The 72,089-nt window shown below is 35.7% G+C and overlaps 3 protein-coding genes across 3 annotated transcripts; all 3 read right to left on the bottom strand.

Annotated features, from left to right (window-relative positions):
- Window positions 1-19,206: 19,206 nt before the first annotated feature.
- On the bottom strand, window positions 19,207-36,353 carry elac2 (elaC ribonuclease Z 2). The gene is made up of 19 exons (XM_016293790.1): window positions 35,946-36,353; window positions 33,384-33,434; window positions 33,166-33,236; window positions 32,897-32,961; window positions 32,702-32,759; window positions 32,335-32,446; window positions 32,164-32,262; window positions 31,958-32,096; window positions 30,950-31,035; window positions 30,578-30,699; window positions 30,094-30,184; window positions 28,639-28,777; window positions 27,508-27,546; window positions 27,307-27,416; window positions 27,079-27,178; window positions 26,240-26,360; window positions 23,817-23,895; window positions 21,836-21,980; window positions 19,207-20,135 (listed from the first exon to the last, which is right to left on the bottom strand). The coding sequence occupies exons 1-19, from the start codon at window positions 36,197-36,199 to the stop codon at window positions 19,893-19,895; spliced, it is 2,124 nt and encodes a 707-aa protein (XP_016149276.1). The 5' UTR covers window positions 36,200-36,353; the 3' UTR covers window positions 19,207-19,892.
- Window positions 36,354-37,610: 1,257 nt separating this feature from the next.
- LOC107601570 (dual specificity mitogen-activated protein kinase kinase 4-like) lies at window positions 37,611-40,517 on the bottom strand. The gene is made up of 4 exons (XM_016293804.1): window positions 40,371-40,517; window positions 40,133-40,281; window positions 39,841-39,886; window positions 37,611-38,232 (listed from the first exon to the last, which is right to left on the bottom strand). Exons 1-4 carry the CDS (start codon window positions 40,485-40,487, stop codon window positions 38,119-38,121), a joined length of 426 nt encoding a protein of 141 aa, XP_016149290.1. The 5' UTR covers window positions 40,488-40,517; the 3' UTR covers window positions 37,611-38,118.
- Window positions 40,518-41,455: 938 nt separating this feature from the next.
- Window positions 41,456-48,833, bottom strand: LOC107601595 (dual specificity mitogen-activated protein kinase kinase 4). The gene is made up of 9 exons (XM_016293838.1): window positions 48,661-48,833; window positions 47,143-47,262; window positions 46,936-47,055; window positions 46,788-46,839; window positions 46,496-46,623; window positions 43,879-43,956; window positions 43,641-43,789; window positions 43,347-43,392; window positions 41,456-41,739 (listed from the first exon to the last, which is right to left on the bottom strand). The coding sequence occupies exons 1-9, from the start codon at window positions 48,697-48,699 to the stop codon at window positions 41,626-41,628; spliced, it is 846 nt and encodes a 281-aa protein (XP_016149324.1). The 5' UTR covers window positions 48,700-48,833; the 3' UTR covers window positions 41,456-41,625.
- Between the last annotated feature and the right edge of the window lie 23,256 nt (window positions 48,834-72,089).

Raw genomic sequence — 72,089 nt, 5'->3', positions numbered from 1 at the left:
AAAAACAATTGTGAGATGTAACTCAGGGGAGAGGAACTGTTGAATAAATTGTTATTTTTGTTGTCTTTGCGCTCAAAGTATTCTCGTAGCTTCGCAATACTGAAGTTGAGCCACTGATATCACATGGACTATTTTACCGATATCCTTACTACGTTTCTGGACCTGGGAACATTACAGTTGCGTTGCTGTCTATGCAGGGTCTGAGAGCTCTCACATTTCATCAAAAAATATCTTAATTTGTGTTCTGAAGATGAACGAAGGTCTTACGGATTAGGAACGACATGGGGGTGAGTAATTAATGACAGAATTTTTATTTTGGGGTGAATTAACCCTTTAAAGGGTCACATCATACATTATTCCCAGGTTCACACCACAGGAGAGAGAGAGAGAGCAGCATTACATGCCATCTCTGTCTCTATCAATAGCATTCTTCATTCTGGGTTTCTGTCCCTGGCTCTCAGTCGACACACCTCACCTCCCTCATTCCTACAGTAAATGGCTTGTTTACTGAAGCTGTAGTGTTTTTTTCCCTCAGGGAGTTCATAGACTCGCTGCTCCAGACCCCATGAAGACACAAAACATCTCACCAACTTTCTCTCGTTCCGTTCCAGAACCCAGCGAGCTGAATGTTGACTACACAAGCGGCAGTGTTTGGGACACTACATAGGAAGCAACTGCACACATGACGCAACTGATACTTCAATGCTGACATGCTACTCTGATATGAACAAACACATGATACACTGCAACTCAAAAGTTTGCGGTCAGAATGATTTTTTGTTTGTTTGTGAGAAACGGATTTTCTTATTCAGTAAGGATGCATTATTGATTACAAGTGACAGTAAAGGCATTTATAATGTTACAAAAAGATGTATAATTCTAATGAACGTTGCTCTTTCAGACTTTCTATTTATCAAAGAATACTGAAAAATATATTGTATCATGGTTTCGGCAAAAATATGAAGCAGCACAACTGTTTTCAACAGTGATAATAATAGTTTTTTCTTGAGCAACAAATCAGTACATTAGACACTAAAGACTGGAGTAATGATTCTGAAAATTCAGCATTACATCACAAAAATAAATGACATTTTAAAATATATCCAAATTAAAAAGTTATTTTAAATTGTAACAATATTTCACAATATTACTGTTTTTACGGCATTTCTGATTAGCCTTGGTGAGCAGAAGAGAATTCTTACTAATATATATATTTCTTTCTTTTACATTATATTAGATAATTTCTAAAATTAGAACTACTTTTATATATTACAGTAAAAATATATACGGTAATATTTTTTTTTAAATATAATATATTACAGTTTTATATAAACAGTAAAATAAGTTAAAATCTAATTATAGAAAATAATCATATATATAATGATCAAAATATATAAAAATAAACGCTAATTCAAAATAAATTATTTAATAAACAATAAAAACTATATAAATGTTGCTATGTGGTAGCTATTGAGTTTCTTACTGGTCCATGTGTCTATATATGACTTGTCTCCCTTCTTCAGTGTAAATCTGTGTGATTTTAGTGCACAATCAATCATTCAACATGCACAGCCCAATTCCTTACGTGCAGGATACAATTTGCATGCTGACATTTAAAACTGGGTTTTATTCAAATCACTAACCCTAATTATTAGCAATTGTAATAGTCATGAATAATAATGAACATCTAATTGTGTTTCCTCATTGTTTCGTATATCAGTATTACATTTAGCAAAAACTGCTTGTTAAACTGAAAAGTGAAACTTTCAGTGAACCTGAGTTTGAGTCAGAAAACATTTTAGTCAAAACTTCCCAATAAATGGCTCTGAGGAAATGCGAGCAAACACACTTTAAAGGATGTGTCTTGCTTGTTTTGTTCTAATGCAATCTATTAGAAACATCCAACATCCAACACCTAGGCAAAGTTAATCTGTTAAAGTAAAAAGACAACAAGAGAGAGACTTATGTGCAACCGGACTGATTAAAAGTTTGGAAAGCGTTTGTCTAAACTCCCTCCGTGTAACACTGCCAGAAATCACACACGGCAGAATCCCAAACAACTTCCACAAGCCACAAACGTACAGAATGTCACTCATTATCATTCAAAAGAAAACAATTAATGCGTCCGAGCACCGTCTATTGTTCCCTACGTCAATCATTAAGGTGAGAATTAACGCCGCATTCCTCGTCAGATATTTTAATGAATGCGCTTCTCTCCTGACAGCTTGACAGTCATTTGTGTGTTTGAGATGTAACTCAGGGGAGAGGAACTGTTGAATAAATTGTTATTTTTGTTGTCTTTGCGCTCAAAGTATTCTCGTAGCTTCGCAATACTGAAGTTGAGCCACTGATATCACATGGACTATTTTACCGATATCCTTACTACGTTTCTGGACCTGGGAACATTACAGTTGCGTTGCTGTCTATGCAGGGTCTGAGAGCTCTCACATTTCATCAAAAAATATCTTAATTTGTGTTCTGAAGATGAACGAAGGTCTTACGGATTAGGAACGACATGGGGGTGAGTAATTAATGACAGAATTTTTATTTTGGGGTGAATTAACCCTTTAAAGGGTCACATCATACATTATTCCCAGGTTCACACCACAGGAGAGAGAGAGAGAGCAGCATTACATGCCATCTCTGTCTCTATCAATAGCATTCTTCATTCTGGGTTTCTGTCCCTGGCTCTCAGTCGACACACCTCACCTCCCTCATTCCTACAGTAAATGGCTTGTTTACTGAAGCTGTAGTGTTTTTTTCCCTCAGGGAGTTCATAGACTCGCTGCTCCAGACCCCATGAAGACACAAAACATCTCACCAACTTTCTCTCGTTCCGTTCCAGAACCCAGCGAGCTGAATGTTGACTACACAAGCGGCAGTGTTTGGGACACTACATAGGAAGCAACTGCACACATGACGCAACTGACACTTCAATGCTGACATGCTACTCTGATATGAACAAACACATGATACACTGCAACTCAAAAGTTTGCGGTCAGAATGATTTTTTTGTTTGTTTGTGAGAAACGGATTCTCTTATTCAGTAAGGATGCATTATTGATTACAAGTGACAGTAAAGGCATTTATAATGTTACAAAAAGATGTATAATTCTAATGAACGTTGCTCTTTCAGACTTTCTATTTATCAAAGAATACTGAAAAATATATTGTATCATGGTTTCGGCAAAAATATGAAGCAGCACAACTGTTTTCAACAGTGATAATAATAGTTTTTTCTTGAGCAACAAATCAGTACATTAGACACTAAAGACTGGAGTAATGATTCTGAAAATTCAGCATTACATCACAAAAATAAATGACATTTTAAAATATATCCAAATTAAAAAGTTATTTTAAATTGTAACAATATTTCACAATATTACTGTTTTTACGGCATTTCTGATTAGCCTTGGTGAGCAGAAGAGAATTCTTACTAATATATATATTTCTTTCTTTTACATTATATTAGATAATTTCTAAAATTAGAACTACTTTTATATATTACAGTAAAAATATATACGGTAATATTTTTTTTTAAATATAATATATTACAGTTTTATATAAACAGTAAAATAAGTTAAAATCTAATTATAGAAAATAATCATATATATAATGATCAAAATATATAAAAATAAACGCTAATTCAAAATAAATTATTTAATAAACAATAAAAACTATATAAATGTTGCTATGTGGTAGCTATTGAGTTTCTTACTGGTCCATGTGTCTATTTATGACTTGTCTCCCTTCTTCAGTGTAAATCTGTGTGATTTTAGTGCACAATCAATCATTCAACATGCACAGCCCAATTCCTTACGTGCAGGATACAATTTGCATGCTGACATTTAAAACTGGGTTTTATTCAAATCACTAACCCTAATTATTAGCAATTGTAATAGTCATGAATAATAATGAACATCTAATTGTGTTTCCTCATTGTTTCGTATATCAGTATTACATTTAGCAAAAACTGCTTGTTAAACTGAAAAGTGAAACTTTCAGTGAACCTGAGTTTGAGTCAGAAAACATTTTAGTCAAAACTTCCCAATAAATGGCTCTGAGGAAATGCGAGCAAACACACTTTAAAGGATGTGTCTTGCTTGTTTTGTTCTAATGCAATCTATTAGAAACATCCAACATCCAACACCTAGGCAAAGTTAATCTGTTAAAGTAAAAAGACAACAAGAGAGAGACTTATGTGCAACCGGACTGATTAAAAGTTTGGAAAGCGTTTGTCTAAACTCCCTCCGTGTAACACTGCCAGAAATCACACACGGCAGAATCCCAAACAACTTCCACAAGCCACAAACGTACAGAATGTCACTCATTATCATTCAAAAGAAAACAATTAATGCGTCCGAGCACCGTCTATTGTTCCCTACGTCAATCATTAAGGTGAGAATTAACGCCGCATTCCTCGTCAGATATTTTAATGAATGCGCTTCTCTCCTGACAGCTTGACAGTCATTTGTGTGTTTCTGTCATTCTCGTTTTCTCTTCACCAGCACAACTCTCTCTCGGAAGGTGAAGATAAAGTTTCCTCTGTGCCTGAGCAGAGGCTGTCCGTCTCGGATAAGGACACATTTCCACTGGTTTTGTTGAAAAGCAGCCTATTCTTCAGTATTTACTTGTTTTTTCCAGAATTATAATGCATCATCTGACTCGACTGATTTGGCTCTCATTCCAATCGCACAACTGTTGAATTGAATTGGCAATTTATATAATAATAAAACACATACATACCTGCCTTTTGATGTAAATCCAGTGTTTCTGCAATGAAAATAGGTAGAAGTACAAGCAACATCTTGTTTTACTAAAAAAAGCACTCTCAGAAAGAAAAGAAAAGTGTGAATATTTTATCTTTACCTGGAAACTAGGTCACCAGGGAACAGGCCAACTGAAAACACAATGAAAACTAGAACACAAACCAAACATAACCCTGACACTCATTAGGTTTTAGAACAGAGATACATTTATATGGCTATGTTCAGAATAACTTATAGCCTAACATACTACTTGTATTATTTCTGCAGTACATAGTGTCTCCTGTGCACAATATGCACTAATTTTCAGTATGCATAAAACACTGATAATATTATTTGCCAAAAAGTGCAATAGCCTATAGGACAGATCAAACATGAAATGCATCCACATTGAAAAGCACTCACCTTGCATTTAAATTTTGACTAATAAACCGGTAAATGGCATCAACAGCTATTTTAAAGTTCCCGACTTTGACAAATGGATTGTTTATCATCACAGAGCCCAACATTGTCATTGTGCACAAAATCACAAATAAAGATGCAAAAATAACTATTTCAGCTTACTCATGTGCAATGGTGATGAGGTATACACACAGCACATTATTCAGTAAACGTAGTATTCCAATCCAAGCACAGCCATTATTTTGTCACAGTGTTATGCGGCCAAGATCTTAAATCGTCTCACAGCCCAAAAATATTCGCGGACGCCCCTAAAACAAAACCACCCAAGGACATCCGAGCACGGCGTGATGGAGAGAGATAAAAATCTCCATTCCTCTCCGGGGATAATAACCCCTATCGTGCACATCGGCTGAAATAAAAGCTGAGACATCAGCAAACCTCATTACCGCGGGACACGGCTTTATGGATTCATATCGTTTCACTAAGTTTGTTTCTCTGTTAGATTATGTGCGGCCATTCCCATTTACCGCCCGAGACTGTTTGTCCATTTTGGTGAGCATCCTGACCTCCAGTCTTGTCATACTAATGCGTACAAATGCAAACACTGACCGCCAAAGCAAACCTTGCTCAATGTGAATGGTTTTGTAAGGATAACAATCTAATCTCGGAAATGGCCGCGCATTTATTTGGTCTGATTTAATTACGCGGTAGAAAGAACGGAGACGTTTTTACACTGAAACACATTGGAAGAATGTGCCTAGGAAAGATGACTTTGCAAAATCTCATTTTGTCCTCATTGAGAAACTCCGCAGCCCGAATGAGCCAAAAGCTGCACGGTTCCATTCAGTCTGAACAATAGATGAACAAAATGCTAACTCTGACATACACTTTCCTTCACCATGAACGTTCCCGTGGAACGTGAGGACCCGGAGGACCGGAGAACACGGGCAAACAAAAGACACTGATTTGAAAGAGACTTCCCAAAAGTGAACCGGCAAACAAGATCGCCGCTATTGCAATCTGTTCATGTAAACTACAAAACAAAAGGCAGACAATTCAACAGGGGTTTTGTGATTGTTAGGAGGCTTTATTTATTTCACTGGTGTCTGAGGGTGAAGATTGCTCTGCAACTGAAGGCCACTATAGTTCACTGCCTGACTCTAAACTATTCAAACTAAACTAAAGGAAAACAGCACAAATAATGATCGGTTCTCTGCTGGGATCGGTGTACATCCTGGTGTTTACTGAAATACAGGATGGTCTGAGAGCCAGAGGTTTGTTTTAGTTTGTGGAAAACAGTGAGGAGTGACCTTGATGCTAAAACACTTGCTGTCTTATGCTGTCTTCAGGATCTTTTGAGAAGTTGAGATCAGAAATTAGTAATAATGACTAAGTAGTAATAATATACTACTACTACTACTACTACTAAAATATATCTAACTAAATAAATAAAACAGAATAGGTCTAAATAACTGCAGTACAAAATTCTAAATGCAAACACCTGTTAAAAATTATATTTATAAAAAAGGAAAATTCCTTCCCTGAAAGCACACGTACATCACGGAAACATCTATTAGATGTCTGCAATACATCTAAAGGATGTTTCCTTTTCTATGTCAAATAGACGTCTATTAGATGTCTTTAAGATGTTTATGATTTATAATGTATCTAAAACTGACATCTGTCAGATGTTTGTACACAGCAGATGCTTTCCAGATCAAGTGATCTTTAACAGACATCTTACAGATGTAAATGTGCTATCTGGGTTAATATTATATTAGTATATTATGTTATGTAATGTCTGTGCAATATATTTTTTACGGGTTTTTAGAGTGTGGATGCACTGGAGAGTTTCACTCTTTTACACAAAAAAGACAGCGAAAAGGATGAAATAGACGTCTATTAGATGTCTTTAAGATGTTTATGATTTATAATGTATCTAAAACTGACATCTGTCAGATGTTTGTACACAGCAGATGCTTTCCAGATCAAGTGATCTTTAACAGACATCTTACAGATGTAAATGTGCTATCTGGGTTAATATTATATTAGTATATTATGTTATGTAATGTCTGTGCAATATATATTTTTACGGGTTTTTAGAGTGTGGATGCACTGGAGAGTTTCACTCTTTTACACAAAAAAGACAGCGAAAAGGATATCCAGCATGGCAGAAAATTACCAGTAGGCAACATTTTCAGTCAAGTTTACCCACATTTTATTCATTCCTACAAAAATGCCTGATTTAAAATACTGGCAAAGCACATAATACGGTAACATTGGGCCTTATTTTTACAAACTTTTCACTAATGCAGTGATGCATGACCAGATGCTCTGGTGCCGCTAGCACTGAAGAAACACAAGAGACTTAAATGCTGCCAATTATTAGTCAGTAAAAAGTTTTGTAACTGGGAGAGATGAGGGAGCCACGATGTGGTTACTACTGAAGCTAACCAATGCGCTACGATTGGTCAAACACAGACTCGATGCATTATTGAAGAGTTTAAAATCAACACGGCTGTTTTTGAGTTGCACTACCGCTGTGAAGGGCAGTGAGAGATCGCAGTGAGCCGACAATAGCGGGATACCATCGATTCTGACAAATCAATGTCATTGAAACTCAAGCTGTTTTACTGTTAGCTCTCAGCTCTGAGAATATTGCCAGTTTCATAAAAACGAACCTTTGCCACACATATACACACACACACACACATTATTATTGGTATGGAGCCATGGAAAGTCATAATTTTCATAATAAAATTGAACACTGACCTTTCTCACCCACACACGCTCATCCGAGCACCATTATGAGACACTTTTTATTACCCTTCCATTCACTTTTCTTTCATTATCTCTATCTTTCCTTGTACCTCTTGAAACCAAGTTATCAGACATTGGAATTAAACAATTCTGCAGCCATTAAGATATACACATTTTCATTATTCTAAGTTAAATCACCTGTTGCTAACTGCGGAAATAATTTTCAGAGAGCGGCCAGTTTACCAACTGCATTCCGTGGAATAAAACGTGTAATCCTGTCTAGTCCAGTTGGAGGTTCAGAGGAACAACATGAAAACAGAGAGCGAAAGTAACAGAGAGAGAGAGAACAAGTGGTTTGCTAAAGTTATCACTCATTTTCAGAGTGAGAAACTGAAGCAATACGGATCACGTCCTCCAATCCATATGGGTCATCAGACTGCGACAAGTGACAAAAATCAGTGATACTCGCACCACATAAACAACTTCGCTATTTGGTATTAGTAGTAGAATGAAACTCCTACATCAAGTATGAACAATAGTACTAGCGACTGACTTAGCAAATTCCACTAATAAAACTAAGATAACTGACTTGCAAAAAGTATGACTTCTTTTGAACGGAAGAAAAGAGTGTAATTGCCAATGCTTAGTTAAAGCACAGCACAAAGTATGTTTTCCATCATGAGGGTTGAGGGCGTTTTAAAGTCTGGATTTCTTGTGCTCTCTGTTTAACAAAACGGTGGGCTTGAAGGCAATTATTTCAGAGAGACCGAGAGGAACGTGTCTCAGTGAAGCCCTGAAATGCTGATGAAGCAAACCAGTGAGAGAGAACCAATATGAAACACGGCTCTCTCAGTAACGAGCGGAGGATTAGCCAAAGTTTCTGAGCCTGTAAAAGATTGTTTAAATTAGAGATCTACAGCTTAAGACGGTTTAATGTCAGGCCATGATCAACACGGCAGAACATCGACTTCAGACCTGCTTCATAGTTAAAAAACACAATGAGTAAAGTATCTGTACTATAAACAGTAGTATGTGAGATTCAGATCAATGCATTTCAAATTAGCGCATTGAGAACAGGATGTCAAATGTCAAAAATATATATTTTTTGCATGCTTATACCAAAGTGAAATAAAACCAGCAAAAAGGGTGGTTTGACCGTCTTAGCTGGTCTCCTAACGTGGTCAAGCTTTTTTTTTTAAGTTGGTTTAGTTGGTCAGCAAAGTGCCTAAAACCCCTCTAAAAACCAACAAACCGGACCACTCTGGCATATTTAATCAAACCACTTCAACCTGGTGAAGCTGCTTTTTTCAGCAGGATATTAAAGAATAAAAAAGCAGGGTACTAAAAAGTATGTACTTCTCCATCTCCAGGCAGTGAAGTACATACTTTTAAGTGAGTCAAAATATGTAAATAGGGATGCAGCCAGAATCCCAATTCTTTACTTTGCAGTCCTTTGCATAGCTTTTCCAAATGATGAGTCCACTGGTGTTGAGCAGAAGTTTTGCTTTGAGTTATTCTATGCAGGGATCCACGGTTCAGAGTGAGTGCTCTTTAGGGAATCATGGACGTGCAACATTTATTGACTGTTCTCTCCAGGCAGTCTGGGATTTTAAAAATAGTTTCATGAAAAACATTCAAACTCAATCTTTTAATATGAGTCCCTGTCTGACATCTGGAGTTTAAATTAGGGATTGATTCTGCAGCTGACGTCTAAGTTCAGAGATATACTCTACATAAGTATGCAAATGTAGAAATACAAATATTTGGCTAAGGCACTGCAAGCATGTAGCCCTGCTGTACCTATATTAACATGTTTTTGTGTTTCTGGGTCGGTATCAAACCTCAGTACTCAAGGGAGCAACAGAGCTCATTCAAGTGTCTGATGTGTTTTTATTCAGGTAGCTTTTATAAACAGCAGGGTTGTGGCATTTAATTTTGAACTGAGAATGCCTTTAACAATCCAACTCAACTGCTGAATTTGAATTGTATTTGTACTGAGGTCGCAAACGGGATGCGGAATTGCAATTCCAATTTGAAAGTAAGGAAACAAGTCAAAGAGTTCGAAGAAATTCATGCAACTAATTTTAAAGAAAGAAAAGCAAAGTTAGCCTTTTTTTAAAGCCTTGCATTTTTTGTGGTCCTTACAGATAGACCGATAGAATGGCTGCGATAGAGTGATAGACAGAATGATAAATAGAGTGGCTAAAAGATAGAGAGACAGAAAGAATGGATAGAGAGAATAATAGACACAAATAGTGCTGTCAAACGATTAATCGTGATTAATCACATCCTAAATAAAAGCTTTTGTTTTCATAATGTGTATGTACTGTGTTTTTATTATGTATATAAATACACATGCATGTATATATTTAAGAAAAATATGCCAAGTTTATACATTTAAAATATTTATATTTCTGTCATGACAACTCTCAGAGGGATTGGCATGTTAATGTATTTGGTCTTGGTGGAATAGATCTGCTACGCTGCGGCAGAGCAAGTACCGAGACTTGCTACTGCTAACACATCCACAACATGCTGCTGTGAGCATGTAAGAAATATTGCTGCTGCAAATATAACATACATGAAATAACTCCCATATAGCATACATGAATCACCTCGTAGCAGATCTATACAGGTGGAGCTGGGGAAGGTGGAGGGTTTCTGAAGTGCAGCAAACACTAGTCATATATTTGAATGTTGAGCAACGAGCTCATTGGCTACCGATACAGGAGAGAACCAATCAGCTGTGCCATGTGATAATGATGGTCAGATTGAGTTAGACCTATCGGACTGCGCCATCTAGAGTTTCATGCCAGAACTATGTATATAATATCAATTATATGAATATATATACATGGAAATATTTAAATTGTTTTCATATTCTCAATGTACGTGTGCATTTATATATGCATAATAAATATACACATTATACACACATATATTATGTAAACAAAAACTTTTTTGGATGCGATTAATCGGGATTAATTGTTTGCCAGCACTAGACAGTTATACAGATAGATAGATAGATAAAATGACAGAATGATAGAACAATAAATAAAGCGAAATAAATAATTGGACAGATACTCAGAACTTCAGATTGAACGACAAAATGACAGATAGATATACAGATAGATGATAGCTAGCTAGCTCGATATAATGAATGATAAAACAACATACAGACAGACAGATAGACAAATTAAGGAATGCTAATAGATAATTATTTATAGATATATAGATTTATCAGGAACTGCACAGGAAATCATAGCTAGAAGTCTTTACGTTCACATAATAGTTTAGAGTGTGTTTTGGATCAGAAGCTCTGAGCCTCAATGCTGGTTGTTCAGTACAGAAACATCAAGCACATCCTAAGCTCTTTCTCAGCTGTCTGTCTTTCTGTCTGCAGATGCAGGTCATTACTGCATTGAGACTTCGAACCGATCCAAACGCTGTGATCCGGAGCAGAACGGGGCTGATTTCACATGCAGCACCAGCAGGGTCTGGTCTCGACTCGCTCCCCAGAGATGAGGTTTGCTTCTCGACAGTCTGCTAATACAAACCTGCCTGCTGCGGGAACAAGGGAGCGATCCGCACCAACCATCCTGAATACTAATGTCCTCCACTATGACACAATGCATGCCTGAGCTGGACACCTGCCGCTTTAAACCTCCAAGAAGGCCATTTTCACGTAGTTGCTGAGCTATCAAAGACCTGCCTGCATTGGCATCGCTCTCTCTCTCTTCTGTGATGAGTCTGTCTTTTCTCGAGGAACAAGACATGAGATTCCAGCAAGCAGAGGTGTGACGTGTCTCGAGTTTGACGCTGATCTGTATCTGATGGGCAGGTCAGGTAGTTTTGGAGTCTACCAGCAATTACCGGCCTGTCCAGGTGAGCTGAAGTGCTGTGGAATTAGGCGATGATCTCCGGTGTAATCACACTCGCAAGCCTGTCCACATCAGCGCCCGCTCAACCACATGCTGAGAGAGAGAGACCGAACCGAGGTGAGCAGACAATGTCTGACAGGTTTAGACTAACTCCATAATAACCAGAAATATGAAACAAATTTCACACAATGGAGTCGATTGGGTCAGTCACAGACTCTTTTTCCTGCCTGCCTGAATGTTTGTGTAACTCAAAGCAAAGCAAATCACACATGAAATTGCTATAACATCTCAGTTGTTTCTCCGATTACTTTTAAAAATAGATTCCAAAAAGTGGGTTTTCATAACAACACCATAGAAGAACCATTTTTGGTTCCCAGAAGAATCCTTCAGTAAATAATTATTTAAAGAGGCATTTTCCCTCAAAGAACATTGGTAAAACTTTAGTAATGGACCAATTCTCACTATTTGTTTATTAACATACCTATTATTAACATATTGGCTCTTTATTAGAACTTATAAAACACACATTCTGCATGACTATATTCATATCCCTAATCCTACTCAATACCTAAACTTAACAACTACCTTACTATGAATAACCAGCAAATTATCAGTTTAATGAGGCAAAAATCATAGTTAATGGTTTGTTAATAGCGAAATTGGACCTTAAAATAAAGTGTGACCAGAACATTTTAATAATTTAAAGAACCTCATTAGTTCACTAAAAACATTTTTCCACTATAAAGAACCATTTGTGTAATGGAAAGTGTTAAAGGTTCTTCATGGAACCATCAATGCCAATAAAGAACCATTATTTTTGAGCGTATACGTGAATGGAGAGAAAATTCTGTCATCATTTACTCACCTTCACATTGTTCCAAACCTGTATGATGCACTTTTTTCCATCAAATGCAATTTTGAAGAATCTTTATGCATCTCTTTTCCATGTGATCATATTTCATGATACAAAAAGGACTAGTGTGCTGTATTTATTTACACATCTTCTGAAGCCATCAGATGGTCTAGTGTAAGGAACCGACTGAAACTTAAATTATTGACTTATTGAAAAAGATGACAAAAATATAATCAAAGTTATACTGAGAATACCAAGAGATCAGCTGATACATGGCTGAGCAACCATTAAGGAATTACATTTTCCTCTGGGAAAAGGCAGTAACAATATACTACATGGGGGGGGATCATACAATCTTAAAGGGGTCATATGATGTTGCTAAAAAGAACATTATTTTGTGTATTTGGTGTAATGAAATATGTTTATGCGGTTTAAAGTAAAAAAAAAAAACACATTATTTTCCACATACTGTACATTATTGTTTCTCCTCTATACTCTATACTCAAAACTCACGTTTGAATCATCAGTGGCAAATCCTTTAAATGAAAACGTACTTACAGTCTGTGAGTCAGAACTGCGGCATTGTAGTCTACTCTCCCAGGATCAGGAAACAGTCCTCCATAAAATGTGCTGCACACATCTGGATATTTGAGTTAAATTATTCTGGAACAGTGTTGTAAATACAACTTAATCACTGATTTGTAGTCATGTCCTCTTTTGGAAGACCAAACAAAGTAGTTTCACTTTCACAACGAAACACGGCGGTCTAGCGTGAGCGGAAGCCGCGGCCTAGCGTGAGCTGAGGCGGTGGGCTTGAGAACGGCACGGCAACCACATGTGACGACCCCGTGGACTCCGCTTCGTCCACGGTGAAAGCCGATCCGGCGATCCACAGCACTAAATTGATGTATTGCCTCAGCGACCAGCACGGATCAGCTCCAGGGATGACGAAGCGGATATCGTCCTCTTTTGGAAGACCAAACAAAGTAGTTTCACTTTCACAACGAAACACGGCGGTCTAGCGTGAGCGGAAGCCGCGGCCTAGCGTGAGCTGAGGCGGTGGGCTTGAGAACGGCACGGCAACCACATGTGACGACCCCGTGGACTCCGCTTCGTCCACGGTGAAAGCCGATCCGGCGATCCACAGCACTAAATTGATGTATTCCCTCAGCGACCAGCACGGATCAGCTCCAGGCATGACGAAGCGGATATCGTCCTCTTTTGGAAGACCAAACAAAGTAGTTACACTTTCACAACGAAACACACAGCTCTTCACGACATGGCGGCGGCAACAATACTACAGCGAGAATAAAAGTTACGCCTTCTTTCTTTGCGTGAACATTTGGGCGGCGTTATGCAAATCTTCCCACATAATGAGGTAGATATGTGGGGGCGTCTTAGAACGAGCCGTTTTAGGTAGGTGTGGCTGACTCTTAACTTTTATAAAGAATATCTCTTTGGATTTGAGACTTTAGTCTTTGCAACTTTACAGATCTTCTTTATGCACCAAGAGCTTGTAACACTTCAAAGAGAAAGGAAAAATTGTAATTGCATCATATGACCCCTTTAATTGTTTCTACAAATATGAGATTAAATGCAGTCCAAAATGGGAATTCTGAAGTCTGCTGGCTCTCAGATGTTTCTACTACTAAAAAGAGCCTTGTAAATTCACATCTCTTTCAGAGTTTCAGATGAGATCTCACTATGTCTCAAACTGTGCTCAAATTGTCAAGGTAGATTAGATATGTCTGCAATCAAAAGTAAGAAATTCAATGTCTCATGTTTCTCATAAATTTCAATGAGGCTTGTGCTGAAATGCACTTTATCTCAGATGTTTCTCCCGAGAAGAAAATGCCGTAACAAGATCTCAAACTGTGCTCAGATTAGCCTAAATTCCAAAGTCTACAATCAAAACTCAAAGATCTCAATATGAACTCAAACATTTCTCAGAAAATGTTTCCCAAGATCAAAAGATCTGAGTTGTTCCACATTAATTTTACATTTCTATGTTTTACTGTATGACAACAAGTAAATCAACTTGTGTCTCAATTTCTCTGAAGGAAGCTTAAAAGAAATCTCTGAGACAAAGTTGATACTTGATACAGAGTTGAAACGAAACAGAACTCAGAATTCCATTAAGTCTCATGAGTGATGAAAGAGCAACATCTGAGCAGAGGATAGCTGAATTTAAAGTATCCCTTCAGGGGCCAAACCCACATCCACAAATACTGTAAAGAGAGACACTGAGAAAACACACCTGCTTAAAAAAAAAAAAAGAGCTGCATCACAGCAGGGGATCCACGTATATGCTTTTATAAGAACAACACGCAGCTCACTCAAGAGACTGAGAAGATGGGGTGGTGTCCCCCTGTAAAAAAAATCACAGCACATCACAACACTCCCTGGATGAAAGAAGACACAACATAAAATCTGGAAGAACTGCAGCTGGACACACTGAGCCTGAATGTTTGTGGCTTGTCCGGCAAGCGCAAAAGCATGAATATTTTTAACTAAATGCATCACTGTTGTGTTGAAACTGAACACTGTCTTTTCAAACAAAATGGTGTGCTGAAGCCAGATAGGTTCCTGATATGAAATCAGCAGGTTTAAAGGGACAGTGTGGAGCCTATTTTTCTGCCCCAGAAGTGGATTTTCTTCAGGTTGAAACCTGAGATTTGTCCAGTGGGATTGTCTCTGTAAATAAAAGCATCTGTTACACTTACCAGAGGAGATTAATTCTCTTTTGGACCACAGTGACATCTGTCCTGTTAGTAGAGAGTCAGTTCACGAGGAAAGAGTGTTCTGGTCTTAAACAAGTCACAAACTATTTCAAACCTTCTTAGGATGTCCTACTATTGGTCCAGTCGGGTTTTGATAAGTGATTAGACTACATAATGTATAAACAACGACCTGACCTCATCATCTTCATTAAGTATTTAGTTTGTCAATAATTGCTTCTTCAGTCATTCAGTGGGAAACTTTCAGTGTAATTCCTGAAGAAAGATCGGCCTCCAGTGGCGGACAACAGAAATGCATCCAGACAATTGCAAGATTATGAACGAAAATAGCAAAACGCGGCTGTGAGGCTCGGAGTGAAGAATATGTACCCGAGGAATAAATAAGGAATAAACGCAGGGGTTATTAACGGCAAAGCAAACATGTTTTCCCTTTGGGAAACACTTAATGAGAGAGTAACCATCAAACCCAGAGACGTGACATTAAATCAAAGGCTTTGTTAGCTGACTGCACAATCTACTTTAGCGACAGCTTCATCAGATCCCATTGAAGAAGAAAAAAAGATGCCGTCTTTGTCTCGTCTCAGTTACAATTAAACAAAAGCAGAGTGAAGAATATGTACCTGAGGAATAAATAAGGAATAAACGCAGGAGTATTTAATATTATTATTTGTATTAAGAAGAAGAAAAGATAGAGAAAGATACCCCTTACCATAAAGTTTTCAGGTCCGCACTACAAATACAACCATAACGGCACGGAGGAAAGATATTGTTAGAATCACTTTCAGAGCATTTCTTTCCAAGCTTTGAAACGATCATAACATTTGCCGCCAATCAAACATCTTATTTAAAAGCGCGGACTGCCGTTACTGACAGAACTGTTGGTGAGGACAGCGCATTTCCAACGGAAGACCAAGGGGTAAGAATTTAACTGGGAAGTAGGTAAACATTAATTAGACATTAAACATTTAACAAATTTTAAAGTTTAACTAACCGAAACCATGCAAAACCATTAAAATCTGTAACTTTCACATAATATGTGCAAGAATAATGAGATAAACAGAAATCCACCAAGGGGATTTATCAGATTTAATCAGAAAGTTCATTAGTCTACAAAGTAGACCCATCACAAAAAGTACTATTTAGGCAATTTTACTATCTAAATGAATTAAGGCCTATTTGCACAAAAATAATGACTGCGGTAAAGATACAGTTTTTTAAACCGATCTAAATTTAAAAGAATAGCATGAACGATATATGGTCGGAATCGATTTCAAAACCTTTTTTTTCAGCATTCATCAGTTGATGAATTATAAAAATGAAAGCCAATCAGACTCTATCCTGTTTTGAAGAGCTTGATCATTAAGCTGAAAATGACACATCTGCAGCATGTGCTTAAAGTCCCCATGAAATCAAAATGAAAGTTTTTTGGGTGTTAGTATCAATATGTTAGTCTTAAGGTTATCTATAAGGCAGTGTGCTCCAAAACAGTGACAAAATTCGCATTTAGAAGATATAAGCATTCAAAGCATGGAGTTCGTCACTTCCGCCAAAACGGCTCAACAATTTTTTTGACGTCACATCGTACTTCCGCTTCTCATCAAACTTTCTGTCCAATCAAATACTCTCTAGAATCCGAAGCGCCGCCCCCTGCACTATAAATAGACGCTGAAGCCGCGGCTGAAATCGGTCACTTGTCCACAGAATTAGTATTTTCTGTACAGTGAATGGCACGTAGTGCACTATATAGGGGACAGGGAACGATTCAAACAGTGTAAATATGCTTTCCATTGAGGAAAACAAGAAGTCTGGTTTTGCGCTGTGTCACGCTAACCACACACACTCTGCTCCGGTCCAGAGACACGATAGCACATAGCGGATCACATGCGCGAGTCGGCGCAGACCACAAAATGTATCGGAGCTATTTGAATTCTACACAGAATGCTATATTTTATAGCAATATGGATGAGATTGTGGCTGGCATACCCTGTCAAATGCGGCTTTACGGAGCTCAACGGCTCCGAACAGTTCTAGCCCAAGCTGTGATATAAACGAACGCTATTGGCTATTTTAAAAAGGGGCGGGGCTGCTTGATATGTCCCGCCCTGTCTTCCTGTTTCAGTTAAACTGACGTCAACACAGAGTAACGCTGCGTGCTTCTGACCATTTCAGGGGACCTTTAAAATAAAGCGTTATGGAGCATTTTCCTTTTTGATGTGAATGGGCCTCCAATCTGTACAAAAATATATGGGCTCCAACGAATATAAGACCTGCTGGTTTCGAAAAGTCTTGCCCCACAGATTTCAACATCGACGCCACAGATAACCTAATGTAGATGGAACTTGTTTTGAATCCAGAACACTCCCGTCAGAATTCAATCTAAAAGAGCTAAGAACATTTTATAGATTCTGTAGGTTTGTTCACAAGAATGAGTTTGTACATGAAGTCCAAAAGACATTTTTGAAATTAACGACACCAGAGCGCCTCAGAGAGTGCTAGCATTAGTCTTTAATAAGTGATTTTCTTTTTCAATGAAAGATAAAAAACAAAAACCTACGTCAAATCTATCAGATGCTTGTTATGTGTAGATAATTCCCACTGTAATTGAATTCACAGCAAACCACACTTTATTTGAACCGCTATGATGAATATTTGATCAAAACCGCTCTGCTAGCATAGCAGTGAACACCGGGATGCAGTGCCGTCGACAAGATCAGAAACATTCCGGTTTTGTGTAATAAATTGATACCAGTATCAGACAGATGCCACAAACATAGTTTCATTTTTCATGTCTCTGAGCTATATCACATCAGTTTCTTTTTCAGAGGCGAAATATGATTAGATGTCAAGATAGTGTTCGACATGCACGCAAACGGCAAAGCAAACATGTTTTCCCTTTGGGAAACACTTAATGACAGAGTAACCTTCAAACCCAGAGACGTGACATTAAATCAAAGGCTTTGTTAGCTGACTGCACAATCTACTTTAGCGACAGCTTCATCAGATCCCATTGAAGAAAAAAATGATGCCGTCTTTGTCTCGTCTCAGTTACAATTAAACAAAAGCATAAGGCCAAGCATCGGTCTCAAAGGTTTTTGCTATTATTTAATGGCAACTTGTTAATTATTTATCGATTAATGTTATTTTATAACTTACTCTGCCTCTGAAATGACTTTTCGGCTGATGTTATCAATTCATCGTTTTTATGCACTGTGAATTGACTGGATGGTGAAAAGAATCATCCCAACCCTTTTTTTTTTCTCACCAAATTTTCCCCTTCATCCTGAAATGTTACATTATCGAAGTAAAAATGCATTGCAAAAACTATTTCATGTTGACTTTAACGTTCACCCCAACATCCCAGTGGTGAAAGAGTAGATCTTTACTCTGATGGTACTTTCATCCATTTTGTATGAACGTTCTACAACTGATAGCACTTTTTTCCCCTCAGCCTTCCTTTCTTAGCTCCATTTTAAACTTGAAACCTCAGTTGTGTCATGTTTAATACACGATTTCAAATCTTCTATAAACAAATGGTCTGTAGCTGGAAGATGATTCGCACTTATTTCTGCAACCAACATATCCTATGTGACATAAGCAAGTCACATGCCCAACTTAAATGTCATATGCTTTTATGTAAAAACCAAACAATATGCATTATAAATGCAAAAAATTATTTTATGCGATATTTCAAATGCAGAAACATTGTATAGTTTATAATTAAATTTATATTCTATATTTAGTCTAAAAGTCTTATACACACAATACACATTACTCAAGTAACAATGCTTGTTTTTTTTATTTTCCTGAAGATAATCAAAGTAGTGTTTGCACATGCAGTGCTAACAAAATTGGGCAAATGGGACTAAAAATAATTATAATAATGACAAAGTTATCCAGGTGTATGTTTATTTCCCTAAAATAATTAGAAAGCCTAAGCTGATCAGCCATTTCATAGACATAAAATAAAATATTTCATTCAGAAATGTACAAGTGCTTTTTTCACACACCACTGCACTGTTTACTCGCAAAAAACAAACCTACATGATTCAAACTAAACTGAAATTCTGCGTCACTCCCAAATGAAAAAGCCAAACCTAATGTCTTCCTTTAGTGCTGAAATGTTTCTGTTTCAGGTTTAAAGAGGCTGGAGGGCTGAAATTAAAATGGCAAACATTCAAAGGTTTAAGGCAGTGTACTTTCCCACTATAACTTTAGTCAAACCTGTAGCTTTACTCAAATCGATCGCAGCGGGACTGACTCCAGATTTGATCCCAGCCAGGAACCAATACACTGTTTTTCAGATTTGGCTTGAAACTCAAGATTAATCTCCAACTGCTTTAATCTCACCTTTTCTAGTTGGACTCTGCAGACTCCTACCCAACATGGACCTTGTGATGTACATTTTAAGATCATAACCCATTGGTTCATTTTTTCCCCAGCCTGCCTTCTGATTGGTTGGGCTGATCTAACCTTCACCCTGATTGGTTGCCCATCAGTTTGTCTTAAGACGTTTGATGGCTGCTTCTTGGTTGAGGTCATCTTGCTCTCTCTTGGCACCTTTGCTCATCTCATCAGGTTGTCGGCTCGTTCCGGACTCTCCGTTAGATGGAGGCTCAGCGGTCTTCTTCATCTCTCTCCTTTCTCTCCTCTCCTCCATCTCTTCAATCTCCTCTGCAAACAATGCCTTCAGAGGCCGAATGAGTCGTGGAAGCATCGGGAAATCTCCAAATCGGATCTGTAAGCACAAGAAAATAACATATCAAACTTCACATTTGATTAAAAATGGAATATAAATAACTAATTTTTGAACTAAGAAAGTGAGGTAAGAACGAAAAAGAAATAAAGGGAAGGAGTAAAGGAAATAAATAAGGAAGTTATTAAGTAAGGAAGGTGGTAAGGATGTAATGTAGGAAGTAAGGAATCAAATAACTAAGGAAGTAAGGAAGAAAGGAGGAAATAACAGATGGAAATAAGGAACATAACTAAGGAAGTTTGAAAGGAAGGACAGTAGGAAAAAAGCATGTAAGTAATTAAGGAAGTAACTAAGGAAGGAAGGAGGAAAATAACTAAGGGTGGAAAGATGTAAGCATGGAAGGATATAAGTAATAGAGGAAGTAACTGAGAAAAGGAGGATGCAAGAAAGGAAATAACTAAGGATGGAAGTAAGGAGGAAAATTCCAAAGGAAAGAAAAAAGGATGGAAGTACTGCAGGTGGAAAGATGTTGGCAAGGAAGGATATAAGTAATAGAGGAAGTAACTGAGAAAAGAAGGAATGAGGAAAATAACTAAGGGTGGAAAGATGTAAGCAAGGAAGGATATAAGTAATAGAGGAAGTAACTGAGAAAAGAAGGAATGAGGAAAATAACTAAGGGTGGAAAGATGTTGGCAAGGAAGGATATAAGTAATAGAGGAAGTAACTGAGAAAAGAAGGAATGAGGAAAATAACTAAGGGTGGAAAGATGTAAGCATGGAAGGATATAAGTAATAGAGGAAGTAACTGAGAAAAGGAGGATGCAAGAAAGGAAATAACTAAGGATGGAAGTAAGGAGGAAAATTCCAAAGGAAAGAAAAAAGGATGAAGTACTGCAGGAAGTAACTAAGGAAGTTAAAAAAGGATGGAAGGAAGGATGGAAGTAAATAAGGAAATAATTAAAGGAGGACGTAAGCATGGAAGGATATAAGTAATGGAGGAAGCAACTGAGAAAAAAATGACACAAGGAAGCAAGGAAATAACTAACGAAGGAAGGAGGAAAATAACTCAGGATATAAGGAAGGAACGAAAGATGGCTGGAAGTATTGCAGGAAGTAAATAAGGAAGGTACGAAGTATGCAAGTAAAAAAGGAAATAACTAAGGAAGAAAGCAAAGAAAGATGTAAGTAATGAAGGAAGTTACTGAGAAAAAGCAAGGAAGGAAGGAAATAACTAAGGATGGATGTATAGAGGAGTATAGGAAGGAATAAAGGATGGATGGAAGTAATGTAGGAAGTTATTAAGGAAGTTAAAAAAAACATTAAGGATGTACGTAAATAAGGAGATAACTAAGGAAGGATATAAGCAAGTAGAGAAAGTAAGGTAACGCTTTATTTTAAGGTGTCCTTGTTACACATTTTACATGTACTTACTATTATAATAACAATAAACTATGCATAATTACATGCAAATAACCCAAAGCCAAACCCTGATCCTAACAATATTAAGTACACTTAGTTAATATTACTCAGTACTTAAATGAATAATTACACTGTAACAAGGACACCTTAAAATAAAGTGTAACCTGAAAGTAAATAGGAAAATACCTAAGGAATGAATTAAGAAAGTGTGGAAGGATTTAAGTAATGAAGAAACTGAGGAAGTAAGTACGAAAGGATGCATCTTATTTAAGATAGATAGGAAGAATTAGTTGTGAGTTTTCTATTATTTGACAATATCCTCACCCTCATGTGGTCGAAGGAGATCCCCACTTTGCCGTTGAAGTCGTCGCTGAAGAGAGGGATCTTGGCGTACCTCTGACTGAAGTGATTCAACACGATGAACTCAGCGTTCATCTTCATCCCAATGCCGATAGCCTGAGACGTGGTGCTGGAAAGAGTTTCAGATTCAAACACAAATCACTGACAAAATCACAACCCAAACCTGAGGCTGAACATGAACACCGAGGAATGCTGTGCTGCAGTATTAGTCTGTTTTCCTCAACCATTTCTCATGTTCAAGGGCTGATGTAGGATCTGTTTTCTACAAAGCCTACAACACAAACCTGTACATTTGTGAATTTCAGCTGATAAAGCTAAACCGACCCTTCACCAATCTGGAAGATGCTCTCCACCCTCTCAGGCAATCAATTCCTCGCTGAAACCCAAATGAATCCCCCACAAAATCTCCAATCGATTTCACTCAGAAGCTCTCAGCGTTATTCAGCTCTTAAATTGGAAAGGGCCACAGTGTGAGACACGGAGCAGTTCATTCATAGACCCGGCGCTCCAGAACTCCAGCAGACGACAAGGAACCCAATCAATGCTCATCTAAGAGGAGAATTCCACAACCTCAAGAGAGACCCGCTTTAAATGAGTCCTCCATCAGGAAGCACATTATCAACTGGGAAAGCTGACCACTTTCATTTCAGAAGATTTTCTCCCTCTGCCTGCAATTGAGGGTGATTTTTTAGTTCTCAAATCGAAAAGTTTCATCTTCTTGTTTGTTTTGTTAGTTTGTAAATGGCCAATTCAACCTCTTCACTCAAGACATGAGCTGTCCGATAAGAGCTGTTGATTAACTATTGCATTATTTATGGAGGAGAGCTCATGGTGAAATGCATTAATTGCATAGGATGTTGATGGAAATTGTGCCACAATGAAAAGGCAATAATGCCATTACTTATTTTATATGTGAATTACAGCGCAAATGTTCAGGGGTGGTAAGATTTTTTTGAATGAAGTCTCTACTGCTCACCAAGGCTGCATTAATTTGATCAAAAATACAGTAAAAATGGATAGATGTGAAATATTTTTACAGTTCAAAATAACTGCTTTCTACTTGAATATATTTTAAGATGCAATTTATTCCTGTAATAAAAAGGTGAATTTTCAGCAGTCTTCAGTGTCACATGATCCTTCAGAAATCATTCTAATATACTGAGAAACATTTCTTATTATTGTCAGTGTTGAAAAAGGTTGAGCTGCTTCATATTTTTGTGGGAACAGCAGCTGAAATTAATTTGAAAAAAAGAATATTGTTGATTTGGGTCCGATATGAACGGTTTGAGTGTCAAATTTTAGCGCTAGATGTTTTATGAATTAGCCAAAATGTGAAGCACCTGAAAAAAAAAAAGAGACTGCTATGAAGGACGAGCAGTTAAAAACTTCAGACCTGACAGCAAACATTTAAGGCATTTAAACGAAAATTAAGTTGTTGGTTTTGCTGCAAAATTTGCAAGTGTCATGAAAAACTAAATTAAAAGAGATTTGGTGCAAAAGACCATGACAAATATTTCAAAGTAAAAGACACTCATTCAGCAATATTATCGATTTGATGGAACTGACACTGATCAGAAAAGAACAAAACTTGATTTTGGAACATTGACACCGTTATTGAACTGATTTTAATCAGCATTGAACTAACTCAAGCAGAATAATGACACTGTTGTCTTCAGTAGAGCTGCTTAGCACTGAACTGAACTCGTTTCACAACGGATTAATTTCACAGTTATTAAACAATTTGAATTTGCCTCGTTTTTGAAGTTTGCATCATTGATTCTGTTATTTTCCTATTAAATACTGTGAAGCTGCTTTGAAACAATCTGTATTGTATAAAGGGCTGTATAAATAAAGGCGACTTGACAAACACTACAAGAAAACTTAATTAAAAACACTTGCTGTGACCCTGCAGCTCTGAAGTGTCATTGACCCTGTGTTCATGTACCTGTGTCTCTTCTCGCACGCTTCTTCTTCCATCCCGTCCTCCAGTGTGGCTTCATGAATCAAAAGTGTTGCATTCTTGCCTGAGAGCAAACCAAGAGATGAATCAAACTCTCCCCACCACACACACACGTCTGGTCAGCTATCCTCATGGGGACTCTCCATAGGCGTAATGGTTTTTCATACTGTACAGACCATATATTCTATTGCCCTACACCAACCCTACCCCTCACAGGAAACTTTCTGCATTTTTAGATTTTCAAAAAACTTAATTCTGTATGATTTATAAGCTTTTGTACCCGTGGGGACCACAATTTAGGTCCCCACCGTGACACGAGTCCCCATGAGTCTGTGTGTAGTCAGGTTTAAGTCCCCACCAGGATATATAAACCAGTACACACACAGATAAATTACAGCTGACATACTGTTCCCTCTTTCCCCCATTGTAAAACACACACAAACATTCACACACCAACGCACACTCCATTTTTTTCTCTCTAGAAATCAATCATGAGAACTCCAGCGAGCGCTGAGAAGACAAAGGCCTTTCCTAATGAGACGAGCGGACCGGACCATCTCCGGTGTTCAGGAGGGGAGCTCGGTTCAGGCTGAATACCCTCCATCACCGCCGGACTCCCTCAGGAGCCATTAAAGAGGTTTCTGTGACTCGGAGAACAGCGCTGGAGTGATCGATTACGTTGCTGATAAAGACGGGATGCAGCATTTAAACGCAGGCTTCATTCGTATCGATCCGCGAGTCACTATAGAGATTCAGGCACAATTACAGACTCTCTCTTTCCTGCTGGACTGGTGGGCCTTTAATGACCAAATTCTGAATGGCAGAATATTTGGAGGCAAAACTCTCTGTGGAAATGGACGCCGTTTGGTTTGTCTGAAAGTTCAGACTGAAAATGTGCAACTATAAATCTTACAGCATGAAAAATATAATTGTGCGTCTTAAATTAATGAGTGAGAGTTTGAGAGTGTTTTGGTTGACATATCCTGTCAAGAATATTTGCTGGCTCCCATTTCACCTCAGAATCAATAGAGACAAAAACCACACAATATTTTAATATTTCATCTCTCTCAAATGCCTTGTCCAAATACCCACACTTGCACAACAGGAAGTAAGTGCTCAAGACTGTTCCATGCTTTGAAAACGCCAAAGTGCAGTGCCCTTAACGCACACTAAATCCACATGCGCTATTCGAGGCTTAGTGTATCCCATCATGCATCATGTTCTGGAAATAAATCGTGAGACTTTTTGCCGAGATCTCGCGAGAGGTCACAGAGACCTTTCCAATGCAAGTTAAATATTAATATAATAATTAGATATCACATATAATTTGGTAGAAAAACAAAGTGTTGCACGATTTATTGGTGCAAAGATTAGTGTAGTGGTGATATTTATTTTGCACAATATTTGCAACTGCTTTTCATCACTTAATTAGAAGCACCACAAATTACAATTATGTCATGTTATAGGGACTACTGAACAGACATTTAGAAGTTGATTTTAAAATGCAAAGTATTTCAAATAAAAATGAAGCTATGTAAACACTTGCATTTTAAGTGCGTCCCATCAGGTAATGAAAAGTTCTACTCACACACTTGTGGTCTCCATCCTCACTTGAACACTTGGCCCAGATTACAGGAAATACGTCACACAAGTGGTCAAGTGCAAAGACCGCAAGTGTGAGTATTTGGACGAGGCAAAATTCTCATTAAATTTATTGCAAAATAATGAGAAATAATTTAGGTAAAGCTTTCCAGTAAAGCCCTACTGGTTAACGTTTTAACTAACAATGAGCAAAACAATTGCATTTACAGTATGTGTGTTATTTAAGTATCACTAAGATACTCATAGATTTTATTAATATTGTGAATCAGTTGTTTATTTTTGTATTTGTCCGTTTTTTATATTATATTTCAGATCAAATGTATTAACATAAAAAAACCTCAAATTGTTAGTTCATGTTAATTTAGGATTAATTAAAATTAACAGATCCAACTTTTGATTTTAATAGCATATTACTAAACGTTAATAGAATATTAGTAAATGCTGAAAGTAATACATTTTTAAAAAGATGAATAAATGCTTTAGAAGTATTTTTATTTTGAATTCACAATAACTAATGTAGTCAAGTAATGTTAGCTATTTCATTAGTTATTAAAAAAAGTGTAACAGCTTTTATTAAAATATATTTTGATTATAATTTCATGAATCATCAATGAGGGGTAAAAAAAATAAAACATATTAACTCAAACGTAAAAGCATCCGTGCATTATGTTCGAGACACACTATAACATTTGAAAGGCAAACTTTAGCCAATTTTACCCTTTCAACAACTTGGTACAGCATTATATTTATGTGCATGTGTACAAAAGCATGAGTGGTCATAGTGTGTTTGTGTGTGTGGTTTTTACCCATATTAACGACAGCATCGCAGGGCATGGTGTCTCCAGAGAACACGAGCTGCCAACCAGACTGATGCGTCAAACTGCAGGCGAACGCGTTCTTACAGTGACGAACATAACACGTCTGAAACTTCACAATCACGACAGAAAGAGAGGTTTCAGTAGCTATAAATCACAACATGCTCATGCACTCTTTATTCATTACGAACAGACAGTAATCTGAAGGGTCTGCTATCAGATATTTAAAGATTTATGTAAAATATTTTGTTGCTGATATAAAATTAACCAACATCATATAATTATTTGAAATGAACATTTATATTGCCATTAGGACCAAACCCATATACTTTGTGAGTATAAGAGTGCTAGAGAAGACACAGGGAAAAAAAATAAGAATATTTGAATTGCTGCATATAAATAAACGATAAAATATCAAATCAAGCTACTTTTTTATGTTACTTTTTGCATTAAACATTTTACACGTTTGGTTGAAAGCATGGTTGATAAAATAAAATAAATACTTTCAGAGCAATAGATATCAAGATATATACTGGACGATAGCCAAAAGGGTATATATGTATATATATATATATATATATATATATATATATATTAATTGTTTATACAGACCTTGACTAGGTCTTTCGTCTACAGAAGAGCCATTTAACCTACTTCTGTTACTTTTTGCATTGAATATTTTCATTTTTCTTTGCAATTACTGTTAGGTTAAAATCATGGTTCATAAAATAAAATATCAGAAAAAAATGCATAAACATCAAGATATATATATTAGACATCTCCAAAAGAAGTATCTATAACCACAAAAAGGCTATACAGTGCATACAGACCTTGACCAGGTCATTCTTCTTCAGAACAGCCTGAATTAAAGATTTGGTCTTGACTTTGGGGATCTCAGCGCCATCACACAACAACTTTGATGGGATAATACTGGAATAATTAAAAACAAAAGCGACGAGTGACTAGGACAACTTCATTTACTTTCAATTGTAGGAATCATATGTTCTCACAGAACGATAGAAATATAAAATAAAGACAATGTTATTTTTCTCCCGTACTTGATCTGGCTGAGGATCTGCTGGCAGTGATCGTGATACTGGTTTAACCACGTCATGATCTGCACAGGTGCGATCAGGTACACGGGACTGAACGCTTTACCTAGACTGTTCTGCATCACACAAGACGCCATTATCAGTGAAATAATCCATACACATAATCAAGAAATAATAAAACATATACACAAATAGATATATGCATACCAGAGCTCGCTCTCGTTCTAATAATAAATGAATCAAACCCTGTGTGAAAAACAAAACATACAGCAATCAACAGTCAGCAGAGCAATAAACAACACTCTACTAAAGCAATAAGCCCTGTGAAGCCGTGGTTTAAAGTGAATTTATAACAGCTAAGGGGCGTGGTTAGGCACGACGCGGAGCGGAGTATCAGTATAAACAGTATAAAACAGTTATTCCATATATATATAGTAAGGTTTCACAAAATAAAACAGAGCAAATAAAGTGTAATGATATTAATAAAAACAGTATTCTTCCGCCAAACAATGTAGTTCCTCAGAAACAGTTGTGGTTGCAACAAAGCGATTGCCGAGTAACACACAGACGTAAACAAAGGTGTATGTTTGTAGAGTAATTTACAACAGCTTAGAACGCGGCTCAACCAATCAGAATCAAGGACCGGAACGATCCGTTTTATAAATGATTATTTAATAGTATTTATTAAAGATTTATCACACAGCTCTATGATTCAGACTGGCTGATTATGGGTTTCTGCGATCAAGTATTTTAGCATAAGGACACTAAGCTTTTTTTGGGATAATGTGTAATGTATAGTCACATAAATTAAGCTTTAGCGTTAGTTCTGGCAGGTCACGTGAGTCAAGCTTGCATCAGCTGATTCTCAGCTGATCACATCTACCTATAGGAATACGACACCTATCGCGGCATTCCTATATAAGCTGTATTCAGTGTTATTCAGCAGCTTTTCAGCTTGCTTCGGAGCAAATTACCCTCCTCCATCCCCAGCTCCACCTTTCGCCACAGTCAGGACTTAGCTTTCTGATATTCCTTGCTAATCAGACTCCTTTATCTTGAATAAAGTGTTACACTTAAATATCATTAAGTACATTAATGATATCTGCCTTGTTCTGTTCTGTTAACCCTGGGGGGGGTTATTATTGCTGCTCTCCCTGCTCATTCATGACAGGCTGCATGGATGGGCAGGGAGGTTTTTTGCCCAGAACAGAACCATACCGCCAAACCAAACTTTATGCTAAGTATCTATCATTTTGACGATAGTGGTCCTGACAGAAACTGGTTTATTGCATGTCCAATCCCCTCATTGCACATTAGCTGTGTTTGTGAGTCTCTCACCGTGTGATGATCTGCGTGAAGGTGCGACACAAAGATGGTGGAGAGTCTGGAGAGGATCTCATCCACGTCATCGCCGTAATGACGACACAACTGGCCGAACGTTCCCTCGCCACAATCCAACAGCAGCGACTGAGAGGAGCTGAGGAACAGAGACATGTTTAGGCATACTTCAACTCAATTATAGGGATGTAACGATTACCGGTTTGACGATGAATCATGATCAAATTCGCCACAGTTAGCATTACCGTTTCATATTTGAATTATCATTAAAACCGTATTCGATTATCGCGATTTGAACAACTGAGGATTAATAAATACGGTCCAGCATAAAGCACAGTTTTAAGTCTCACGTGCGCACAGCACACAGAGTACTTTCGTTTTGAGTGAAAACATGGCGGAAAAGCTGCAAGGTTTTAAAAGAGTGCTAAGGGAATTATGCAAATGAATCACAATTCTGCTTTGTCCACAGAGGTTACGGGAAACAGCTGTAATTCTGCTGTTCCATAAGCGCCACCTAGTGGATTTACAGAGAGTTGCATTTACATTCCGCCTGAGTGCAGTTTTTGTCGGGGCATAAAATGGACTGAATTTGCATGCCATGCTGTAAATTTTGACTGGTTGATGAAAAACAAGCTTTAGTGGGTTCTACACATTTAAGCAATTCAGATAAGGTACCTAGACTTATTTATGGAGCAGATATAATACATCATTTATTAATCAATTATCATTTTGACAACCCTTTTTTTAAAGGCTGAAATGAGGGGTTTACCATTTCATGAAACTTATTCAAAGCTATATTTGAACATTTCAAACATGCTATTAGATAAACTGTTGTCAGTCATGTTGTCATTTAAAATCCAAATGATTGTTCTAGCGTTTATGCAAACAAATTGCCATTTTAGTTCTTGTTTGTTGATTTTAAATACAAAACTTGGTGAAGTGATTTATGTGCCAGTACTTTTTTGAACACTTCAAGCACATTTGATCAATACCGTGATAATACTGATAACCGTGATAATTTAGGTCACTATAATAGTGATAAGAAATTTTCATAGCGTTACATCTCTACTCCATTATATTACAGCGATCAAAAACAACAGTCTGTGGGTTACCGTGATTTTACCAAAGTCAGGAAGTGTTTTGTTGCTAATCGGATTCTGAACCAGAGGGACTAAAACACCCTCAACCACAGTAAAAACTTCATAATGCATGGACTGATGGATATTGCTTTTGCTTTTATAAAACAGCAACACGCTGCAAAACATGACTTTCAACAATGTAAAAAAAACAATAATAATACAAAAACAAGAAAATACTGTTTCACTCTTTCTTTCTTTATACGCTTTATTTAATATATGTATGCTTATATATATATATATATATATATATATATATATATATACTGTATATGTATATGTTTGATTATTATTATTATGGAACAATAAGTTTTACTACCTGATGTTCACTAAAGTTCCACTGACGTTTCTGATCTTCATCGGTAGAGAAGAGCCGGTGCCCAAAAACACAATCTCAGGATACTTCTCACCTTTACCAGCATAGAAAATGAACAACAAATTAAAAACATGATAAACATGTGAAACTAACTAAAAAATAAAAACATGATAAACATCTGAAATACAGAAGAAAATCAGCCCACACACACCCTCTATAAGAGCTCAGTTATTTTATAGTTCATATAGACAGTCAGAGGTCCTTCATTATGATCATTTTCCACACTTTAGAAACGCACATCCTTTGACTCTTGCACGATCTGAGGCGTCTGAGACAGATACAGTACAGAGTGAAAGTGAGAAGTGAAGAAAGTTTCACTCGGAGGAAATTAAATGTCAGGCTGTGGATGTGTTCTTGTCTTTCTGCTCTTCTAATTCAATACTTTCATCCCTCTCTCTCTCTCTCTCTGATTCGGTAGAAAGCTCACCAGACGAGGAGACGGACGCAGCCGCCTGGAACTTCCTGCATTCCTCAACTTCCTCTAAAAACTTTGGCACTTCGGCTGCTTCCTTCACGAACTCCTCAGAGTCGCAGGACGGGATGGCATCTCTACACACACACACACACACACATGAGAAAAGTTCCTCAAATCAGATCAAATCTGGCATTTCTAAGAACTTTCTAAGAACTAGTTTGTTGAAGCTGTAAAATTCACAATTTTCTGCCTTGTTTCACACTAGCTTAAAACAACAAGCTTGTGTATTTCAGGTAAATGAGGGCCGCAATAAAACTGTCAATTAAAAGCTACGTTTTATGCACAGCGTCTGTGACACACTGCCGACTGTTGGCCTGAACTGACCTTTGCCACTCCAGTTTGGGGCGAAGCTGAAACTTCATCAGACACTCGGCTCTGACGTTAGGAACACGGAGAGAAGCCGGCGGCTCCTACAACAACAACAAACACCATGCTGATTAATAAATCTTTCCTTACAGATTGGGAAAAAAATGGAAAACACTATTAAGTTAATTAAACTAGAAATAAAATATATAAAAAAAAACTTTTGTAATTTAATTAATCAGAAAAAAAATCAAATACATTAAGCATAAGCATAAAAAATACATGAAATATTAAATAAGAGACAATTTTATATTACATTAAAAAAATTAATAAATATCAAATTAATTTAGAAGAGATCAATTGAGTAAATCCGAAAAATATTACATTACTAAAATAAAAGTAAAAAAAAAAATTAAAAGAATACAATTAGAAAAGAAGTAATAATAAAACACACAATTACATGATGATAAATAATTGATCAATTTGATAAATAATTAAAAATGTCCCAACTGGCAATGGTTAAAATCTAAATCAAACTTGCCTGTAACAGAGACTATGTCATATTAAATTCAATTTTTAAAATGCATTAAATATGGAATTATATTAGAAATCGTCAAATGAATAAATTGGAAAAATATTAAATTAGGCAAAAAAACAACAACAATGTAATACTGAAATAAATTAAGAAAATATTAAGAATAAAATGACAAATAATAAATCATCTTCCTACTTCCTATCTTTCAAGCTCCTACTGGAAATAGTTCAAAGCTAAATGAAACTGACCTGCAACATACCTTGTAATTTTAAATAAAAAAAAGTTAAATTAAAATGTGCTAAATAATAATAATAAATTAATAAATCAGAAAAACAAACACTGAACATTTTTTTTTATTTTTTTTTTAAATGGCAATGGTCTAAATTGAACTGTAACACTATTTCACATTAAATTAGCATACACTATGGAACTAAATGAGCAAAACTGTATTAAAGAAACCTAAATAAAAGTGTCATGAGTGAGTGGTGCAGTACTTTGGTCTTGTAGAGTTTGAGCGGAGGGAAGATCTCAGGATGGATGAGGTTGAGCTGCGTCTGGAGTTTGTGACTGCGGGTGTTGTGCGGCGTGAACGTCTGCTCGTTCATCACCAGATGCTCAGTGCTGCTGGGAAACCTGAGACACAACAGATGTGTCACACACACACACAGCTCACGATCAGATCTGTGTGAGATCGCTGTACCTCTCCATCCAGCTCTTGTACTCATCCGTGTCCAGCACTGACTCAGGCGTCATGTGAACCACGAGAGCCGCAGAATCCTCCGATCCACCCGTCTGATACCTGCACACATCACAATAGGAGATATATACAGAGAAGACAGGCCTCGATTCTCTACAGGAAACATCTCTTCACCTTTGTAAGACGTGATTGGTGCAGAGCGGCTGTATGAAGTCCTCTGACGGACAGTCGACGACTAGGAAAACGGGTCCGGGATCAGCCGGCGTGCACAGCTTGACGAGTTGCGCTGAGTTGAATTTAAGTATGTTTAATTTAGCTTAGTTAAGCTGAGCAGAATTAATTTACATTGAGTTGAGTTAAGGTTTAGTTTTAATGTTAGCTTAAGTTTGCTTAGTTGATGTTTTTCATCTAATATATGGTATCTTATTTAGTTCAGATTTATTACAATTAACAAATTATTTCTAATAGATTTAGTTTTTGTTTTAGTAAACAATAATAACACTGCATGTAATCCATATGAGAGGATAATGGTGGGCTTTACCAAGTTTAATGTCTTCCAGCTGTCCTGAAAACACTCGTATGGCTTGTAAATATTTATCCTAAAACAACAGAACACAATACAGTGAAACACTAGAAGAAAACTAACAAAAGTCTCCAAAGTCTTAGATTTTTTGTGTAGTGAGAAAGACACAAAGATCTGAATAAAATGCACATGTGTAATGTTAACAGACAGCACCAGTTGAGGGGGTCCTGACAGGACACACTGAGGGACTCCAGTGTCTTTGAGGGTCAGGATCATCCCTGTACACACAAAACACAGAACGAACCCATCACACAATGAACAAAGCAAACAACCACAGTCTCTAATCATGTGAGGAAACATGGACTGTGAGTAATTGCAAATCAGAGAGAAAAGTGTTCAATCGGCTTCATAAGCAGCCATGAAAGAGGCATTACTTGTGCAGAAAAAGTGTCAAATGCAACAGAAAAAAGTCCCAGTCTGACCTGATAAACCACCGGCCGTCTCCCAGCTCATTCTGGTGAGGAAGATGTTGTCCAAGCGTGCAATTTTTATTCTGGATACAAACAAGACACACACACACACAAAAGCATTTTACAATCTGCAGTAATTAATAAGCACAGTTTACTAAATGTTTGTTTTGCACTCTGATCAGATCTTTATAAGATGTCAAGGAGCAAAACAGTGTTAGTTTATCTCTTACTTGTGTTCCTGCATCAGTCTCTGTGTTCCTTCACCACAGTTAAACAGATACCTGCATATGAAAGACATGCTGCTAACATTGTCGAATCACTTTTATCAACAAACATTATATACTGCTTAGACAGTCAGTGGCTCATGCATATTCAAATAGGAATATATATACGGAAGTATAGAAATGCATTTATATATTCATTAAACAGATGCTTTCAGCAAAGACAGATAAATGTATGAATCAAGAATTTCATGCCATTTTATTGTGATCTTTCATTACTGATCTCTTAACAATGAGAATTTTTATAAACGTTTTGTTTGTAAATAAAAGATATAGTAGGTGATTTTATAAATTCAAATAAAGTTAAATAATACTCAAATTAATTTGATGATATATAATTTACAGCTACTAGCTAGCACTGAGATTTTGTAAAAATATTTAAAATCATTCCTCAACTAACATACTCTTTAGTCAAGTTCAGTTAAGTTTTATTTAAATTGAGTCGAGATATGTTTATGACGAGTTGCGCTGAGCTGAATTTAAGTACATTTAATTTAGCTTAGTTGAGCTGAGCTCAATTTAAACTGAGTTAATTTTAGTCAAGTTCAGTTAAGTTTTATTTAAATTGAGTCGAGATATGTTTATGACGAGTTGCGCTGAGCTGAATTTAAGTACATTTAATTTAGCTTAGTTGAGCTGAGCTCAATTTAAACTGAGTTAATTTTAGTCAAGTTCAGTTAAGTTTTATTTAAATTGAGTTGAGATGTTTATGACGAGTTGCGCTGAGCTGAATTTAAGTACATTTAATTTAGCTTAGTTGAGCTGAGCTCAATTTAAACTGAGTTAATTTTAGTCAAGTTCAGTTAAGTTTTATTTAAATTGAGTCGAGATATGTTTATGACGAGTTGCGCTGAGTTGAATTTAAGTATGTTTAATTTAGCTTAGTTAAGCTGAGCAGAATTAATTTACATTGAGTTGAGTTAAGGTTTAGTTTTAATGTTAGCTTAAGTTTGCTTAGTTGATGTTTTTCATCTAATATATGGTATCTTATTTAGTTCAGATTTATTACAATTAACAAATTATTTCTAATAGATTTAGTTTTTGTTTTAGTAAACAATAATAACACTGCATGTAATCCATATGAGAGGATAATGGTGGGCTTTACCAAGTTTAATGTCTTCCAGCTGTCCTGAAAACACTCGTATGGCTTGTAAATATTTATCCTAAAACAACAGAACACAATACAGTGAAACACTAGAAGAAAACTAACAAAAGTCTCCAAAGTCTTAGATTTTTTGTGTAGTGAGAAAGACACAAAGATCCGAATAAAATGCACATGTGTAATGTTAACAGACAGCACCAGTTGCGGGGGTCCTGACAGGACACACTGAGGGACTCCAGTGTCTTTGAGGGTCAGGATCATCCCTGTACACACAAAACACAGAACGAACCCATCACACAATGAACAAAGCAAACAACCACAGTCTCTAATCATGTGAGGAAACATGGACTGTGAATAATTGCAAATCAGAGAGAAAAGTTTTCAATCGGCTTCATAAGCAGCCATGAAAGAGGCATTACTTGTGCAGAAAAAGTGTCAAATGCAACAGAATAATGCATGGCAATGGTAACAAAATCTATGAGTGTAAAAAAAACATGCACAGACAAATCCAAATTAAACCCTGCGGCTCATGACGACACATTGATGTCCTAAGACACAAAACGATCGGTTTGTGCCAGAAACCAAACAGTATTTATATCATTTTTTACCTCTAATACACCACTATGTCCAACTGCTTTGAGCATGCGCACGGCTTCCAGTGCGTGAGGTGTGTACGCGTTCTGGCGTAGTTTACAAACGTAAACCACGCCAGAGCGTGTACACACCTTGCGCATCGGATGCCGTGCGCGCGCTCAAAGACAGTTGGACATAGTGGTGTATTCAAGGTAAAAAAATGATATAAATACTGTTCGGTTTCTGGCACAAAACTATCGTTTCGTGTCTTAGGACATCAATGTGTCGTCACGAGCCGCAGGGTTTAATTTGGATTTGTCTGTGCATGTTTTTTTACACTCATAGATTTTGTTACCATTGTCATGCATTATACGACTGACAGACTGCAACGGCTTGAGTTAAAAATCATCAAATGTGTTCTACTGAAGAAACAAAGTCACCTACATCTTGGATGCCCTGGGGGTAAGCAGATAAACATTAAATTTTCATTTTTTGGGTGAACTATCCCTTTAATCATATATTTATAAATACTCATACTTCCGTTTATATACTACTGGTTTGTTAGCACTGCATAACGTGATAGTTTCTTAATGTTATTAGTCTTATTACGAATATTAACCTATATTTTTATTACATTTATTATTATTAAGTAAGTAATTAACATTATAATTTGTTTAAATATGTTGTCATGTCATTGAACGCTTCACACATGTCCATACTTCACTCAACATCAACTACTTATGCATTAAACCTAATCGTGATTATTGGTGAAGGCTGTTATAAAGTGTAATATATCACAGATGTCACTGTGATACTGAGTGAGGATCAGCGCGCACCTGTTATACTCAGAGAAGACATACAGCGAGGCTCCGTTGTCTCTGCTCCCGGCGCCCAACACCTGCACATAGACGGTGGCGGGCCCGTGCAGCTCGCCCGGCCTGCGGCTCTCCTTCACCTTCACATGGCGCAGGGTGTCTCTGACAGCTCTGCTCTTCCTGGAGGACTGAGTCTGCATCAGTCTGACGGCTCCCTGCAGCACAGGCTCTTTACACACTCCCAGCGCTCTGAGTGCGGAGAGACGCGCGAGCATAACGTTACTCAACGCGCAGCGGCTACGAACGGGCGGCTCATATCTTCTGCTCGATAAACACAAATATCACAGCCCATGTGCTGTTAGTTTGTGCAGTTTGGAGGACTCACGTGTGTTGACGCTGGACGCGCTTCCGACGCATGATGATGACGCTTGACGCACGTAGAAATAGAACTAGCTAGAATGGCGCATATAAATATTTACAGTTAGATATAATGTAGTTATAGTAGATGTTAAAATGGTTGTGTGGCTCTAATAAAATGGCTAAAATAGGCGTAGAAGCCCTGAAAGGTAGACAGGTATGATAATGTATCTATTTTAACTGTGTATTTTTAATTAAAATGTCTATTAAAGTCCACCAGTGTGTTTATTCAGATGTGAAATCAGCAATCCCAAATGAGTTCGATTCGATTCGAACGACTGTGGTTGGTCCATTCTGACCAGCGCTGAGAAAAGTAACAGCGCTGTCATCTATATCTGTTACTTTTCTCAGCGCTGGTCAGAATGGACCAACCACAGTCGTTCGCGATTGCTGGAAATGATATATAAACGATTGTTTATTGGTCACTGCTGTAGTGCTCTCTCATTTGTGTTTTACTTATCAGTTCGGGATTTTTAATTACATTTGAACGATTATATTTTAAAGTGGGTAAAATGAAAAAAACGTTGTGACATTTGAACTTGGATCAAGGGAAAACCTGCTTTCTGAGCTGACAGGTGCCCTCTGGAGGAGAAAAAAAACTGTGTATCAAAGAAAAAATATAATTTTTTAATAATTAAATAATGTATTTTTGATCCAAAATAGTGTAAACGAAATTATATATTTAAAACAATCTGTAATTTTATTAAAAAAATTAAATGTTATGAATTAAAAATAGTATTCATATTATCACCATTGTTTTTAATAATACCATGTTTTAATAATTATTTATATTACACACATTACAAATAATAAAAAATAAAGTTCTGGAATATAAAAAATCTGGGATATTATAAAATGGAATAATTAAATTGTAAAACAAAATAACTGTATTATATTAAAATATATTACATAAATACATTAAATATCATATTTTTGATTCAAAATAATTCAATTATATATTAAAAATATGTAATTTTATAACAATTAAAACAATATTCATATTATCATTATTTATAATTATATATTTAATAATTTATCTATATTACATTACAAATATAAAAAAAAACTAAAATCTGTAATATAAAACTGAAGAATCAAATTTTAAAACAAAATAATTACATTGTAAATTATTCATATTAATAGTGAATTAAGTCATTAATATGTAAAAACGTTTATGCAGTAAATAAACAACATATAGAGTCATTATATCAAATATCAAATTATTTGATAATAAGATTCGCTACATTTTACAAAGCACCAAACATGGAGTCGTTTCCATATTCCTCAGTTTTATTTATAATATCAGCACACAGTCGTTGTACAGTGAGGATTACAGAAACCCCGGCCACCTCTGCATCATCATTCACCTTTACATACAAAACACATGTTTAATATCACATACATGAAGAGGGGGGACGAGACACGAGCAGGTTTCCAGTACGTCGAAGGCTTTCCGAATCAAATATTCCACAAGTGATTTCAGAAATATAAATACAATTTCCAGGCTTATTTATTATTTCATTATTTCATATCGGTTTAAAATCACTATTCCGCATCCGCGAGAGATCAGACCGCCGTCAGACACGTGTGTTTGCACTTTACAGATGCATGTGTGTGTGTGTGTGTGAGATGTGAGAGCGACAGTAAGAGAGAGAGAGAGAGAGAGAGAGAGAGAGAGACGTGGGAAGGAGGTATTTTACAGTCGAGCTTGAACTGAACGTTCGGTCGTGTACGGTTTCGTGTTTTAATACTGCCGTTCTGTGTTTAAACCCACGCGTCAGTCCACATACATGGGGGAGCTGGGAGACGCGGGCATCTGATCCAGGATCATGCAGACATAGCTGGCCACGTCTACCGTACGCTCCTCGTACATCTGAATGAAGGGATGTTTCTGAGAGACAGAGAGAGAGAGAGGAGAGAGAAGTCTGGTTTACTTTCATTTCTTTCACTCCACAGCACTTCTGCTTTAGTCTTCTTGAGAGTTTCGTATCCTTTGTAATGCACATCTCAAATGAATTGTGCTTTTATCTAGTGGTCGACCGATATCGTTTTTTTGACAGCCGATGCCGATATCTTGGAAAGCAGGGGGGGGCATAGCCGATATTAAAGCCGATATTATATGTTTTTAATTTTAATTAATATTTAAGAAATTTGAAATCATTTGACAATGGATTAAAAAATAAATGTGTAAACTAAACATACTTATACTTTAGATTACAAAGTATATTTCACAAATAAATAAATATTTAATAAAAATATAATTGAAAAGGAAGTAATAATCTGATTATTAAACAGACTTCTATCCGTATTAGACAGAACTGTTAACAACGAGAGAATGTGAGCACTGTGTGTTCAGGCGCTGCCGTTCTCAGCGCCGTCAAAATAAACATCCCTCCTCGAACACATCGGCCAAACAGAAAAACTTATCGGCCGATGCCGATATTTGAAAAATACCAAATATCGGCCGATATATCGGCTTTGGCAATATCGGGCGACCACTAATTTTATCACATCTGAAGCATTAAATATGGCTTAAAATGTTTTCAAAGAAGATCAAATATATTTGTTGAAATCAGCTAAAACACCTAAAAATATACATAAACTGACATCATAGTTATTAGGTTTTGTTGTCTCAACAGCTGTCGTGTTTATTTAAGAGCCAGGATTCACAGAATCTTGAAAATAAGACTTGGATAAATTAGGGTAGGATTTTTTAGAACTGGAAAAGTCACTAAAATTAATAAAATATAGGTCATGGAATTTTCTATGATGAATGTACATTTTTCTAAATATGTTCAAATCTTAATTTATTAGGTAGAGACTGCTTAGAAATTGCTATTTGTATTTGTTAATAATAATAAATATAACTAAATAAATAAATACTGGAAAATTCATTCTGGAATTATAGAATTTTATTATTTTAAAAGGTCACAACTCTTTAAAAAAAAACATACAATATACAAATATAAAAATATTAAAGAATATTAATTAGATGCTTTAGGATAGTGGACATATACATATGTATTTTTTTGGCAGATTTTAAATAAATAGTCCATCATAGTGTGACAAATTAAATTCAAATATTTTTAAACGTAATCTCTTAAATAACATGACATTATATAATAATAATAACTATTCTTATTAATAAGAATAAGAATACTTTTTTGCTGTTCTTATGATGGCTCAAATCATTAATGAATATTATTCTAAACAAAAAAGAATTGTATTAATAAAACAGCTACACCAACAACAACAATTAATTTAATTTTAAAAAATGCTGTTTAAAACACTATATAGCCATATCCAGGGTTTCTCCACCTTTTGACAAATGCATTTCCTTGGCTTTTTATTTGGATGAGGATTTGGGGAAATAAACTCATATAAACACCCATTTCTAGCCAATTAAACCTTTTATGGCATAATTTCCAAGATCAGGATAAAATAAAATGAAAACTATGTCATGTCAAAAAGTGGCTTTCAGCAGAAAACAGGAACTCACCAGAAGCTCTTTGTACTTTGGCCTTTTTGACTCGTCCTTTGTAAGGCTGTTAGAAACAAAAAAAAGATTTAATTCAAGCCCTTGAGGGTCAAATGAATCATAAGCTCAATCTTGAGCTCTTGCAGTTGCTGTGAATGAGCAGCAGGAGGCGTCGTGTGCATCATGTGATCGCACAGTAAATCGGAGTTATTACATCCCGTCTGCGGAGTCAGCAAACTCTGAGAAAGAGGAAACGCTGGAGATCGCAGTGTGACTGCGGTCATGTGTGTGTGTGTGTGTGTGTATGTCTCACCACAAGTTGACAAAGTTGATGAATTTGGGGGAGAACTGTCTCTCCTCTGAGCAGCTGAGCTGCGGCGGGTCGCCCTTCACCACCTGCGTCAGCTGATCGAACACACTGTTCCACTTCGGGTAGGGGAACCGTCCTGTGGCCAGTTCATACTGAAACAGCAGTTTAACACATCAAACGCACACAGAAATCACTTTCAGTACCACACACAGACGATCACATGACAGATCATCATCCTCACCAGTGTGATTCCCAAACTCCAGACGTCTGAGCGCACATCGTAACCCTGTCTGGAAGCGCTGGGGTCTATCCTCTCCGGCTGAGGGACAAACACACACAAACACGCAGAGTCAACCATACAGAAAGACTCCAGACGTGACAGCAAAACTCAATTATTTACAAGTAATCAAATTTTGCAGCTGTTAATTTGGCACAAAGTGTGCATGTAATTCTAAAGAACAATCATTATTATTATTAATACTGTCAAACGATTAATCACATCCAAAATAAGTTTTTGTTTACATATTGTGTGTGTGTAATGTGTATATTTATGTATACGCAAATACACTTGCATGTGTATATATTTAATAAAAATGTAAAATTTTTTATATAAAATTATATTTATATAAAATATAAATAATATATGAATAGAAATATATACACATGTACATATTTTTTAAATATATACATGTGTGTGTGTATTTATATATCCATAATAAATATACACAGTACACACACATATATTATGTAAACAAAAGCTTTTATTTTAGGTGCAATTAATCGCAGTTATTATACATTGTTGTTTTTTTATTAATAAAAATAATAAATTTACTTCATGTTTGGAATCAATTTGTCAGCTGAAACACTTGTCAAGAAAAATTATTTTAAGCAATAATATTGTTTTGTTTGGATTGATAAAATTAAACATTTTTAAAATAATATAAAAATCAAGAATATTCCGTTTTACTGTGAATGTCTCATGTTTTATGACAAAGTTCACATAATTTTTTGCTGCTATTATTTTAGCATGAATCATTAGTGCGTTATTCTAAACAAAAATATAGTATTATTAATTATTTTAAAGTAATTTCCTAGCGCATGCGATTTAAAAATATTAAATATTTATATTAGAAAAGAAGAAAAAAAACCTCTCCATTTCTGATTTTTTTTTTTGTTTCTGTTTCAATCAGAAACACCTCACACTGTTGAGATTAAATGTTTCATTGTTGAAACTGACTATTTAATTTCTTACATTTTTTTTTTATCTTAAAATGTATAATTTAACATTTTTTATGTCATAAAATGTATGACATATAAAGTCCCGTCCTATGAATATTCTAATTCACTCAGAAATACGGGATTTCTGAGGTTAATTGTGCTGAAAATGCTGTTTCAACTAGTATAGATGTAGAAAAGCTGAGCTCATGGGTTCATTTCTCATCGGTCGTGTACGGTTTCGTGTTTTAATACTGCCGTTCTGTGTTTAAACCCACGCGTCAGTCCACATACATGGGGGAGCTGGGAGACGCGGGCATCTGATCCAGGATCATGCAGACATAGCTGGCCACGTCTACCGTACGCTCCTCGTACATCTGAATGAAGGGATGTTTCTGAGAGACAGAGAGAGAGAGAGGAGAGAGAAGTCTGGTTTACTTTCATTTCTTTCACTCCACAGCACTTCTGCTTTAGTCTTCTTGAGAGTTTCGTATCCTTTGTAATGCACATCTCAAATGAATTGTGCTTTTATCTAGTGGTCGACCGATATCGTTTTTTTGACAGCCGATGCCGATATCTTGGAAAGCAGGGGGGGGCATAGCCGATATTAAAGCCGATATTATATGTTTTTAATTTTAATTAATATTTAAGAAATTTGAAATCATTTGACAATGGATTAAAAAATAAATGTGTAAACTAAACATACTTATACTTTAGATTACAAAGTATATTTCACAAATAAATAAATATTTAATAAAAATATAATTGAAAAGGAAGTAATAATCTGATTATTAAACAGACTTCTATCCGTATTAGACAGAACTGTTAACAACGAGAGAATGTGAGCACTGTGTGTTCAGGCGCTGCCGTTCTCAGCGCCGTCAAAATAAACATCCCTCCTCGAACACATCGGCCAAACAGAAAAACTTATCGGCCGATGCCGATATTTGAAAAATACCAAATATCGGCCGATATATCGGCTTTGGCAATATCGGGCGACCACTAATTTTATCACATCTGAAGCATTAAATATGGCTTAAAATGTTTTCAAAGAAGATCAAATATATTTGTTGAAATCAGCTAAAACACCTAAAAATATACATAAACTGACATCATAGTTATTAGGTTTTGTTGTCTCAACAGCTGTCGTGTTTATTTAAGAGCCAGGATTCACAGAATCTTGAAAATAAGACTTGGATAAATTAGGGTAGGATTTTTTAGAACTGGAAAAGTCACTAAAATTAATAAAATATAGGTCATGGAATTTTCTATGATGAATGTACATTTTTCTAAATATGTTCAAATCTTAATTTATTAGGTAGAGACTGCTTAGAAATTGCTATTTGTATTTGTTAATAATAATAAATATAACTAAATAAATAAATACTGGAAAATTCATTCTGGAATTATAGAATTTTATCATTTTAAAAGGTCACAACTCTTTAAAAAAAACATACAATATACAAATATAAAAATATTAAAGAATATTAATTAGATGCTTTAGGATAGTGGACATATACATATGTATTTTTTTGGCAGATTTTAAATAAATAGTCCATCATAGTGTGACAAATTAAATTCAAATATTTTTAAACGTAATCTCTTAAATAACATGACATTATATAATAATAATAACTATTCTTATTAATAAGAATAAGAATACTTTTTTGCTGTTCTTATGATGGCTCAAATCATTAATGAATATTATTCTAAACAAAAAAGAATTGTATTAATAAAACAGCTACACCAACAACAACAATTAATTTAATTTTAAAAAATGCTGTTTAAAACACTATATAGCCATATCCAGGGTTTCTCCACCTTTTGACAAATGCATTTCCTTGGCTTTTTATTTGGATGAGGATTTGGGAAAATAAACTCATATAAACACCCATTTCTAGCCAATTAAACCTTTTATGGCATAATTTCCAAGATCAGGATAAAATAAAATGAAAACTATGTCATGTCAAAAAGTGGCTTTCAGCAGAAAACAGGAACTCACCAGAAGCTCTTTGTACTTTGGCCTTTTTGACTCGTCCTTTGTAAGGCTGTTAGAAACAAAAAAAAGATTTAATTCAAGCCCTTGAGGGTCAAATGAATCATAAGCTCAATCTTGAGCTCTTGCAGTTGCTGTGAATGAGGAGCAGGAGGCGTCGTGTGCATCATGTGATCGCACAGTAAATCGGAGTTATTACATCCCGTCTGCGGAGTCAGCAAACTCTGAGAAAGAGGAAACGCTGGAGATCGCACAGTGTGACTGGTCATGTGTGTGTGTGTGTGTGTGTGTATGTCTCACCACAAGTTGACAAAGTTGATGAATTTGGGGGAGAACTGTCTCTCCTCTGAGCAGCTGAGCTGCGGCGGGTCGCCCTTCACCACCTGCGTCAGCTGATCGAACACACTGTTCCACTTCGGGTAGGGGAACCGTCCTGTGGCCAGTTCATACTGAAACAGCAGTTTAACACATCAAACGCACACAGAAATCACTTTCAGTACCACACACAGACGATCACATGACAGATCATCATCCTCACCAGTGTGATTCCCAAACTCCAGACGTCTGAGCGCACATCGTAACCCTGTCTGGAAGCGCTGGGGTCTATCCTCTCCGGCTGAGGGACAAACACACACAAACACGCACAGTCAACCATACAGAAAGACTCCAGACGTGACAGCAAAACTCAATTATTTACAAGTAATCAAATTTTGCAGCTGTTAATTTGGCACAAAGTGTGCATGTAATTCTAAAGAACAATCATTATTATTATTAATACTGTCAAACGATTAATCACATCCAAAATAAGTTTTTGTTTACATATTGTGTGTGTGTAATGTGTATATTTATGTATACGCAAATACACTTGCATGTGTATATATTTAATAAAAATGTAAAATTTTTTATATAAAATTATATTTATATAAAATATAAATAATATATGAATAGAAATATATACACATGTACATATTTTTTAAATATATACATGTGTGTGTGTATTTATATATCCATAATAAATATACACAGTACACACACATATACACACACACACACACACAAGCAATTCATTAAAACCGCATTTAAAGAAACGTTATCTCCCCATACACACAGTGATCAAGAATAGACTATTGCACATGTAGAATATATTTGTCCGACAACAGCTACATGGGATCCACGTACAAACAGTAATGTTAAAGAGCTAAGCTTCATTCATGGACACTCCTGCAGTTACATCACTCTACAGCACACGCACACGCACGCTCAGCTTCAGAAAGGACGACAGGAAATTACTTAACTTAATTTTTGATTAGTAATATGCATTGAAATTCATTTGGACAACTTTAAAGGTGATTTTCCTCAATATTTTGATTTTTTTTTGCACTTTCAGATTACAGATATTCAAATAGTTGTATCCTAACAAACCATACATCAATGGAAAGCTTAGAGAAATTGACCCTTATGACTGGTTTTGTGGTCCAGGGTCACATATATACATATACATATATATATATAAATAAACACATAAACACACACGGTTTTTAATGTTCAAATTATTATTATTATTTTATTTTATTACAAAAAATTACCCCAATAGCAGTGGCATCTTTAAATAAATAAAAATAAATCAATAAATGTAATAACATTTACTTTATTTTATTCTATTTATTTTTCAGCAGCACATTGAATTAATCAAAACTGACCGTAAAGGCATTCATAATGTTACAAAAGATGTCTATTTTAAATGCTTTTCTTTTGAAATTTCTATTCATTAAATAATCCTGGACAAAAAAAAAAAAAAAAAGTCACGTCAAAGTTCGTACCATATCATTACGTATCAATTTTGTATCAAAGTTGCCACAAAAATATGAAGCAGCACAATTGTTTTCAACATTGATGATAATCAGAAATGTTTCTAGAGCATCAAATCAGCATATTAGAATGATTTCTGAAAGATCATTACGCAAATACACTTGCATGTGTATATATTTAATAAAAATGTAAAATTTTTTATATAAAATTATATTTATATAAAATATAAATAATATATGAATAGAAATATATACACATGTACATATTTTTTAAATATATACATGTGTGTGTGTATTTATATATCCATAATAAATATACACAGTACACACACATATATTATGTAAACAAAAGCTTTTATTTTAGGTGCAATTAATCGCAGTTATTATACATTGTTGTTTTTTTATTAATAAAAATAATAAATTTACTTCATGTTTGGAATCAATTTGTCAGCTGAAACACTTGTCAAGAAAAATTATTTTAAGCAATAATATTGTTTTGTTTGGATTGATAAAATTAAACATTTTTAAAATATAAAAATCAAGAATATTCCGTTTTACTGTGAATGTCTCATGTTTTATGACAAAGTTCACATAATTTTTTGCTGCTATTATTTTAGCATGAATCATTAGTGCGTTATTCTAAACAAAAATATAGTATTATTAATTATTTTAAAGTAATTTCCTAGCGCATGCGATTTAAAAATATTAAATATTTATATTAGAAAAGAAGAAAAAAAACCTCTCCATTTCTGATTTTTTTTTTTGTTTCTGTTTCAATCAGAAACACCTCACACTGTTGAGATTAAATGTTTCATTGTTGAAACTGACTATTTAATTTCTTACATTTTTTTTTTATCTTAAAATGTATAATTTAACATTTTTTATGTCATAAAATGTATGACATATAAAGTCCCGTCCTATGAATATTCTAATTCACTCAGAAATACGGGATTTAAAAAAAAAAAAAAAGTCACGTCAAAGTTCGTACCATATCATTACGTATCAATTTTGTATCAAAGTTGCCACAAAAATATGAAGCAGCACAATTGTTTTCAACATTGATGATAATCAGAAATGTTTCTAGAGCATCAAATCAGCATATTAGAATGATTTCTGAAAGATCATGCGGCACTGAAGACTGGAGTAATGATGCTGAAAATTCAGCTTTGATCACTGAAATGCATTACATCTAAAAATACGACTGTTTTTACTGTATTTTGGTCAAATAAATGCAGCCTTAGCGAGCAGCAGAAGAGACTTTCTTCTGTTCAAAAACATTTCAAAATCTTACCAACCTCAAACTTATGAATGGTAGTGGTAATGAATCTATAAATGAATAAATCTTACTGCCATATATGGTCTGCAGCCTGCGTCTCTGGTTTTGGCGATGGAGTCGACCAACTGCCCGCTGATGCCAAAATCACACAGCTTAATGTTGCCTTTCCTGTCCAGGAGGATATTTGATGGCTTTATGTCTGCAGAAAGACCAGGAAAGAGCTTCAGTCCGAGTAAAACAGAACTCATTCATATCCAAACCCACTTATACCTCCTCAACAAAAACACACAAACAGAAATAAACCGATAGAGGTCAGAAATGAAAGACTTCTAGAAGACGCCATTATAATTCTGCCTCTCTTACCTCTGTGAATAATTTTCAAGTTTTCTTTTAAGTGGTTAAGTGCTTTCACAGTCTGAAACGACACAGAAGAACACAGCATTTTAATGAACGCTAACGAAACGCATCACTTAATCAATGCCAAAGTGGAATTAAATGAATGAAAACTCACAACTAATGTTATTTTCCCTAAAATCTCCTCTGGAATCACTTCGTCTAAAGAGGAATAAACGTATTTGTAGAATTTGTCGAAGGAGATAGACATGAGCTCCATGCATATCCAGCAATCCCCCTGAGAAAGACAAAGACAGAACAAGCGTCTTGAGAGGAAAGACTCTCTCAGAAAGCATGAGGCGGTAAGCAGACCAAACGGACAAACCTCTCTGAAAAGAGCCCCGTAAAACTGGACGATGTAGGGACAGTCGCTGCTCCTCATGACCACATCCAGATCCATCAGTAGCTGCTTCTGTTCTCGCTCGTCAACCGTCGACCGGATCCTCTGTCACACAAACACACACAGATCGAGACCGTCAGCTTATCTGATCCACACTGCAGCTTATTATTATTATCTGGTTGATTTCAAAAGAGAACATATTATGCACAAAGCACATCATTTTCTTCCCAAATGTTTGAAAGCAGTTTGAAATGAGAGAGTCAATGTAAATGCATTTTTGTAAATATTTTATTATATCTTTTCATGTGACAACACTGAAGAAATGACACTTTGCTACAATGTAAAGTAGTGAGTGTACAGCTTGTATAACCGTGTAAATCTGCTGTCCCCTCAAAATAACTCAACACACAGCCATTAATGTCTAAACCGCTGGCCACAAAAGTGAGTACACCCCTAAATGAAAATGTCCAAAATGTATTGGGGTGATATCATAAAGGTAACTGTGACAAGGAATTTAAATTGTATTTCACTTTGTAAATTAAAATAAAAGTTAAAAAAAAATTAGGTGAAAACCAGTGAAAATATGACATATAATTTAAAATGAATAATTAGTACATGAAATAGTCAAAACAACTGTAGTAGCCCAATTTATAAAAGGTGTAATTTTCCATCATTCAGTTACTATTCTTAAAGGACTTAAGATATTTGATATCTTCAGTAACTTCTTCGTTTATCTGTATCTTGTTTTATCAATTAAATTTAGTATTCTGAGTGACTTATTATGAAAAAAAGCATTGGTAATAGTAAGTCTTCAGCCTACACCTTTTTTGGTTAATATGTAAAATGATGTATAATTATTATGCAATTGTGTAAGACGACTGAAATAATAAAAGCTTGATGATATTGTGACCAAGAACTGGCAATTTAGAGAAATATATATATATATATATATATATATATATATATATATATACACTTTTTTTTTCTGAAATTGATGATACCACAACAAAAGGCAAAAGTCATTCAAATAATGGTCGTCAAAACAGAAGAAACTCTGTACATTTTTTAATTTGTGGGTGTTATTTAATTTTGGGGTACAATTTCCAGCCATCTAAAACGAATAGAATTATTCAATATTTGATAGACATAACTTTGTGGAAAACAAATAATACATGCTGTGCTAAAGGTTATCCTGTTTATGTGGTACTGTATGCATCAAACTAAATATGGTTTAAGGTTCTAACACCATGAACCTCACAAAATGAACCAAATCCAATTAGCTAGGCTTATTTTGCCCTTATTTTACGTGGAGGTGCACAAACAACTTTCATTTCTAGTATGGTACCAAATACAACTTTGGTGTTCTGGTCTATACTGACTCTTGGAAAAGCTTGCCTTTTCAAGAAGGCTGTGTGCTTTATTGATCACACACACACACAGTTTTTAGCTTTCAAAAACAACCTAAAGTGTAACAGAAACCGATCAGTAACTTATGCGTCTTACTTTGACGGCCATGATTTGTCCACTGGGTTTGTGCACCATCTTGTTGACGGAGCCGTACGCTCCTCGGCCGATCTCACCAAGATCCTTCAGGTCTTCGGCTGTGAAGTCCCAGTGCTGCTCCGGAGAGATCTTCAGCTTCCCAGACGACTCGATACTGTGTGTCCGCAGCCGCTCTCTGAAAACACACACGCATACATGCATGTGAAGACGATCATGGCTAAGGCTGAAAAGACAAAACTGAAGTCTTGACATTATCCACAAACGACAGTTCTGAGTTGATGGCCAAAACTCACAGGTTGATGATTAGGGCTGCAACAAATTATTGTTATAATTTTTTTTTTTAAATCCATTAATCTGACATTTATTTAATTGATACATTTGGATTGCAAAAAAACAACAACAACATGTAATTCCATTTCACTTGAGAAAGCAATGTTATGAATACCAGAAACAAGAGTTTTAAGTGAAAAACTGTTTACTGAGAGTAATCCACGCCACTCCAGTCCATCAATTAATGTCTTGTGAAGCCAAAAGCTGTGTTTGTGTAAGAAACAAATCCATCAAGGCGTTTTTTTAACTTCAAACTGTTGCTTCCGGCTAATATTTGAGTCTATAATCCATAATATTGCTTTCTCCAGTGGAAAAAGGTGTCTCATCTGAATCAGGAGAGAAATCTGCACAGAATTGATAAGCAAAAACAGTCCAAAACGGCTCTAAACAAATATGTGGGTGGATTTTGATGTGAGAGACAACAGGAGATGGACTTTATCCCCTGAGAGTTTTATGGATTATAGACTGGTATTTTAGCTGGAAGCAACAGTCTGAAGTTAAAAACGTCACAATGGATTTGTTTCTTACAGATATGTAGTTTTTCACTTCACAAGTGAATTTTTGGCTATTGCTACAAATATACCCCAGCGACTTAAGACTGCTTTTGTGCTCCAGGGTCACATATTGTTTTTTTAAATCCATAAAATAAAGAAAAATAATGTTAAACCAAATCTAACACTGATTATAGCTAGTTTTGTAAGGAATAATATTGATCAGACTGCTGAATTAATGAAAATTAATATAAACGTTAAATAACACTTTTTTTTCTTTTCTTATTTCAGTATTTTCTCCCTGTATTTTGGTCTGTAACCCTATTCATCTTTCTATAGATATTAAAAATAAGTTCTGTGAAGGGAAAATGTAATTTGTTTGCCATTTTATTCCGTTTCTTTTCTTTCGTTATAATAATAATAATTCACAAGGCAGTTGTGTGACTATTTCTGCTCTTCTCATAATAAACAGATGCACATTTCACCTCAATCCACAATTTCAAGGAATTATGAGACTTTACAGAGATATCAGTGTTTTGAGGGTCGTGTGAAGAGACCAAAGTTCACTAGAGACATGCACATCTGAGCACCAGGAGAGGAACCCAAGAGCCAGATTTCCTAAAGCCATCAGAACATGCTGAAGGTGTAAAACATCTTCATTAGAAAAAAATATAGAGGGTGACGATGGCTTTAGCAAATCTGGCAGCAGAGGACAGTGACTGCAGTCCGACATGCTCAAACCCTGCGTTTAACGTCACCAAATCAGCTAATCTTTCCCCATCTACAGCCACTCAAGACAACAGAGCGTTAAAAAGATCTGATCACATCCGGACACAAAACGGACGATCTGAAACGAAAACTAAAATCAAACTTACCTTCATCACACACAAAACCTAACACAAGCCAAACACAAAATTATACATGAATCTGTAATGTGCAAACTGTACGGTCCATCTAGACTGCGAGAGGTGCGCTTTTATAAGCACTAAAAATAGCCACCACAGAAATGAAGCCAATGCAACATGACAGAATCACAAAAACATTTTTTTTACTTTTATTAGTTAAAAACGGAAAATAAAGTTTTCGTAATTAAATTTGGGTAATTGAACTCTATCTGCTGTTCAGGGCATTTTGATATTTCACCTTAATACATTTTACATAATTTTACTCTAGAATCATTTTTATTTACAGTGAAAATGCATCAAAACAAATTATCAAAGAAATTAAATGTCACTGTTTTGGTCACTGTTTCTTTCCACCAAAACTAGTTAATCAGAAACATTAAAAGAAAAGAAAAAGAAACCGAGAACACAGAAACCACAAATAATATTACTGATATGTGACCCTGGACCACAAAACCATTAATAAGGGTACATGTTTGGAAATTTGAATAAATAAGCTTTCCATTGATGTATGATTTGTTAGGGTATGACCATATTTGGCCGAGATACAACTATTTGAAAATCTGGAATCTGGGGGTGCAAAAAAATCTAAATATTGAGAAAATCGCCTTTAAAGCGGTCCAAATAAAGTTCAATGCATATTACTAATCAAAATTAAGTTTTTATATATTTATGGTAGGAAATGTACAAAATATCTTCATGGAGCATGATCTTTACTTAATATCCTAATTATTTTATGGCATTAAAAAAAATTTGATAATTTTGACCCATACAATGAATTTTTGGCTATTGCTACAAATATACCCCAGCGACTTAAGACTGCTTTTGTGCTCCAGGGTCACATATTGTTTTTTTAAATCCATAAAATAAAGAAAAATAATGTTAAACCAAATCTAACACTGATTATAGCTAGTTTTGTAAGGAATAATATTGATCAGACTGCTGAATTAATGAAAATTAATATAAACGTTAAATAACACTTTTTTTTATTTTCTTATTTCAGTATTTTCTCCCTGTATTTTGGTCTGTAACCCTATTCATCTTTCTATAGATATTAAAAATAAGTTCTGTGAAAGGAAAATGTAATTTGTTTGCCATTTTATTCCGTTTCTTTTCTTTCGTTATAATAATAATTCACAAGGCAGTTGTGTGACTATTTCTGCTCTTCTCATAATAAACAGATGCACATTTCACCTCAATCCACAATTTCAAGGAATTATGAGACTTTACAGAGATATCAGTGTTTTCTAAAACTATAATTCAATGCTTGTGTCACCATATAATTGCAAACTTATAAGTGAAAATTAAGTCATATGACAAAAGAGAAATTAAAACAACGTTAACATAAAACAAACAACACTTAAGCACCAAAAAGCCCTTCAGATTCATGAAAGTAACTGGGAAATGAGTGCAAGCACATCTCTGAGAAATGAAGGACTATTTTCCCTCCACCACAAGAATGTGAGGATCCGAATACCAGAGGAACGGCATTTCTGAAATCTCACGACATGTGCGTCCATGTCCCAACAAGCTGGTGTTTGTTCGAGATGCTCATGCCAAAAACATCCCAGCAGTGCTTCAACACTAAACAAAATGCAAACCGAAGAAACAGGGAAGACAGCTACTACACCCAAGGCAATGTTCACTGCACCGGTTAGTAGAAAGCCACCCAAACACCTCAGTAAACAACCATCAGAGCTTCCATTACTGTATGCTAACCATTGATCATTGTAGAAAGGACATGCGTGATCATTAAAGAGATCTTGATCAAGTGCAGGCTGATTTTGATTAAATGGACTAAATCAAAAGAAAGTCAGGACCAATCGACTGTCCAAGAGTGAATCTTTTTGCTCCAAAGTCAATGGAAGCTCAAAGTCTAAGACTTGTGCCGATTTCTCACTAAAATCCTCTTTATGTTGTTGTTTGACACAGATATATGAACATTTAAGTTACCGAATGGAAATACTGACTACCAATATGTGTTTTTTAAAGGGGTCATATGTGACATTGCTAAAAAGAACATTATTTTGTGTATTTGGTGTAATGCAATGTAAGGTTCAAAAAACACATTATTTTCTACATAATGTGTATTATTGTTTCTCCTCTATGCCCCGCCTTTCTGAAACGCGTCAATTTTTACAAAGCTCATCGGTCTGAAAAGCGAGGTGTGCTCTGATTGGCCAGCTATACGGTGTGTTGTGATTGGCCGAATCCACACTCTAGCCCCCGGCTTCTGCTCACTCTAGGCCGCCGTGTGTGACGCTGTGTTTCGTTGTGAAAGCAAAACTACTTTGTTTGGTCTTCCAAAAATGGACACGACTTGAAATCAGTGGTTAAGTTGTATTTACAACACTGTTCCAGAACACTTCAACCCAAATATTCAGATGTGTCCAGCGCATTTTATGGAGGACTGTTTCCTGATCCTGGGAGAGTAGACTACAATGCCGGCTGTTCTGACTCACAGACTGCAAGTAAGTTTTTTATATTTAAAAAATTTGCCACTGACTATTCAAACACGAGTTTTGAGCAGTGTAGAGTAGCACTTGTTGTTTGTAATTTCTTCGATCACAAATGCAGACATGGTTTTATGTTTACGTGGCGCGATGCAATGCAATGCGTAAAAAGACAGTATAAGTCATTATAATCCGTAATTATGTCCCCACTGGATGCAACAAATGTCTCGTTTATAATGGGTTTTAATGTGTTTGTCTCGTCGCTCCGGCCGGACAGGACATCACAATATGGTGAGGGGCGTAACTTTTCCGTCTCACGCTTGAGGTTTTCGGCCAATCATAACGCACTGGACAGCTGGCCAATCAGGGCACACCTCGCTTTTCAGAACGATGAGCTTTGTAAAAATCCTTTCTGTTTCAGAAAGGCGAAACAATAATGTACAGTATGTGGAAAATAATGCGTTTTTACATTTCAATAATTTAAATAGTTGTCACCATTTATCAAATATAATTTTTATTTAGTATATTAGGCTAATGACATTTTCTTGCTTTACTATAAGATGGCTTTAGTTTGTATAGTCAATACAATTTCTTAGTATTTTTAACTATAACATTAAAATACTAGTGTAGTACAAATCAATTTTTTATTAAAAAAGCAAATAAAAAGCAGTCCAACAAACACTATCATGATGCATAAAAACAAAACAAACAAATAAATACATAAAACATTTTCATTATGTATTTATTATTTATTTGCTATTCTCAAAACATAACGGCAGTATTTGTTGTCATCATTTATCAATTGTATATAATGTACATTTATATAATATCATTATAATCAGTTATTTAAGGTAAAGATTGCATTACGGCTTCATTCTCTTTAGGCAAAACGTTATGTCCTTTTTTTTTTAAATAAACTTTAGAGTTATATTCTTCATATTTGTATTATTTTATTATTTTGTGGTTACACATGGCTGCAAAATTTGCACATTATAAGTTGATCTAGGACTCTGGGACAGACCACCCGCCACTAGCATGCAGAACGATCTGTCCAAGACCGGCACAAGTCCAGCAGAAACCGATTAGTGTCGGGCAGAGGACAGGGTCCCCGAAACCAGCGAACAGACACACTACAGAAAGATTGGCTTACTTTGATGAAGTCCAGACAGGTTTATCTGAAACCCTGGTGGTGAGAAGAACAACGGACACACGGTTTGAACACCTTCATTTGCAGCATCTGTTCAAGTAGTCCAATGCTAATTCGGTCATAATCTGCTCTTCATAGCAATGAAGTCTCAATAAAACCTTAAAATCCAAGAGAACCACCTGCCAGATCTCACACTGAGCATCTGAAGCTCTCACTCAAACCAAACCTTTGTGCCGGGATGTGCATCAGTGAACCGGTAATCATGGGAAATGTGTGTACATGCAGAGGAGGTTCACACACAACAGCAACCGGAAACCAGCAGAACGTAAAACAAAGGAAAACACCAGACTAAGAGAGAAATGAAGGAGAGAAAATCAACATGAAACAGTTCAGAGAGGGGATATAAACAGCAGTTGTTTCTGGGGAAAACAATTTCACAGGGTCTCACCGTGGTCCGGCATCAGGGAGGATTGTGGGTAAGAAGAGGCGAGAGATAAAGGGAGAGAAATATCATGAGGGGAAATATTGAGTTTCATTGCTTAAATACATCGATTTAAAAGAATCCGTCCAGCCGGAGTTTGGGAACTTCAGAATGCAAAAATAAAGCCTGGAAAAAGATTCATGTTAGGTTATTTCAAGACAAATACACTGAAGAAGAAGAAAAAAAAAAAGGAAATCTAAAACAATTTTCACTCAGAAATTGCTAGCAAACTTCACACGTTACACATTCGAATGAAACATCCTGCTCTTCATAGCAATGAAGTCTCAATAAAACCTTAAAATCCAAGAGAACCACCTGCCAGATCTCACACTGAGCATCTGAAGCTCTCACTCAAACCAAACCTTTGTGCCGGGATGTGCATCAGTGAACCGGTAATCATGGGAAATGTGTGTACATGCAGAGGAGGTTCACACACAACAGCAACCGGAAACCAGCAGAACGTAAAACAAAGGAAAACACCAGACTAAGAGAGAAATGAAGGAGAGAAAATCAACATGAAACAGTTCAGAGAGGGGATATAAACAGCAGTTGTTTCTGGGGAAAACAATTTCACAGGGTCTCACCGTGGTCCGGCATCAGGGAGGATTGTGGGTAAGAAGAGGCGAGAGATAAAGGGAGAGAAATATCATGAGGGGAAATATTGAGTTTCATTGCTTAAATACATCGATTTAAAAGAATCCGTCCAGCCGGAGTTTGGGAACTTCAGAATGCAAAAATAAAGCCTGGAAAAAGATTCATGTTAGGTTATTTCAAGACAAATACACTGAAGAAGAAGAAAAAAAAAAGGAAATCTAAAACAATTTTCACTCAGAAATTGCTAGCAAACTTCACACGTTACACATTCGAATGAAACATATTATTTCGAAGTAGAAAGACAGAAATAGTATTTTCTCTTAAAACATACTCCAATAATCTTATTCACACTTTAGAAAAATATTTTTTATGACAATAAGGAAGTTTTGCAACACAAAGCTATAATGAAGATGATGCAATAATATTACCATGTATAAAAACTCAAATAAATAAGGATAAAATAAATTGTACCTCTTGTAGTTCTTATTACTGTACAGTAATTTGATTATAAATAAATTAGTCATAAATAACTTGCACTATTGTGTATTTGTTCATTAATTACATAATGATAGTATTTGTAATCATCATTTAAATATATTTTTTTATATTAGGGTAATGAGATTGTTTGCATCAATGTAATAAGATGGCTTAATTTCCTTAAGACAAACCTATATAGTTATACAATGTTCATGTCCAAACCGTTCAATGTAAAGTCAGTAACTACCTGAATCACTCTGAAACCTCCTGCATGAGCTGATGTCTGAAAATCAAAATGAACTGCATCAGTTTGGACAGAATACCCAGTTTAGAGGCAACTGAGGTTGGCCTAGCGAATTTTAGAGCAAAACTAACCCATAACAGATTACAGTCTATATGGCAGCATCTCATAGAGGAACTGAAACATCTTCAATATCAAGTCAAACAAAACAACAATTGTAATGATCTTGGTGATGACTTTATGATAAACACAATTCATGCACATTGGTGTCCTTGTTCAAACCTGCAACCTTTCAGTTACCAGCCAATATCTTTAACCACCACACCAAGTCCAAAATAAACCATTCAAAGCTAAAATTAGTACTAACTCATTAGAGCTGTTTGTTTTCCACACAGATCCACATTTGATGTTAAATACCGCAAAATGCCACATTCACGCTGGTTAATGTCCTAAACTAACCCACATTCTACCTTAAATGCAACGTTTTGGTAGATGATCTATTCTAAATGACATATTCAATCATTCATATTAAATCATGAATATATGATGTGGCAATTGGAGTCATAAAACTACCCAAATTACAATCGTAAAAGTGTCATTCTTGAGACGTGGGACAAAACAGGTCCAGCAAGGGTAACTGCTTAAAAATAAAAATATTTTCAATTTTAAAATGTCATGAGGGATTAATAATAGAATGTATTTAACACAATTATCACCTTCAATTTAATTTTCTCATTATTATTAATTACATAATGATAGTATTTGTAATCATCATTTAAATATATTTTTTTATATTAGGGTAATGAGATTGTTTGCATCAATGTAATAAGATGGCTTAATTTCCTTAAGACAAACCTATATAGTTATACAATGTTCATGTCCAAACCGTTCAATGTAAAGTCAGTAACTACCTGAATCACTCTGAAACCTCCTGCATGAGCTGATGTCTGAAAATCAAAATGAACTGCATCAGTTTGGACAGAATACCCAGTTTAGAGGCAACTGAGGTTGGCCTAGCGAATTTTAGAGCAAAACTAACCCATAACAGATTACAGTCTATATGGCAGCATCTCATAGAGGAACTGAAACATCTTCAATATCAAGTCAAACAAAACAACAATTGTAATGATCTTGGTGATGACTTTATGATAAACACAATTCATGCACATTGGTGTCCTTGTTCAAACATGCAACCTTTCAGTTACCAGCCAATATCTTTAACCACCACACCAAGTCCAAAATAAACCATTCAAAGCTAAAATTAGTACTAACTCATTAGAGCTGTTTGTTTTCCACACAGATCCACATTTGATGTTAAATACCGCAAAATGCCACATTCACGCTGGTTAATGTCCTAAACTAACCCACATTCTACCTTAAATGCAACGTTTTGGTAGATGATCTATTCTAAATGACATATTCAATCATTCATATTAAATCATGAATATATGATGTGGCAATTGGAGTCATAAAACTACCCAAATTACAATCGTAAAAGTGTCATTCTTGAGACGTGGGACAAAACAGGTCCAGCAAGGGTAACTGCTTAAAAATAAAAATATTTTCAATTTTAAAATGTCATGAGGGATTAATAATAGAATGTATTTAACACAATTATCACCTTCAATTTAATTTTCTCATTATTATACCAAATCTATGTTTCTTAATGTCCTCTCACTACGTCTAAAACAATGTGTCCACAGAGAAGGCTTCAAGCATTCATATGCAATAAAATGGATAGAAATGTTTTTTTTATGATGAAAAAGAGCTTGTTTTATCAAAAGCAACACTTAATATACATAAAATTCTATAAATAATATACATAATATACATAAAATCATATACATAAAACCCATTTGTGTTTTAAATTAAATGATTATTGTTTAGCATTTAAAAGGGTTGTTTGTCCATTTATGGACAACAAATAATTAAAAATACATTTAATTTAATACAGTGTTGTTGTTTTGTTCGCTCTCTCATCGTTGATCATATTTGTGATACCAGTGAAACTGTTTCTGTCACATCACTCCTGCCAGCCTCCTGATCTTCAGTCTTTAGTAGAGCATTCATTTCATATGATTCCTCTGTTTTCTGGTTCAGGGTTGATCCATTGAAAGAAGTTTCTTCAAACCCTTCTGCATTCTAGGTAAAAAAAAATACAATATTTAAGAAAAATAAGCAACCTTTAATAGCAGTGCAAGAAAACATCTTAAATATATATGATCTTATAAAAGATTTTCACCTGAGAATCCTGGTTCTGGTTTAATCTGGTAGCTGGAAGGTCATTACACCTCACTGCTTCCTGGATTAGAAGTATGCACATTTATATTTGATGTATTTACATTTGCATTTATGTATTTTGCAAGTGATTTAGAATAGAGCAACATAAGCAATTCATCACAAAGTGAACAGTATTCTTAGTATACAATGCCAGGGTTTTTTTTTTTTTAGAAAGATATGGTAAATATATTAACCGTTATGCACTGTTCGTTTGGAGTGAACACTTGGGGCTGTTTGAGGTCCCAGAGACGAGCGTAATCGTTCTGCATTGTGAATGTGTGGAAGGGCTGCCCCTTTTTTATAACGTATTTTGTGGTCTGCATTGTGGTGGATTTAGTGGTTTTATTTGACAAAAGAAAAAGTGTAGATTTGATCATTTCTCTATTCATTTCAATATGGGGTCTCTAGGACCCCAAACATCCCGAGAGTGACTTTTTTTTCACACTAACATATGACCAGATATCAATCCAGCTTTATTTTTTATGTGTAGAGTTACAACGTGTTGACAACTCATGCCATTTAAATGAATGGGGAAAAAAATTCTCTCTCCAGCAAACAGACAGCAAAAAGACCCCGAACAGTGCCTAAGGGTCAAATACATTTCAGGTTGGCAGTAAATCTCAAATCAGTGCAGTTGCACTAACCTGACAACACTGCAAACACTTCATGTCTGAAATCCCTATGTGTTAAAAGCAGTGAGGGAACGATTTTTGGTTATGTCTCAAAACACAGATGCACTAAACCTGATTCCTAGATTGAACATTCAACCTTAATGAATCACTCGTTGTTCTCATTTAATCATCCATTTCTGCTGATTAGCACATCTAAATCTCTGAATTGCTTTAGCAGTGATGTTGAGGTTATGTTTAGTTGGCCTGTCTCAGTTGAATATAGTGTTGGTGTTGAATAAAGAAATAGAAATATTTTACACAATCTCTATATCAAAATATAGAATTTACACCCCTTCTATGAGAAGCTTGATCAAGGAAGATAATCTGTGGTCAGATATTTGAAGAGTTCCAATGCAAAAGCCTCTAAAAGCCATCTCGGTCAAAAATTAGATCACTAAGTGAATGCTCGCCACACATAGTATATGTTCATCAAGTACTTTCACTTCAAATGCGCTTAATCCCAGCCTCAACCCAACCAGAAATACCAGTACTTACATAGAAACCTATACATAGTAGCCAGAAAGAAATGCTAATTACACCCCTTCTATGAGAAGCTTGATCAAGGAAGATAATCTGTGGTCAGATATTTGAAGAGTTCCAATGCAAAAGCCTCTAAAAGCCATCTCGGTCAAAAATTAGATCACTAAGTGAATGCTCGCCACACATAGTATATGTTCATCAAGTACTTTCACTTCAAATGCGCTTAATCCCAGCCTCAACCCAACCAGAAATACCAGTACTTACATAGAAACCTATACATAGTAGCCAGAAAGAAATGCTAATTTTAAAGAAAAACATCAGACGTACTTAGAGGCTTTTGCATCTGAAGTCTTCATTTATCCATTTATATTTCATAATCATCCATTAGAAGTTCTCTTGGAAAGACATTTTAATGCAAAGTTAACTAAAAATCACATCTGGCAAATTGCAAAAAAATAAAATAAAAACAGAACCAAACCGAAAACTTTAGTTATATATGTGTGTGTGTGTGTGTGTGTGTGCGCGTGTGTGTGTGTGTGTGTGTGTGTGTGTGTGTGTGTGTGTACGCGTTTTTGTGACAAATGAGGACATACATTTGTATAATGACAAAGGTATGACATAGGTATTACAAGGAGAAGGTGACTTTTCAGGACATTACCCCGTGTCCCCACTTTTCAAAACGCTTATAAATCACACAGAATGGAGTGTACTGAAAATCTGAAATAGCACAAAGTTTCCTGTAAGGGGTAGGTTTAGGGGTAGGGTTGGTGTAGGGCAATAGAATATACGGTCTGTACAGTATAAAAACCATTACACCTATGGGATGTCCCCACTCTTCACAAAAACAAACCCGTGTGTGTGTGTGCGTGTGCGTGTGCGTGTGTTAAAAAAAATATGTATTGAGCATAACTATATTGTTGCATTTTTTTGTATATACGTGAGCATCCAGTTTGAGGAGGAAGGGGCGGGATAAACTCTCTCCAATACTTTTGAATTTGGACTGCAGTACCCATTTCAACCACTAGCTGCCAATACTACATACAGCATTTTTAACTTGCATTCCACACTATTTTTTTTCTTTTTGTTGCAATTATCCTGCTCACTGTAAAACTAAAATACAGTAAGTTTATATCTGTAGTCTCATATTCATTGTAATCACAGTCTGTTTACAACAGCAGTTGGAAACCACCATGACTCAATGGCAGAAAAACAAAACACTCATAATAAACTCTGATTTTGAAACCCTTTTTCATCAATAATCAAAGCGAGTGTGTCAATTAAATTGAAATATCTCATATTAAATGTTTACACTAGTGTGTTAATATTAACACGCATGTGTCTGCAAGATGTCTTTTAAAGATCGCTTCATCTGGAAAGCGTCTGCTGTGTACAAACATCTAATAGACGTCTTTAATACACCAGTTTTACATGCATTCTAAATCATAAACATCTTGAAGACATTTTCTAAATGTCTATTTGACATCTGATAGTAAAAATCTCAGAGCCATATTGCAGATGAACAACCATTCTAAAAAATGTGTCTTGCAGATATAAATGCAGACATCTAGACTTTTCCATGATATGTGTGCTATCAGTGTTTATTACACTGCTCTGTGGAATACTTTATTCTGATTGGTCAATCGCGCTATCCAGCGGTATGTTACTCCCAGATAACAATCGCCAAATTGAATAACACACCGCTCATCCGGGTACTACGAGTTATCTTGACCGGTACTACTTATATGCTTAACGAGTCACTCCGACTGACTGACTGTCTGGCGCCATTTTGTGACTTAAAACACTTAACCACCGCGTGTTACAATGGAAGACTTCAGCATTAATTTCTACATATATGGTAAAAACAACTGTTTATTGTAGTGATATGACTGTACATTATGCCTTAAATGTTCGTATTGTCTGACGTCAAAAGGCTCAAAGCAGTTTGTTAGGAACTGTTTTTCTTTGCGGAAGCTTTGAGTAAGAGCTAATAAAATATTTCAACTCAAGTCAATATTTCGTGTCTAATTTACTTGAGACAAGTAGCCGTGTAATAAGCGATATAATGTACATCCAGCCGGTTGTTATCTCAGAATAAACCCCTTCAGGCTGATACAAGTCCTGATCACCCTGTCGGGGTTTATTCTGAGATAACAACCGGCTGGATGTACATTATCCCTTACATTATTCATAGATGCCCATTTGTTGTGCACCAAACAATCATGTGGTAACAAGCTCAAAACAACTTCATAGCTGTGCTTTTTAACAGCAGTGAATTGGCTAAAAGAAAAAGGACAAACGCTATAATCTTTTACAACATGAATAGACAGATGAATTTGCATTTGTGGAGAGATCTAGATCTGCTGTTTGTCTCATTTTATAATATAATTGCATTGCTTAAAAACTTTACGTTACTCAATATAAAACCCTATAGAAAATCACAAGCAAATCAAAGGAATGGTATGTGTTCAATTTACTCTTATTTACGTACTGCAAATTGATTTACAGTTGGTGTCACCCAAAGCATTGCTGCTGTTCACAAGGCAATGGCTTTGAATACTTATGCAGTTTATTGATTGATTGATTGGACTTTTTCCCCCCATTGAACACATAAGGCAAAGTTTGGTAACTGGAGTGCAGTCTGAAAAAGAGATGCTTCAAAATGCCTTTGTGTTCAACTAAAGAAAGAAAATAAAAAAAACAACAACCCAGCAATATTTGGAATGACATTGGATGAATAAACACTGATGGAATTTTCATTTCATTTTAAATACTAACCTGAGCAGCAAGCTCTGACCTTCTTTCTTGAGTTTTATCTGTGTCATTGTAGAAAGAGGAAAACATTTAATGTCACACAGGAGCTCAGCTGAAGCATATCAAAACAAAAGAGACTGGTTGGGTCAGACTCCTGGATTTTTGCTAAGTGTTCTTGCTTCAATGTAACATTCAAACAATTAGATTCAAAAACCACAATAAACAATATTATAAAGAAGAGTTTAAAGAATTTGTCTAACAATATAAGGCGTATATGTTCTCTTTGTGACCTATATTAATCTAGAATGTGAGAGCTATAATCTGGAGAGAGAAAAAATACTCCTGCCAGCCTGGTGTAATGGTTACATAACAACATTTCTCATAACAACAACAAATCTCATGGAAATCAGGTTATGTTTTTGGCCAAACTATATATGGAACAAAAATAAAGCACAAGTAATACAACATCTTACTTACAGAAATTAAAAAATTGTGCAGCCATCCCAAATAAGACAAAGACACTTTCAGATGGAAAGACAATGATTCTCAGATCCCCCACTGTACGTTTACCATTTACTGAAAATAAAAAGCAGTAAAATGAATACATTGAAAACTAACATTCTAAGCACCTTATATATAACAATTAGATTAAAAAGATCCTGTTTACACACCTGTTTTCAGTATCAGTTCTGTCATCATTACAACAGAGATTACTAAAACAACACCGACTGATCCAAACAGATACACTGAGACCTTACGGGGATAATCTGTAACATAAATTAAAGCATTTAAGTTAAACAGATGAACAAAGACTGGTAATGAAACATCAGCTTTTATGAAGCAACATGAAATAGAGGAAATGGTATTTCTGTCAGGACCACTTTTCGTCAAAGATGATTGACAATTAGTATACAGTTTGGATTGGCGGTATGGTTCTGTTCTGGGCAAGAACTCCCTGCGCATCCATGCAGCCTAGCATGGATGAGAGCAGGGAGAGCAGCGATTGAACTTATTGAAGTTATTGAACTTTAACGATATCTGCAATACATTTATGTTGGTCCATGATAATGTATTGCAGATATCATTAAAGTTCAATAATTTTATGTACACATTTTAGAATTAGTCTGATTCAAAGGAGAATCAGAAGGCTGAATCCTGACTGACTGACAGAGGAGGAGTTGGGGATGGAGGAGGGTAATTAGCTATTGAACAATGCGAAAACTGCTGATAATGCTGAGGGACCTTATATATGAATGCTTAGATAGGTGTCATATACCCATAGGTAGATGGGGATCAGCTGAGAGTCAGCTGATGCGAGCTTGACTAACGTGACCTGCCAGAACTAACGCTACGCTTGATATTAAATGATTTTTATTCAGTCAGTAAATATATATATAAGATGATTATAGTTACAGTTGGCTATTATTTTATTTTTAAATGCAATTAATCTCTTGGTTGTCACCTCTATTTGTTAACATCACTGTCTTAATGTTGTTTGAGTTTTAGTTTCTGCATTATTTGTAATTTCTTATCATTGATTATAGATGTGCTTGATCACAACAATTATAGATATATTCTAATGCTTATTTTCATACACAGACATGTGAAAGAAAGCTAAGAACAGGAAGAAAATATAGGAAACTAAAAAGAAAAATATAGACTTGTGTGTCACACAAAGAACATGAACAAAAGTAAATTATGAATACTATACATATATCATCTAATATATATGGGAGGTACGTCATTGCCCATAATAAATGGAGAAACCCAGCCATGCAGGCCCATTCAACATAATCTGTCAATAAAAGAAAATAAAAAGTAATTAATGAAATGTACACTCTACCATACCAATGTATTTCTAAATATCAAGTTATTGTTTTGCAAGCATACTTAATTAGCTCTTTAAATATCTCTAATTAATATAAATATAATACCTTTTTCACTTTTCATTGTTGTAAGGTAAAAGTTGACCATTACTAAACTTGACACAAACATGAAAAGTAACCATATTGTTCTCCATGTGAGGGGGTTACCTAAGTAAGAAAATAATAAATGATCTTATATTATTATTAAAAAAATGTACACTGTTGGACTATCTATCTATCTATCTATCTATCTATCTATCTATCTATCTATCTATCTATCTATCTATCTATCTATCTATCTATCTATCTATCTATCTATCTGTCTGTCTGTCTAATTTCCGTCTGTCTGTCTGTCTGTCTGTCTGTCTATCTATCTATCTATCTATCTATCTATCTATCTATCTATCTATCTATCTATATCATCATCTGTCTGTCTGTCATGAATATTACAATATTTGTCTATTTGTCTAATATATATATACTGTATATTATATAGCAGCTGTGATTATAGCAAGAAAAAGAATAAAATTTTTCACACATGAACACATGAACTTTGTCTCACATACATAATTCCAACTGAATGCCGTCACCATAACTAAAGGTCCCAAAACTTTCTCTTTAAATATCTCTAATTAATATAAATATAATACCTTTTTCACTTTTCATTGTTGTAAGGTAAAAGTTGACCATTACTAAACTTGACACAAACATGAAAAGTAACCATATTGTTCTCCATGTGAGGGGGTTACCTAAGTAAGAAAATAATAAATGATCTTATATTATTATTAAAAAAATGTACACTGTTTATCTATCTATCTATCTATCTATCTATCTATCTATCTATCTCTCTCTCTCTCTCTCTCTCTGTCTGTCTGTCTGTCTGTCTATCTATCTATCTATCTATCTATCTATCTATCTATCTATCTATCTATCTGTCTATCTGTCTGTCTGTCTGTCTATCTATCTATCTACCTGCCTGCCTCTCTCTCTCGCTCTCTGTCTGTCTGTCCGTCCGTCTATCTATCTATCTACCTGTCTGTCTGTCTACCTGCCTGTCTGTCTATCTACCTGTCTGTCTGTCTATCTATCGGTCTGTCTGTCTGTCTGCCTGTCTATTATCCATCTGTCTATCTATCTATCTATCTATCTATCTATCTATCTATCTATATCATCATCTGTCTGTCTGTCATGAATATTACAATATCACATAATTTGTCTAATATATATATACTGTATATTATATAGCAGCTGTGATTATAGCAAGAAAAAGAATAAAATTTTTCACATACTCACACATGAACTTTGTCTCACATACATAATTCCAACTGAATGCCGTCACCATAACTAAAGGTCCCAAAACTAAGAATGCTAAATTTTAGAAAATAATTTTGATGTGGACATGTCAAATTATGTTAAAACTGGTAACATTTTACCCAACTGTCTACTAAAAAGTTAACTTACCACCTCTTGAAGCTCCAAATGCATAACACAATAGCATACATTGCATTGAAGGTACAATATAATAGCATACATCAGCTGTAGCTATTAATTTACTAATAATCTTTTCACACAACTGTTCATTTTCAGATGTCTTTTGATCTCTGATGGCAGTCAATCCTATAAAAATATAAATGAAATCAACACAAAATAAGTGGATTTATTATGATTATTATTTGATTTATGGCATTAACATTTTAATCATTGAAATACATGAAAAGAGTAATTTATTTATTTAGTAATATTCTACAAATAGAAACTATTTGGGGGCACATTCAGTTGAGGCTGATAAATGTGTAAAAAAGAAAACAATCATGCATTTGGGCAGAAAGACCATTCACTGTTTTGTCTATCTCTTGCTGATCTATTTTGTCTACACTGTAAAAAATTTCAAGCCGTTTCAACTAATTATTATTTAGTAACAAGTTACACAGAAATTTTACGTTCAGTCAATTTCTGTCTCCAAAGTGTTGCCTGAATTGCTATTTTTTAGTTGGCTCAACCTTTACTGAAATAGTTTTATAGTGCATTCAACTCAAATTATATAATTGGTCAAACATTTTGAAAACTGTGTCAATTAAAATTTAACCAGTCACTTAGGCTCGTGCATGTGCAGAATGATCTGTAGACTTAAAGGGGTCATATGATGCGATTTCAATTTTTCCTTTCTCTTTGGAGTGTTACAAGCTCTTGGTGCATAAAGAAGATCTGTAAAGTTGCATAGACTAAAGTCTCAAATCCAAAGAGATATTCTTTATAAAAGTTAAGAGTCAGCCACACCTACCTAAAACGGCTCGTTCTAACATGCCCCAGCAATTCTACCTCACGATGTGGGAAGATTTGCATAACGCCGCCCAAATGTTCACGCAAAGAAAGAAGGCGTGACTTTTATTCTCGCTGTAGTATTGTTGTTGCCGCCTCCATGTCGTGAAAGCACTGTGTGTTTCGTTGTGAAAGCGAAACTACTTTGTTTGGTCTTCCAAAAGAGGACGATATCTGCTTCGTCATGCCTGGAGCTGATCCGTGCTGGTCGCTGAAGAAATACTACAACTTTGCGCTGGATCGGCGCCGGATCGGCTTTCACCGTGGACGAAGCGGAGTTCAGCCCGGGGTCGTCACATGTGATTGCCGCAAGCCTCCTTCGTCGAATCCGCCGGCCGCGCCGTTCTCAAGCCCACCCGCCTCTGCTCACTCAGCCCGCCGGCCATTCCTCACTTTATCCCCCGTTCTCTGCTCACTCAAGGCCACAGTTTAAAACCGTGTGTTTACACGGCACGATGCAACGCAACACGTAAAAAGACAGTATAAGTCATTATAATCCATAATTATGTCCCACTGGATGCAACGAATGCCTCGTTTATAATGGGTTTTCATGTTTTTGAATCATCGCTCCGGCCTGACAGGGCATCATCACAGTATGATGAGGGGCGTAACATTTCCGTCACACGCTTGAGGTATTCGGCCTGAATAGCTGGCCAATCACAGCACACCTCGCTTTTTCAGACCGATGAGCTTTGTAAAAATCGACGCGTTTCAGAAAGGCGGGGCATAGAGGAGAAACAATAATGTACAGTATGTGGAAAATAATGTGTTTTTTGAACCTTAAACCACATAAACACATTTCATTACACCAATTACACAAAATAATGTTATTTTTAGCAACATCATATGACCCCTTTAATATATTATGTCCTCTCAACTAAGCCCAAGCAATAAAAATAGCTCAACTTAAATATGTTTGCCCTTCCAACATTTTGTTAATTGGATTTTTTACAGTGTATGCTTTTTTTTTTATCCCTGTTCCTCTCCTTATTCTTTAATGATCCACATAGACAAATCTGTTTTAGGGTTGATAAGTACAAACCAAATAACTGAAAAAACTTTTAGTTTGTAGCACCTAAATGAATGTTACATGTTCAAAACACGTTTCCATAAAATCTAGAAAATTCTTACCTTTAATTAAGATGCAGGAACACATCAGAAGCACCACTGCAAAGATGCATGTTATGATGCTTCTGTCTTCTGCTGTATAATGTAGACTCATTCCCCAAATACGTTCAAAGATAACTATAACGTGAAAGTGACATCACCAAAAGTCACCAAACATTAACAAGTTTAATTCACATACAGAATTTAACTACAGCTTAAAGGAACACTCAACTATTTTTGAAAATACTCTCATTTTCCAACTCCCCTAGAGTTAAACAGTTGAGTCTTACCATTTTCGAATCCATTCAGCTGATCTCCGGGTCTGGCGGTAGCACTTTTAGCTGTAGCTTAAAAAGTTAAATCTTAATCACTGAATCTGATTAGACCGTTAGCATCTCGCTCAAAAATGACTAAAGAGTTTCTATATTTTTCCTATTTAAAACTTGACTCTTCTGTAGTTACATCGTGTACTAAGACCGACGGAAAATGAAAAGTTGCGATTTTTTATAATCAAGGAACTTTGCTACCGTACCATGTTCCTTGATTATTACGTCGGAATGAGAGTATAGTTCCTAGCCATATCGGCCTAGAAAATCACAACTTTTCATTTTCCGTCGGTCTTAGTACACGATGTAATTACAGAAGAGTCAAGTTTTAAATAGGAAAAATATAGAAACTCTTTGGTCATTTTTGAGCGAGATGCTAACGGTCTAATCAGATTCAATGATCTATGCTAAGCTACAGCTAAAAGTGCTACCGCCAGACCCGGAGATCGGCTGAATGGATTCGAAAACAGTAAAACTCAACTGTTTAACTCTAGAGGAGTTGTAAAATTGAGCCTATTTCCAAAAAAATAGTGGAGTGTTCCTTTAAGAACAGGAGTATAATGTTTAAAACATGCAGTTTTGTGTTTCCAAGCTTGTATGATCACGCAATATAGCTGCAGATTTAATCTGACACGCGTGACATATTAACAAAAGATAAAACTGCAAACATCAGCAACTCCAAATACATAATCAATGATGGACAAGCTCTTTTATAGGATATTTAGTTTTGCATACCTGTATAAAAAACTATTGAAAAAACAGCATATTCAACATCAACACTCATAAACTTAATCCCTCTTCTAATGCCTGTAAAAATGAAAGGTACTGTATGTTAAAATCTGCATCAGAAGTGAAACGCTCTGTAAAGCAATGTTTAGATGGATTGCTCTCCTATTGTTTTAAAATAAAACATACTTGGAAGATTATTTAGATATGGAGCAGCATTCAACAACATAAGAGGCCTCAGAATATAAAGAGCGCAACAAATGATGATCTCATTCCAAAATCCTGAAAAGAAATCAAAGTGAAGTTAATATACCAACAAACATAGAGTAGACAGCATGTAATATGACTTTTCTTTAGTGATGTAAAGCTTGAATGTACAGATTTGACCAATTTACAATCAAATATAAAACATAACTGAATTAAAGAAAGAAGAATGTTGGTTTCCCCAACTGTGCAAGTAAAATATCTACTTTCAGTGAAACCCCAAAAGACAAAAGTAAAAAACACAGTAATGTTTGGACAGATGGCAAGCGAAACTTGAAGTTTCAGAGTTGTGCCTACAAACAGAGAGAAGAACTTTGTCAATTTAAAAATAAATAAATAAAAGTTGCTGATATTTAATGGCTGCAATATAACAAAGAGTGAAAAATTTAAGGGGGTCTGAATACTTTCCGTACCCACTGTATCTCTGACTAAAATTCAGAGATTATTATTATTATTATTATTAATATTTTTGTTGTTATAAACCTTCATTGTGTGATCTGCAGTAGATCAGGCAGCAGAGCAGGAGTGCAGATCCAGATGCAGATATACAGAGAATCAACACCATTATGTGTGAAAAAGAGAAACCTGTGAAACATTGACCTAGCTATTGTAAGATGTAGACGAACACATGTATGTTATATCTATGCTTTCCACCAGTGTACTGGCTGAAATGTATTACTCCGTTAATTGAGAAATATGTTGGGTTTTTTTGCTCTATAATGGCATCAATCAGCAGGGGAAAACTGCTGCTGAAGCTGTAGTTCATCAAACTTCAACCCTTAATAAAAACAACTTAAGTATAAAATAAATATATCAATCCCATGATAATAATAAGATGGTTTAAACTACAATACACATTATAACGTCTTGTATATGTTTTTTTTTTCTTTTTGGCTGAGGTCATGTGTCTTTACACTGTTGATGTAACATCATGTAATAGATGTTTACATTTACTTATTTTACTGTATAGAAAATCTATTTACAGGTGTATTTGTCACCCAGTATTAATTTATTCTTATAATAGTGTCAAATAAAAAGGTTTTATCAAGATAAAGTGAGTAGCAGCTGGTCATGTAATATTAACATGGCAGCCAACTTATTTATCTGTTACTTACCCAGTTGCACCAGTTCTGCAGTTGCATAAGCTGAAAGTCCTCCAGCAAACACTTGACAAGTGTAAACTCCTTTATCCTCAGTTCTGACGCTCTTCAGTCTGAGAGAGAAGTTTCCTTTGGGGATTTCAGCAGTGAAGAACTCAGCTCTGTCTCTGTATCGCTCATCTGATGAATCTGATAAAGTCTGATTGTTTTGGTAGAGCAGAACCAGACTATCTTTATCTTCATCGGTTTTCTTCCATGAAACCTCTTCAATGTGTTCAGGTGTGATGTGAGAGTCTACAGAGCAGTTCAGAGTGACGTCCTCACCCACAGACGCAGATATGGAACGACTCGAGCCTGATACTAGAAAACGCTCTGGAAGAACCAAAATAAGCATGAAATATGAGCATCAAATATTTTAATGAAATACTAGATTGAATTTCTACTAGAAGTAACTGGATTTTTACTTACCAACGTCTTTTATTTCAACCACAATCTCACCGAAATCCTGCTGACTGGGAACCATACCTCTGTAAACCCCTTTGTCTTGAGCGCTCAGATTGTCCAGACGGAGGGAGAAGTTTCCATGTTGAATCTGATCAGTAAAGAAATGAGCTCTATCATGATAATCCTGCTGCTGGGACTCTGCTCGACTCTCACCATCTTGATACAGATGAACCAGAGTCTCTGAGTCTGTTCTTCTCCATTCCACCTCCAGACCCTCCATTAGTAAGAGTTCATCAACATAACAGGGCAAAACCACTGAAGACCCCAGAGGAGCAACCAGAGGACCAGAGGGACCGTGCACAATCAACTCTAAAACAGAGACAGAAATGATGCTTGGTTTGTAGTTTGTTCTAGTGTAAATCGAAACATACAGAGGTAATTATCATTATTGACATGATTAAGTATCTAGCCAATCCTAACAGTGTATTATTTTTTTCTTCTTTACTCTAGATGGCACAAAATCTTATGTAAACCATGCATATTTTATGCATATGATTTTTTTTTCACTGTAAAAGTGTGCATAGTAGTTCCTTAGGTTCTTCTTAAAAAGAAATAAAAATCCCTACAAAAGGTTTCTTTCCCATGTTATCCTTGTAACAAATTAATTCTATTTCTAATATCAGATATTTATAAACAAATTGTAGTCATGAGAGTTCAAAAGAGCTGCTTTAAATAAAAAATAAAAAAGTTGTAAAGCTGATCAGATCAGGCAACCAGGAAATATAACCTGAGAAAAACAAAATGCTTCACAGTAAAATGTGGAAGCAGTGCTACCGAACACCAGGGCAGAGCTGAAGAGAAGAAGGAACCTGACAGAGGCATAGGGGTGGAGGGACAGGTCACAGACGAAGGCCTGTAAGTCCATGGCGAAGTCAGAGTGATGACTGACCAAGGCAGAGGTGGAGGGACGAGGAAGCCCACAGCAGCCATAGCCATAGGGTGGAACCGAGGGAGCAAGAGTGAGGAAGTTCCTCACTCTTGGAGATGGTAAATGGGTAACTATTCCGGAGGAGTACCCACTCCACATACTCCATTAAAGTCCCTAGAGGCTCGTTTCCGGCCAAGCACAATCTTGTCTTCGCGTTGAGATTTGTCCAGAAAAGCACACACAGTCAGTTGTAATCATAAGGGACGAGATGGTGAAGGTCCAGAAATCCCTGTGTGTGCCTCTCTATGAACTGCTTCCCCAGTTAGAGGAGACTGATTTTCTTTGCTGCTAGATCCATTTTGAGGTCAGTTCGTCTGTCACAGCTTTATTTATATAGCACTTTATACAATACAGATTGTGTCAAAGCAGCTTTACCGTGTAAAACAGAAAAATAGTGTGTTAATAATGCAAACAAAATTAACATCTGCTATAAAGCAGCTCTAAAAATAGGACAACAGTAAACTAGTAAGTTTTTCAGTTAAAGTCAGTCCATCGTTAATTCAGTGATGCCATCTCCAGCTCAGTTCATATAGTGTCTGTGCAATTTCATTTGACAATTTTGCCAAAGATTAAGGATCGCCAACTAAGTAAGCCAAAGGCGACAACCGAACGAGGAACCAAAACTCCATCGCTGACAGAAATGGAGAAAAAAAAATCCTTGGGAGAAACCATGCTCAGTTGGGGGCCAGTTCTCTCCAGACAAAACCAATAAGGTGAATGGGACATGCAGTTCAGGATGAAATAACAAAAGAGTATAGAGAAGTGCCCTCTGGTGGATATCATGGCTACTCTGACCGGCAGGCGTGACAATTGTGAAGGAATATGTGCATTATGTGCAATTAAATGCTGTAAAGAAATTCATACATAAGCACAAACTCTTTTCAAGCATTTGTACGTAAGCCTAGATCCGATAAATGTTTAAGCTCTTGAGCAACAGTTTGCATAGACTTAAATTGGACAATTAAAGATGTGCCTTGTCATCCGAATCAGCT

Source organism: Sinocyclocheilus grahami, unplaced genomic scaffold (assembly GCF_001515645.1).
Source record: "Sinocyclocheilus grahami isolate Dianchi unplaced genomic scaffold, SAMN03320097.WGS_v1.1 scaffold307.1, whole genome shotgun sequence".
NCBI classification, from domain to species: domain Eukaryota; kingdom Metazoa; phylum Chordata; class Actinopteri; order Cypriniformes; family Cyprinidae; genus Sinocyclocheilus; species Sinocyclocheilus grahami.
The sequence above is the reverse complement of the archived record's forward strand: the minus strand, read 5'-3'. Positions and strand labels throughout refer to the sequence as shown.

What these genes read in the sequence shown, in the direction of transcription:
- LOC107601570 (XM_016293804.1), bottom strand. Translation starts at nt 40,487, where the DNA reads ATGGTTGACTCTGCGTGTTTGTGTGTGTTTGTCCCTCAGCCGGAGAGG. An exon ending in GGAGTTTGGGAATCACACTG is followed by an intron (nt 40,282 to 40,370) that starts GTGAGGATGATG and finishes CTGCTGTTTCAG; the next exon opens with TATGAACTGGCCACAGGACG. An exon ending in CAAAGTACAAAGAGCTTCTG is followed by an intron (nt 38,233 to 39,840) that starts GTGAGTTCCTGT and finishes TCTGTCTCTCAG; the next exon opens with AAACATCCCTTCATTCAGAT.
- elac2 (XM_016293790.1), bottom strand. Translation starts at nt 36,199, where the DNA reads ATGCTCGCGCGTCTCTCCGCACTCAGAGCGCTGGGAGTGTGTAAAGAG. An exon ending in GACGGCCGGTGGTTTATCAG is followed by an intron (nt 32,962 to 33,165) that starts GTCAGACTGGGA and finishes TTGTGTGTACAG; the next exon opens with GGATGATCCTGACCCTCAAA. An exon ending in TAGAACGAGAGCGAGCTCTG is followed by an intron (nt 27,417 to 27,507) that starts GTATGCATATAT and finishes TGTGTGATGCAG; the next exon opens with AACAGTCTAGGTAAAGCGTT.
- LOC107601595 (XM_016293838.1), bottom strand. Translation starts at nt 48,699, where the DNA reads ATGGTGCACAAACCCAGTGGACAAATCATGGCCGTCAAA. An exon ending in TAGGGAAAATAACATTAGTT is followed by an intron (nt 46,840 to 46,935) that starts GTGAGTTTTCAT and finishes GTGTCGTTTCAG; the next exon opens with ACTGTGAAAGCACTTAACCA. An exon ending in CTTGAAAATTATTCACAGAG is followed by an intron (nt 46,624 to 46,787) that starts GTAAGAGAGGCA and finishes GTCTTTCTGCAG; the next exon opens with ACATAAAGCCATCAAATATC.